This window comes from Benincasa hispida, chromosome 10, assembly GCF_027475165.1.
Source record: "Benincasa hispida cultivar pf3 chromosome 10, pf3_genome.v1.1, whole genome shotgun sequence".
Classification (NCBI taxonomy): Eukaryota; Viridiplantae; Streptophyta; class Magnoliopsida; order Cucurbitales; family Cucurbitaceae; genus Benincasa; species Benincasa hispida.
The window spans coordinates 22,334,767-22,406,855 of NC_143487.1; the positions used below are offsets into that span (position 1 = coordinate 22,334,767).

At 34.9% G+C, this 72,089-nt stretch overlaps 2 protein-coding genes across 4 annotated transcripts; one reads left to right on the forward strand and one right to left on the reverse strand.

The window, feature by feature from the left end:
* Positions 1-31,634: 31,634 nt before the first annotated feature.
* On the forward strand, positions 31,635-33,362 carry LOC120089248 (early nodulin-like protein 3). Its single transcript, XM_039046670.2, has 2 exons — positions 31,635-31,948; positions 32,676-33,362. The coding sequence occupies exons 1-2, from the start codon at positions 31,768-31,770 to the stop codon at positions 33,116-33,118; spliced, it is 624 nt and encodes a 207-aa protein (XP_038902598.1). The 5' UTR covers positions 31,635-31,767; the 3' UTR covers positions 33,119-33,362.
* Positions 33,363-34,580: 1,218 nt separating this feature from the next.
* On the reverse strand, positions 34,581-43,630 carry LOC120089441 (meiosis-specific protein ASY3). Of its 3 annotated transcripts, none has more exons than XM_039046914.2 (12): positions 43,422-43,630; positions 42,924-43,119; positions 42,719-42,808; positions 40,672-42,201; positions 40,420-40,546; positions 39,068-39,190; positions 38,823-38,886; positions 38,547-38,696; positions 38,414-38,472; positions 37,600-37,734; positions 35,386-35,477; positions 34,581-34,874 (listed from the first exon to the last, which is right to left on the reverse strand). In XM_039046914.2, the coding sequence occupies exons 3-12, from the start codon at positions 42,758-42,760 to the stop codon at positions 34,818-34,820; spliced, it is 2,379 nt and encodes a 792-aa protein (XP_038902842.1). In that variant the 5' UTR covers positions 42,761-42,808; positions 42,924-43,119; positions 43,422-43,630; the 3' UTR covers positions 34,581-34,817. The 3 variants fall into 3 exon arrangements, with proteins under 3 accessions (XP_038902842.1, XP_038902843.1, XP_038902845.1); XM_039046915.2 differs by having other exon boundaries at positions 43,473-43,605; XM_039046917.2 differs by having other exon boundaries at positions 40,690-42,201; positions 43,422-43,597.
* Positions 43,631-72,089: the final 28,459 nt, after the last annotated feature.

A 72,089-nucleotide genomic window follows, 5' to 3' on the forward strand; every position in this document is an offset into this window, starting at 1 on the left:
GAACAACTTAAAAAAGTGAAGAACAATGAAGAACTCGCAGAAGCCGATAAGAAAAACAATATCAAATATCAAATTAATTTTTGTACAATAATCATCTTCATATAGTTAAATCATATTTAAATATATATTCTCTTGTTCTGTTTAATTTGAACATTTCAAATTAATTTCTCATGCTAACCTAAATCTTATCTATTTACGACCTAGTAGGGGGACCTCGCGGACCTATAGATCATGGGCTCCGACGATTCGAGATTAATCGGCTAAACTCATTAGTCCGATCTAACCCCCGTTCGTTAACTAATGGGACACTCCACTATAGCCCATAGTTGAACTCCCCTCACTTTAGATATATTATGTCTATTTAATAATTATAATTAGTAAGTCGATCCTTCACAGGTTGTTCGTAATCACAGCTAGGTCAAAAATATCGTTTTACCCCTGTGGCTACATCTTGTTCCTTAAATTCCTACTGATCCTCTAATGAATAATTATGATTCATAATCTCTATGAATCAAATCCTTTCTCTATCATGAGAAGGGGGGGCCTCAATTATTCAAGATCTGGAGTCAGTACTTAAGAGAACCACCTATTTGCTAATCCTAAATAGGGTAGGAGTGAATTCCATCTTGCAAGGCTATGTCCCCCGCTATTCATCCAGTCTTATCCCCAAAATGGTAAGCTTATTGAGCAGTGCTGTTGAACTACTCTCACCATTTGCAGATCAAAGGATAATCCCGAACAAACAGGAGTTCATAGCTAGCTCAAGATTAAGATCAAGTTAACCTAGGTTATATAATAAATGAAATAGTCAGTTTTAACAGTAAACAGTAGTTATAAAGAAAAGTGACTATTTTCGTGGTCCAGTCTATATGCAAACTCATTGCATAGGATGCCCCCACTCTCATGTCTCAACATGAATGATTTTTCGATCACATCATTTGTAGCACCTTACAACTTCTTGTAACATCTACAGAGTGGGCCGCATCTAATAGTGTTACCAAGATGAGATACCCAATTTCATCCATATACTTATTAGACCATTTAGGCTATATACTGTCAACTTGATCCTGTTTGTATCATTACATAAAGTTACAGCATTCAGACTATAGCCAAGGATACGTTTATTGGATTTTCATAATAAGATGCAAAATCAACAAGTCATTATTATTGATAAAATAGAATGTTTAAAACAAACTGCGAGTTCTAGGACATTCCCAACAATCTTCCACTTGGACTCAAACTTCAGTGAGAACAAATATATACAATATAATGTTGAGATACATAATGGAAAAAATACAATAAACTAGGGCATCTATAATACCATAGACATTCTCTCACTTGCCCTAGATTACACTACTCGGAGTTCTAATCCAACTAGGTGGCCCTAGCCGAGAGGTCCTTTGTGAATGGATCAGCAAGTTTGTCTTCAGAGGCTATCTTTGTGACGAGCATGTCTCCTCTGTGTACGATCTCCCGGTTGAGATAGTACTTTCTTTCAATGTGTTTTCCTCGCTTGTGACTCCTGGGTTCCTTTAAGTTAGCAACTGCACTACTATTGTCACAATACAGTGTGGTAAGTAGGTGCATATTTGGAACGACTTCCAAATCAGCTAAGAATTTACGTAGCCATACTGCTTCCTTAGGCGCTTCGTATGCAGCCACGTATTCCGCTTCCATGGTAGAGTCAACGATACATTTTTGCTTGATGCTTCTCCAAACTATAGCTCCTCCGTTAAGAGTGAAAACTGATCCTGAGGTAGATTTCCTGGAATCTACGTCAGTCTCAAAATTAGAATCAATGTATCCCATAAGGATCAAATACTTAGATCCATACACAAGAATATAGTCCCTCGTTCTTCTTAGATACTTAAGGATATTTTTTATAGCGGTCCAATGACCATGTCCAGGATTGGATTGGATTGGAACCGACTGATGATTCCAACTGCAAAACATATGTCGGGGCATGTACACAACATAGCGTACATCAAACTCCGAACCACAGAAGCATATGGAATTTTGTTCATCTCCTCAACCTCTTGAGGTGTCTTAGGACATTTTTCCTTCGACAAATGAATTCTATGCCTGAAAGGTAATGATCCTTTCTTGGAATTTTGCATATTATACCTTGACAACATCTTGTCAATATAAGATGCCTGAGATAGTGCCAATGTTCTATTCTTTCGGTTTCAAAAGATCTATATTCCTAGAACATACTGAGAATCACCCAAATCTTTCATTTGGAACTGTGATGCTAACCATCTCTTTACGTCGCAAGAAAACTTGCCTCATTCCCAATGAGCAAGATATCATCAACGTATAGAACTAAAAATGCTACAGTTTTGTTGACTATTTTCTTGTATACACAAGGTTCGTTAACATTATATTCAAAGCCATAAGATTTGATCACAGTGTCAAATCTTATATTCTAGGTTCTGGATGCTTGTTTCAATCCATAAATGGATCGATTAAACTTATAGATTTTCTGTTCTTGTCCTTTTTTGAAAAACCCTTCTGGTTGAGACATAAAAATACTTTCATCATGATAGCCATTCAGAAAAGTTGTCTTGACATCCATTTTCCATATTTCATAGTCATAATATGTGGCAATGACAATAAGTATTCTTATTGATTTAATCATGGCAACAGGAGAAAAATTTTCTTCATAATCAACTTCTTCTCTTTGGGTAAAACCCTTTGCCACGAGCCTGGCTTTATAGGTATGTACCTTGCCAGTTTGGTCTCGTTTTCTCTTGTAGATCCACTTACAACCTATAGGTATAACACCTTGTGGTTGATCTACAAGTTCCTAGACTGAGTTGAAGTACATAGACTCCATTTCATCGTCCATGGCTTTTATCCATTATTCCCTGTCAACATCTTCCATTGCCTTCTTAAATGTTAATGGATCCTCTAAACCATCATCTTGTATGATGTTTTGAGTTTCTATTAAACCCATGTAGCGTTCAGGTTGTTGAATTACCCTCTCATTATGACGAGGCATTCTCAACTCTTGGGATGGACGTGACGGGACAACAACCGTTGTTGATGGACTAGCTTGATCAACAACTCATGTTGATCTTTCTGTAGTATCTTTAGAAAGCTCTTGCAATATTAGTTTACTACGAGGTAGATTATTTTTAATATGATCCTCTTCCAAGAACATTGCATTTGTCGATACAAACACTTTATCTCCTTGGGGATCATAAAAGTATCCTCTTTTTATTTCCATGGGATATCCTATAAATAGGCATAATTTCGAACATGTTTCCAATTTTTTTAGGATTCTATACCAACACGTGTGCTGGACAACCCCAGATACGAAAATGACGTAAACTTGTTTTGAATCCTTTCCACAATTCATATGGTGTTTCTAAAACACTTTTGGATGGAACAACATTCAGAATATAGACTGCAGTCTGTACTGCATATCCCCAAAAGGATAGAGGTAATTGAGCATAACTCATCATAGACCGAACCATGTCGAACAAGGTTCGATTTCTTCTTTCTGCAACACTGTTTTGTTGTGGTGTTCAAAGTGTTGTGAGTTGGGATTGAATTCCATGATCTACCAGATAGTTTTGGAATTGCAAATCCATATACTCCCCACCTCGATCAGATCAAAGTGTTTTAATTATTTTATTTAACTGATTTTTAGTCTCAGCCTTAAATTCTTTGAACTTTTCAAGAGTTTCAGACTTGTGACTGATTAAGTAAATATAGACATGCCGAGAGTAATCGTCAATAAAACTGATAAAGTACTGATATCCTCCTCGAGCTTAACATTCATTGAACCACAAAGGTTTAAATGTATAAGTTTAAGAGGTTCTTTGGCACGAAGACCTTTGTCAGAAAAAGATCTTTTCGTCATTTTTCCCTCAAGACATGATTCACATGGAGGTAGGGAACTGTCTTCTAACTAATTTAGATGACCATTTTTTTTTTATCAATCTCTCAATCCTGTTGAGATTAAAGTGACCAAGCCTGAGGTGCCAAAGATAGATGATGACGGGAAATTAGATGTCAAATTACTCAACAACTAAAATCCCTTGGACACAATATGCGATGCATGTTCTAAGTGTATGCGTTGATTGTCATGCGTTGGAATGGCTATGCATTAATGAATGTATGCGATGACCATGCGTCCTGTCACAAGTTTTCTTGCGTTCACGCCAAGTATAACGCGAACGCAAGTTTCTCGGGTGATCTGAGGTCGAACACGGGTACTTATAGCTGGATGTATGCGGTAATGTGCATGTGATAACGAGCAGAAATGCACGTTATCATAGTACTAAATTCTTAAACAATGTTGGATTGTGTTGATAGAATATGTTAAATTGCGTCCATTAAGCACAAACTCTACAATATTGCGGTCACATGCGTCCAATGCATTAGGGCAGTTGATCTCTATACTTTTGGGCAGAATAATGAGTTAACGCAATACAAAGAATGCGATCATAGGAATACATCGGTCGAGCACAACTTCACCGCAAGACTTTGCGTTGATCGTGCTCACAAACATCCACCCAAGAAGAATCACCGCAACATGGTGTGCACATCCGGATGAAAGGACAATTAAGATCGATAGGACAGAAAGCTGACAGCAGTCGGATCCAAATTAAGTTGACAGCCGATAATGGTCACAAAGTACATCCAGCTTTATCGGTGACAATTATCTGGCGCATCAGTCAGGAATTAAAGCTGTCCCATCTGTACAGCCAGAAGAGAGAAGCTGCCTTTCACCTTTGATGCCCTATAAATACCAAGTGCATTCTTCAGAGAAGGGGTTAAGCAGTCGATTACTTCATCACTTTACAAGTTCACACCTCTGTTCATAGTTTTTTTTATTTCACGGTGGAGCTAGAGAAGAGTGGTGACGCCGGAGATCGTCCAAGGCGGCTCGAGAGAGAACCTTGGGGCGTAAAAGCAGAGAGCGGGTCGACTCTCACGAAAGCGAGAATATCTTTAGAGCACGAGTAGAATAGTGTAACACCTGATGGCAAGAAATTGCTCCAGGCTCTTTACTATACTTGCATTGTTATTCTGTACTTCATCTTTTATCTATTTCAATGGAAGTTATATTTCTACATTTGCTCACTCTCTTAATACGCATGAGTAGTAAACTAGTTGAATGGGTTGAGAGGAACTAAACTAACATGATCTAGGAAGTTCATTGCTTGCGATTGTCTTGTTTTATGCTATGCGAAACATCCTTTTAGAGTTGCTCGAGAGAGAATCTAAAGAAAGAACCTAATGTCTCGAGAGAGCTAGGTTAGAATCTGACTTGAAAGAGCAAGTGTAGGCCTACATAAACAAGAAATAGGGACTTAAAAATAGGCTCTATTTGTCAACTTGCATCGTATGCATCCTAGGAATAGGAATGATATTATGCGGTCACATATTTGTGTGAATGTCATGTTGTCATCGCATAAATAAAAATAGAGGTTTATGTGTAAACCCTGTAGATTTATCACATATTTATCGCATGCATTCTAGCCTTAGAAGTCGTGACATTCACGCCGAGAGGTGGTTTACTATTGTATGCATGTTGCATGATCGCAAGGCATGAACGCAACCTAGGGAGTGTTAGCCGAAACCCTTCTCACCCGTTCACCACATATTTATCATATTCCCGTTGCCAACTCTTTTCAAACGTTGCCGCATTTATTATTATTTTCATTAATGCAACAACAAACCAATCACCTTATTTATTTTACCGGTTACCGTAAGTTTTCATAAAAATCTCTAACGCAACTATTTTCACAAGTCCCTATGTTCCACCCTGGACTTACCAGGAAACTTAGAGGAATTTACACTTGAATTCCGCTGGGGAAACTTGAGTGCACAACGTAATTCCATCAACACATATCATCCATTTTCCATATTTAATAAAATAACGCATCAAGTTTTTGGCGCCGTTGCCGGGGACTTCGGCAAAATAGTTGTTAACGGTAATTTTTGTGAATTCTTTGTAGAACTCTCAATCTCTGGCGAACTACGACCCAGAGATTGAGAGAACATTTCAAAGGAGACTAAGGAACCGCCAATAGAAACCACAATCTGATAAAGAAGAGATGGCGGAGCAGCCTAGGAGTGAAGCACCAAACAACAACAATGTTATTGCAAATCCAATTTTGTTGGCCAACGATTGCAATAGAACCATTAGGGACTATGCATCGCCAAACCTCTACGATTTCTCTCCGAGAATCATGAGGCCTGACTTAGATGGAAGTAGATTTGAAATGAAACCAGTGATGTTGCAGATAATCTAGGCTGCAGGTCAATTTGGAGGAAGGCGTGGCGAGGATCTGCACGCCCACCTTCGAAGTTTTATTGAAATCTGCAATACTTTTTTGTTCCCGAATATCTCTGCTGAGGAGGTTCGATTAACGTTGTTCCCATTTTCTCTCTGTGATCAGGCTAGGAAATGGGATTACTCGCTTGAACCAGGAGAGATCACTTCTTGGGAGCAGGTGGTGGAGAAGTTTATGAAGAAGTATTTCCCACCCATAGAGAATGCGAGACGAAGAAAGCTTATTACTAATTTTGAACAAGACATGGACGAATCGCTCAACAATGCCTGGGTGAGGTTTAAAAGGTTTATCCGAGATTGTCTGCATAATGGGCTGCCAGACTGTCTTTAGATGGAAATTTTCTACTACGGTTTGAATCTTGCTTCGCAGACCGCTGCCAATGCGGCAGTAGCTATTGGTCTGCTTGACAAAACTTATGATGAGGCAAAGAATATTCTGGATCTCATCTCCAAGAATCATGAAGACTGGAGGGAGAGTGACCAGAGATTAAGATTCAAAGATTCTGACACAAATAACGGTGCTATTGTTTCATTGCAGAACCAAATGACCGCAATGATGAATTTGATTCAAGGAATGACGATCAACAGCTCAACACCGCAAAGTGGTCAAATCAACGCAATAAGTCAAAACACCACAAGGTGTGCGACTTGTGGTGATGGGCAAGCGATGGAAGATTGTCCACAAAACCCACAGTCTGTATATTTTGTAAAGAACAACCCTTTTTCCAATACCTATAACCTCGGGTGGAAAAACCACCCAAACTTTGCTTGGAAGAATCTACAACAAAACTTTCAATCTGTGGCACAAAAAGAAGGGCCACCAGGGTTCTTTCAACGCAGCAACGGTCAGCAGAGCTACCAAGCAAGTAGCTCACAACAACCACCACAATCTTCTTCCATAGAAGGCCTATTGAAGCAATATATAGAGAAAAATGAGACGGTGCTTTAAAGTCAGGCTACGTCCATCTACAACATTGAATTGCAAATGGGCCAGATTGCAAATGAGCTCAAAAGTAGACCGCAAGGGGCGCTGCCAAGTTCAACTGAGCTTCCACGCAACCCAGGGGGTTCAGGTAAGGAGCAATGTCAGGTTGTGACATTGCGCAGTGGAAAGACTGTGGAGGGAGAAAAGAAGGAGCAAAACAGATCAACCTCCATCGCAGCTGAACTTGCAATTGCGGTAACGTAAGAAGAAGAAAAAGAAAATGAAGCAATAGAACCTGAGGTTGCGTCAACCTCAAAGTCAAATGAAACAAGAACCGTGAAATTCCAGTTACCACCTTTCCCTCAGAGGCTAAACAAGAAGAAAAACGAAGAGGTACAGTACCAACGCTTCCTATCTATGTTAAAGTAATTACATGTTAACATTTTTTTCAGTGAAGCGATTGAGGAAATGCCTACCTATGCCAGGTTTCTGAAGGACGTGGTAACCAAGAAAAGAGGCGCTGGAAAATTTGCCACAGTGGCATTAATGCAAAGTTCCAAATCTCTTATCCCACCGAAGATGAGTGATCCTAGGAGCTTCACTATTCCTTGCTCCATAGAAAAACTCTATATTGGGCAAGCCCTGTGACTTGGGGGCCAGCATAAATTTGATGCCGCTATCAATCTTTCGACAACTAAATGTGGGGCAACTTGTGCCCACATCCGTGACTCTCCAACTAGCCGATAGGTCTCTGGTTCATCCAATGGGTAAGGTGAAGGACGTGCTGATCACGATTGATAAGTTTATTTTGCCAGCTGACTTCATCATCCTGGATTATGAGGTCGATAAAGATGTGCCCATCATTTTGAGGCGACCTTTCCTATCAACAGGTCGTGCTCAAATTGATGTGCACAAGGGCGAGATCACTTTGAGCATAAATGGACAGAAGCTCAAATTTAATATAATTCATGCCATGAAATTTCCTGATGAGGAAGACCTGCCAGATTTGGAAGATGACGTGAATTTGATTGAAGAAGAAAAGTCTGATGAAAAGTATAAAGAAAAGGATGCCAACGCATCTGTAGCTGCCTGCAATGCGATCATAGCAAAAATAAACAACGAAGAAGGATTGATCGCAACGTAAGAAGAAGAGCCGAAGGAAGAAAGAAAGATAATGCAACCTTCTCTCGTGAAGCCACCAACCCTTGAACTAAAAACCCTACCAACACACCTGAAGTACGCATTTCTGGGGTAGAATGAGAAGCTGCCAGTGATAATTTCCTCTGCGCTCAACACAGATCAAGAGAATGGGTTGATGAGCATTCTCAAAAAGCATGTGCGAGTAATCGGCTGGACGCTCGTTGATATCAGAGGAATTAGCCTCGCGTACTACATGCACCACATTCGTCTTGAGGACGACCACAAAACAACCATTGAGAATCAATGCAGACTTAATCATGCGATGAAATAGGTCGTAAAAAATGAGATTATTAAGTGGCTGGATACAGGCATTATTTATCCCATTGCAGATAGCACGTGGGTCAGCCCCATGCAATGGGCGTCGAAGAAGGGAGAAATGACGATTGTCCTCAATGAGAACAATGAATTAATACCGCAGAGGACCATTACTGGATGGCGCATCTGTATGGACTACCGAAAATTGAATGCGACCACAAAGAAGGATCACTTCCCTTTGCCATTCATCGATCAAATGCTGGATAGATTGGCAAGGAATGATTTTTATTGTTTCTTGGATGGATACGCCGGGTACAATCAGATCATGATAGCTCCTGAAGACCAAGACAAGACCATATTCACCTGCCCATATGGGACATTCGCTTTCCGCTGCATGCCGTTCGACCTCTACAATGCGCCAAACACATTCCAGAGGTGCATGATGGCAATCTTTTCAGATTTTCTCGAGGGCTCAGTAGAAATATTTATGGATGACTTCTCTATTTATGGGAACACTTATGAAGTTTGCCTGGCTAATTTGGAGAAAATTCTGAAAAGATGTGAAGAGACGAACTTGGTACTTAATTGGGAAAAATGTCACTTCATGGTGACAGAGGGTATAGTGTTGGGGCACAAGGTCTCTTGAGAAGGGTTGGAGGTGGACAAGACAAAGATTGACGCAATTGAAAAGCTTCCACCTCCAACTAACATGAAGGCAGTACAAAGCTTCTTGGGGTATGCTGGATTCTACAGACGATTCATTAAAGACTTTTCTAAGATAGCAAGACCATTGAGTACGTTACTAGAGGCAGACAGAAAGTTTGAATTTGACAATAATTGCCTCAACGCATTTCGAATTTTAAAGGATGCGCTGATTACCACACCCGTCTTAATTGTGCCAGATTGGACACTGCCGTTCGAAATCATGTGCGACGCAAACGGGTATGCGATGGGAGCTGCATTAGCATAAAAGAAGAAAACAATTTTGCACCCCATCGCATATGCGAATAAAACCCTGAACCTTGCTCAACTTAATTACACCACCACTGAAAAAGAGCTCCTGGCTGTGATTTTTGTGTTGGAAAAATTTCGGGCATACTTATTGGGAACCAAGGTACTCATTCATACTGATCACTCGACAATAAAATATTTGATGACAAAGATGGACGCAAAGTCGAGATTGATCAGATGGGTTCTCCTTCAAGAATTTGAATCGAGATAATTGATTGAAAGGGGACAGAGAATCAAGTTGCGGATCACTTGTCCAGACTGGAAAATTTTGAGGTTGACCGCAATGAATCTAAAGTGAGTGTCGTGTTCCCAGACGAGCAGCTATTTCGCATAGAAGAACTGCCATGGTATGCAAACATCATTAACTATTTGGTCTGTGAACAATTTCCTGAAGATTACACCTACCATCAACGGAAGAAGCTCAAGAATGAATGCACACACTACTATTGGGATGAGCTGAATCTGTATAAAAGAGGTGCAGACCAAATCATTTGATTATGCGTACCGGATGCTGCTCAACAACGCATATTGTCACAGTGCCACGATTCACCTTATGGAGGGCACTTTGGAGGACAATGTACTGTAGCCAAAGTTTTGCAAAGTGGATTCTTTTGGCCTTCATTATTCAAGGATATTGTTACTACGCAATGAAATGTGATTGGTATCAACGCACTGGCAACATTTCATGGAAGAATGCAATGTCGATGAATACTATCCTGGAGCTGAAATTATTCGACATATGGGGGATTGATTTCATGGGACCATTCCCTCCTTCAAACGGTAAGCACTATATTCTATTAGTCATTGACTACGTCTCTAAGTGGGTAGAGGCAATTGCATGTGCCACAAGTGATGCTGCAGTAGTCTCCCAGTTCCTGAAGAAAAATATTTTCACCTGTTTTGGCACTCCCTGTGCCATCATAAGTGATGAAGGATCACACTTTGTCAACCACAACATAAGGGAGCTGCTGCACAAGTACAATATCCTCCACAAAGTGGCCACCGCATACCATCCGCAAACAAATGGCCAAGCTGAAGTGTCCAATCGGGAAATTAAATCAATAATTGAGAAGGTAATCAAACCTTCGCAAAAGGATTGGGCAATGAAGCTTGATGATGCGTTATGGGCATACCAGACCACATTTAAAACACCTATAGGCATGTCCCCCTATGCGTTTGTATTCGGCAAAGCGTGTCACTTGCCCTTGGAGCTTGAATATAAGCCATTGTGGGTGGTCAAGAAACTTAATTTCAATTTAAAGGAAGCAAGGGAAGCGCGAAAAATGCAATTGGTCGAGCTAGAAGAATGGAAGAACAATGCATATGCAGTAAGAACCTTCAAGTCGGATAGAAAGTCATGCTTTTCAATTGACGTTTACGACTCTTCTCGGGAAAGTTAAAGTCTCGTTGGTCCGGACCGTTCATAATTTGACAAGTATTTCCGCATGGCACGGTGGAATTATTAAATGACGATGGTACCAACATATTCAAAGTCAATGGGCAGCGAGTAAAGGCATGGAGAAGACTGGCATCGCCAAGTCGACTCCATGGAACTAAGAAACTTTGAATAAAGAAGGAAGTAGGTGGTCCCTGCGTTGTCACATGATCGCAATTTCTCAGGGACGCAAGTTTTGGAAAACTTCAAGTCGTCAACTCTTTTCTTCATTACTCAGAATCTTCACTATCTTTCTGCTATCTTTTCATTTTTCAGTACTATTATAAAAAAAAAAAGATTTAATTTGCGTTAATGATTTTTCTTTTGTTTAAAATAATTTGACCCTTTTTTGTTTTTCTTACAACGATCGAGGCGCTAGATTGCGGCGATGTTACGTGAAGAAGCATTCATCTTATTCCATCACCGCAACCCACAGAAGAAAGATCGTCGCAAGGATGGATGCGTCAAAACAATGCAGGCGACAACGCAAAATTTGGGGGTGTACTCTTCCTATCTTTATTTCAAATTTTGCGCTATCATATTGCATTTCGCTTTTCGAAGTTTTATCACTGCATCCTTCTTGATTACCGCAATCATTTAACAAGTAGATAAATTTAGTAGTTTACCACATTCTGTTTCTTTACCAAGTAAGATTTCAATGATGAAAAATATGCTTCTATTTCTTTCGTATATATTAGAGTCCACTTAATCTTAAGATAGTCACCTCATAAAATATTTCTAGAAGTTAGAGGTTTGCTAGCTTTCTTTCAAACTCTCTTTACAACATATTCTAGAACATCGCATAATTTATTTTAATCTTTTGGCAATGGGTACATTGCCGTATTTTAAATTTGGGGGTGAGGTATTTATTTTTCGACCTTGCTATTTTCGGTTCTATAAAAAATATATTTTTTGAGAATAACAACTCCATTGTCAACGCAAAGGTGCAACCCTTGTTGATAAGAGTTAAGTTGTGAAAGGCACTTACCCATAGTTGGATGTCCGCATGACACACGTGGGGGAGGCCAAAACGAAAGTAAGTTACCAGGATCAACGCATAAATCAATGACCGCAACTCCAATGCCAAATTGGTATGAGTTTAGTCTGAGAAAGAGTGCATTGTTCGTAGTTGGATGTCCGTATGACACCCATGGGGGCAAGCCAAAACGAAGGCAAGGCACTCGGATTAGCGCAAGGTCAGAAGAAAAAATAGCAATAAAGAAAATTTTGGTGCAAGGATAAATCTTTTGTCACCCTGGTAGAAAATTTTCTTTTTGAAATAAATCATGCGATGTTCCAAAAATTTAGTAAAGTCCTTTTGAAAGTTAAACTTGCAGTCCCTAGGTCTTAGAAATATTTTATGAGTAGACTTGAATAAGACTTAGGGAAATTCTAGTATATAGAATTTGAATGAAGTATCATTGAGAAATCTAGGAAAAGAACTTTGTGGCTAACTTGCTAAAGGAATCTTTAGCTTATGCTTGAGGACAAGCATTGTTTAAATTTAGGGGTGTGATAACGAGCAGAAATACACGTTATCATAGTACTAAGTTCTTAAACAATGTTGGATTGCGTTAATAGAATATGTTAAATTGTGTCCATTAAGCATAAACTCTACAATATTGCGGTCGCATGCGTCCAACGCATTAGGGCAGTTGATCTCTATACTTTTGTGCAGAATAATGTGTTAATGCAATACAAAGAATGTGATCATAGGAATACATCGGTCGAGTGCAACATCACCACAAGACTTTGTGTTGATCGTGCTCGCAAACATCCACCCAAGAAGAATCATCGAAACATGGTGGGCACATCCGGACGAAAGGAAAACTAAGATCGATAGGACAGAAAGCTGACAGCAGTCGGATCCAAATTAAGTTGACAGCCGATAATGGTCACAAAGTATATCCAGCTTTATCGGTGACAATTATTCGGCGCATCAGTCAGGTATTAAAGTTGTCCCATCTGTACAGCCAGGAGAGAGAAGCCACCTTTCACCTTTGATTCCCTATAAATACCAAGTGCATTCTTCAGAGAAGGGGTTAAGCAGTCGATTACTTCATCACTTTACAAGTTCACACCTCTGTTCATAGTTTTTTTATTTCATGGCAGAGCTAGAGAAAAGTGGTGACACCGGAGATCGTCCAAGGCAGCTCAAGAGAGAACCTTGGGGCATAAGAGCAGAGAGCGGGTTGACTCTCGCAAAAGCGATAATATCTTTAGAGCACGAGTAGAACAATGTAACACCTGGTGGCAAGAAATTGCTCCAGGCTCTTTACTATACTTGCATTGTTATTTTGTACTTCATCTTTTATTTATTTCAATGGAAGTTATATTTCTACATCTGCTCACTCTCTTAATACGCATGAGTAGCTAAACTAGTTGAATGGGTTGAGAGGAACTAAGCTAACATGATCTAGGAAGTTCATTGCTTGTGATTGTCTTATTTTATCCTGTGTGAAACATCCCTTTCGAGTTGCTTGAGAGAGAATCTAAAGAAAGAACCTAATGTCTCGAGAGAGCTAGGTTAGAATCTGACTTGAAAGAGCAAGATTAGGCCTGCATAAACAAGAAATAGGGACTTAGAGATAAGCTCAGTTTGTCAACTTGCATTGCATGCATCCTAGGAATAGGAATGATATTATGCGGTCGCATATTTGTGTGAATGTCATGTTGTCATCGCATAAATAGAAATAAAGGTTTATGTGTAAACCTTGTAGATTTATCACATATTTATCGTATACGTTCTAGCCTTAGAAGCCGTGGCATTCACGCCTAGAGGTGGTTTACTATTTTATGCATGTTGCATGATCGCAAGGCATGAACGCAACCTAGGGAGTGTTAGCTGAAACCCTTCTCAACCCGTTCACCGCATATTCATCGTATTTTCCGTTGTTAACTCTTTTCGAACTTTTCCGCATTTATTATTATTTTCATTAACGCAACAACAAACCAAGCACCTTATTTATTTTACCGGTTACCGCAAGTTTTCATAAAAATCTCTAACGCAACTATTTTCACAAGTCCCTGTGTTCGACCCTGGACTTACCAGGAAACTCAGAAGAATTTACACTTGAATTTTGCTCGGGAAACTTGAGTGCACAACGTAATTCCATCAATGCATATCATCCATTTTTCACATTTAATAAAATAACGCATTAACATGTGGCGACTAAATAAAAGAATGTTGGAGGGGTTGCTAAGTTAACACTACTCCTACTCCTAGCTATCAAACAAGACAATGCAATGAGAATATGAAAGAGAGGTAGATTCTCGACATCTCATGACATGAAAAAAATGAATGGGAAAGTAGATAAAATGCAGAGATGTCTTCGTTGCAATACTTAAGAGTGACCACAAGGGCAACCTTAGTCAACGCAATCCATGCTATCATGCTACATACACTTGAGCCTAACTCTAGAACGTATATGGTGTATATGCGATATTGCCAAGAAGCCTATGTCAGCCTAAACCTTTATGACCCACTCACGAGCTCTCACCACATGAACGTGATGGCCGCATATCACACCATATCCTACTTCCTGGAAGCATGCAATATCCTATCCGTAGGGTGCATACACTGTATGATGGCAAATAGAGCTTATTCCTAAGTCCCCATTCTTGCTTATGCAAACCTAATTTAGCTCTTCCGAGCATCGATTCTAAACTAGCTCTCTCGAGTCTTAGGTTCTTTCTTTAGACTCTCTCCTGAGCAGCTCTAAAGGTGTGATGGACGCGTGCATAAGACAAGGTAACCACATGAACTTGGCTAACGTAAGATTATTCCTATCTCTAGTGAACAATGCATACCTTGCTTAATGCGTCAGACCACTTACCATCCCGGGCAGTTGGTTGTTGCTGACTTTACTCATAAACAAGCATTGCGTTAGCCTATAGACAGGCGTTTCTACAGCTTCACACCAAGCAAATAAGGTTTACTCACACACTCACACAATGCACACCTCTCGGTGGTTTGTTACATGCTTCATATCCCTAATCCACATGATTAAGTATGCAATACTCTGGCAATCTCACTAAGTGATGCAATGAAGTTAAAGATGCTAAGTAAAGAAGATGGAGATGGAATCGAAGGAAACATAAAAGTGCATTGAAAACAATTTGTATTAATTTCTTAATCACAAAATGTCATACAATACAATATAAAAAAAGAAAGGAAAATGAAATGACCGACTGGAAGCAAAGACTTGCTTCCAGCAGATGTGCGTCAAGGCTACTGCTGGTGCCATGGATAGGCGGTGGAGCTGTCTCTCTCGAGATCTAGCTCTAGTCGAAGGCTTCGGTCATCACTCAGAATGGATGAAGGAGGTGAAAAACTCTCGAGCGTCTTCTCACGCATTTTGTCTGGATCACAAGGATCCGCCCTAGGCGAACCTCAGGCGAAAACCTTGGATAACTTGAATTTATGCTCATCGGCTTCTTTATATAGAGTTTGGATCGCCGAAAACATTAATGGACTGCTCTGATTCTGAAATTCAACGCATTTAGTCCTTTCTGAATCTCTGCTGCTAACGGCGTGGTAGGTAAAATGTCAACATCAACTTTTGATTTTCCCAAGGTAGATGCGTTGATGTGTCCATTCCACCAACCTTGCATTGATCCCATTAGTATGCGTTATCGCGTAGCCGCAATCATTCAGTGACCGCATTCGCTTAATACTGCAACTCTACATGATGACCGCAATCGCTTGACGAGTGCAACTCCCATGTGATGGATGCATGCAATTGATTACTGCAACATCCATGCGTTGATCGAACGCATTCGCCTTTGCGATGGAGAGTTTCTCTGCATGCAGTCGTCTATGCGGTGGTCTGGTTTCCGCGTTTTCATCCACGTCTTGCATTAACTACAAAAATAGAACATTGAACGCATAATAACGGGTTAGCCGAGATTCATCATGTTGAACGACACAAGCTCATTTTCTCATGAATTCCTAATATAATTGCCGCATATTCTGCTTAACAGCCTTCATAATTCTAAGTAAAAGACTTAAGATGACATGCAGTCAATAGACGTTAAGAGAAATTTTCTGCTTTTTATTATGAGTTTCAGTCGTTTTAAACATCTCTATATTTAAATGGCTTTTGCTTCCGTTGGTTGTAATATGTATAAGTTATTTGCAAGTCTAGCAGAACAAATATGAACACCTTTTGAATAAATAAACACTTCATTACATTTAAAAGCTACACTGTACATATTCTCTAAAAGACAAGAAATGGAGATCAGATTTCTCTTCATCTTAGTACAAAGAACACATTCTTGAGTGAGATAAAAGAATCTCCAAAAAACAACTTCACATCTCCCACTGCTTCAGCTGAAATTAATTCACCTATGTCCACCTTGAAAGTCATCTCATATTCAGAAAGTCTTCTCTAAGAACTAATTTCCTATAGAAAAGTATAAACATGATTAGCGGTGCCTGAATCTAATATCCAAGTGAGCCGAGAATTTTCCACTATACATTTTCAACAACTAGTAAATCATATTTACCTTGTTTATTCTTTTTGTTTTTTTTTTTTTTTCAGCCAGATATTTTGGGCAATTACGCTTCCAATGTCCAATCTTTTCACAATGGAAACATTTTCCCTTGGGAGTTTTGTTTTTGTTTTTCTTCACAACGATTTTCTTTTTCCCTTTTTCTTTCTTCTTCATCTGTATGGTTTTATCCTTAGAAGAAGAAGAATGACCAGTTTTCTTATCATCAACGGGTTTCGTACCAGACGTGGACCTTTTATAAAACTTCTTCAGTTTGGAAATAACATTTATTTCTTTTTCCTTGAGTTTCATCATAGATTGATAAGTTTGCAATTCATTCAACAACGTTGTTAAGTTATAAGTGATTTTGTTCATGACAACATTTGTCCTGAACGGCATGTAGCTCTCAAGAAGAGATTCCAGTATCATGCTCACTTGACTTGTTTCGCCTATCATAGCCCTATGAGCCTCTGTGCTATTAAAATGGACCATCATGTTCAGTACATGTTCTCTTACATTGGTCTCATCCTTCATACGTGTCACATACACATATTTGATGGCTTCATGTCTAACAAATGATGACGATTGCCCGAACATCTCCTATAATGATGTCATGATCTCACGAGCTGTAGGCATGACTTCATGTTTCTTGTTGAATACATCAGATATACTCGCCAAGATATAGGCCCAGGCTTTTTCGTTCTCCCTCACCCACCTATCATAAACATCCTGAACATTTCAGGTAGTCGTTGAACTGGGAACTGGAGGACGCTCCTCCGTTAACACAAACCTTAAATCGTCTACTGCTAATATTGTATTGATATTTGATTTCCAATTCGAGTAACCCTCTCCGTTAACTTTGTCAGAAGCAAGTAGTTGTATAATTGAGTTTGACTTTGCTGAAACATTTTAAACAAACTCTATTAAATATGCATCTATATCCATTTAGCAAAACTAATAAAGTACCCAATAAATCCTTATTTATTTGCAACGATACTTAAGTGATTTAGAACAAGTGCTACCGTGGGGCAGTCAAGAATCCCTTCATAGAAGCAAGACAGTTCTTGACCAAATACTATTATCTAGAATAACTCATATTCCAATAGTTCTTTTGGTTATCGTTTTTGATCAAGATCTTTACTAATACTCAGTAATTCTTGTAAGTGTGACTCGCCATTTTTAGATCTTATAGGATGGTATGAATATGCCTCCGAGATAGAAGACAATATCTAAGACGAAACTATAAGACCCTATTCATTTTACTGAAGTCTGGGTTGTTCTGAATCTTATGTTATAACCCTCCATAGGGATCGTCGCGGTTAACAACTAGCTAGTGCCGCATAAAAACGACAGTAGGCGCAACATAGGAATCTCACGGTTCAAACTAATGGAGGAGACCGTAGGACAAGGTTGACACATTTCCTTCACCCACTTACTATGAACCACTTCCCTCATTCACCTTGTTATTGACCTATACAAACACTTTCCATATGGAGCAGTCAAGGTAAAATCGACAAGAAGCCGAGCATGGATCTCACGTTGTGAACTCTTGAGGACTTGATAGCTAATAACTATATATCAAATATATTGTTAATCTCCCATTGAAGTGTTCTAAATGTTTGGGTAATTTACTTAGGCATGACGGCTAATTTCATACAACCTAAGTCTAAGTGATTTATCCAAATATAACTCTTATAATTGGATTTAAACTACATTTTCTAGGTGATAAACCATTTTATTACCTCACATTGCTCATGCAAGCTCATAAAATCAGTTAACAACTCTCAATAGTTCGGTCATAATCCCTAGGTAGGAGGTGTTCTGTAAACCGTCAACTTAAGTACACCCAGTCTTAGATAGGTTTATGAACCGATATGAGTTTGTAACCATATTTTATAAGGTAACAATCTATTTTAACGATTAAAATTAGTTGTTAACCTAGGTGAGCATGTAGCTGTTCTTTGTTATGGATTTTAAACATCTAGCCAATTTTATAACAACTTACAAAATTTAGACATGCTTAACATTCACAACACTCAACAAAGGTATCTAATATAACTATTATATTAAACACAACCCTAACATGCATACTATATATTATAACAATTATAACATACTTTCAATGCATGTAACATGCTTCCTACGGTGGGATTTTAAATCTACATGGCATACTGTATGCATATATATGAATTATTTAATTATCACATACATCTCATGCATAAACAATTAAATACTAACTGTTATGGTTTTTGTTTTGGCATAAACAAGCAAACAGATGGCTAACTATTACAAACAGCTTCATAACTGTCTTTTAACCACTCCAAACTAAACCCAAACAACTTGAATCGGGTTGGATGAGTCTGAATCGGACCAACAAAGCCTAAACTGCCAACCAAAACCATTTGAGGCTGAACCAGATTAAACCTTGAGTAAACCGATCGAATCGGCTACTCTCGGTCCAACCTCAAAGTGCTGCTAAGACCGATCGTGTAGCGTTGAAGGTAATTGTCTAGTGTCATTGCCTTAGGTTGAGAGGAAGTACACGATCACTTAGTGTTTGCTGAAAGCTAAACGACCGTTTAGCTCTATCGCATAGGACTAGACGATCACTTAGTTCCATCGCCTTGCTATCGCTTAGCTCCATCATATAGTACTAAGCAATTGCTTAACCATCACCCAACACCTTCATGTCATCGTTTAGTATCTGTCGTAACTAAACGATCACTTAGCTCCATCGTATAGAACATTATCGCGTCACTTAGCATTTATATACATGATCGCATAGCTCCGCGACTAAACGATCGCTCAGTGCTAATGTGTAGCACTTCATCGCATCGCTTAGTGCGCATTGTAGCTAAACGATCGTATAGTGCCATCGTTTAGCAAAAACAACGTATCATTTAGTTCCCTCGACAAAGATAAACGATCGTGTAGTGCTATCGTATAGCAAATAAACGCATCGCTTAACTTCGGCAGGTACACTATCGTTTAGCGTTCAACATCACAACGACCAACACCTATTGCTAAACGATCGTCTAGCTTTTGTTCTCATCATGTAACATCTGGAGCTAAACGATCGCTTAGCAACTGGATCACAGCAACAAAATTAGGCAGAAGCTGGAAAAAACTGGAACAACAGCTCGACCTCCTTCGCTTGTTTCGTCAATTACATCTTAATTTCAAGTCTAATGACTCCAAATAAATTACAGACTCTTGCTAACACACAAAAGCTTATCAAACAAGAGCCAATTACAAATTTAATTGAGAAATTAGATAGAATTAAGATGCCAAAACTCAGAAAACTATAATAGTGCATCAGTTTCATATATCTCATGAAAAAACACCCACCACACCAAAATTAGACCGAATTGCTTAAAAGATGTTCTGATACCAATTGAAAGAGTTAAATAACATGCAGTGGAAGTATCAAGGATCCATAAGCATTCAAACTCACTAATTTTGGCAGAAACTAAAGCATACTTTTCTAAAAAGAGGGTTTTAAGATATCACTGTGAACCACCTCAAAGCCTTCCCTACTATCCTCTTGGAGCTTTAGGCAGAGTTGTGGGACTCAGGCACAACTTGAAAAGGTGAAGAACAATGAAGAACTCACTGTAGCCGATAAGAAAAACTGTTTCTTCCCACTGTAATTTTTCTCTCAAAAAGTCTGCATTAATTCATCTCAAATGACTCCAATCTTCTTTATATATTGCAGATGAATATGCAAAGAGATGCATGGCTTGCAGCTCATGCTTGGAGAATCCATGAAGAGAAGATAATGGCCTTTGTGTGAGCATGAAGATGAAGGTAATGGAAAAAAAACCAATCTTCATTTTGTGCAACATGCATAAACCGTTTTTCACTTTTCTCTTAAAAGCATAAAATGATTTAAAAAACATTTTAATTGAAAAATGATTTTCTTAAATTAATTTCATTAAAATAATAATTAATTTAATATCAAACATTAAATTAATTTTTGCATAATAATCATCTTTATATATTTAAATCATATTTAAATATGTATTCTCTTGTTCCGTTTAATTTGAATGTTTCAAATTAATTTCTCAAGCTACCCTAAAGTTTATCCATTTACAAGCTAATAGGGGGACCTCGTGGACTTACAGATCATAGGTTCCAACGATTCGAGATTAATTGGCTAAACTCATTAGTCCAATCTAATCCCCGTTCGTTAACTAATGGGACACTCCACTATAGCCCATAGTTGAACTCCTCTCACTGTAGATATATTATGTCCACTTAATAACCATAATTAGTAAATCGATTCTTCACAGGTTGTTCGTAATCACAGCTAGGTCAAAAATATCGTTTTACCCCTGTGACTACATCTTGTTCCTTAAGTTCCTACTAATCCTCTAATGAATCATTCATATTCATAATCTCTATGAATCAAATCCTTTCTTTATCATGAGAAGGTAGGGCCCCAATTGTTCAGGACCTGAAGTCAATACTTAAGAGAACAACCTATCTGCTAACCCTAAATAGGGTAGGAGTGAATTCCATCTTACAAGGTTATGTTCCTAGCTATTCATCCGGTCTTATCCCCAAAATGGTAAGTTTATTGAGCAGTCTGTTGGACTACTCTCACCGTTTGCAGATCAAAGGATAATCCTAAACAAACAGGAGTTCATACCTAGCTCAAGATTAAGATCGAGTTAACCTAGGTTATATAATAAATGAAATAGTCAGTTTTAATAGTAAACGGTTGTTATAAAGAAAAGTGAATATTTTCGTGGTCTAGTCTATATGCAAACTCATTGCATAGGATGCCCCTACTCTCATGTCTCAACATGAACGATTTGTGGATCACATCATTTGTAGCACCTTACAACTTATTGTAACAACTACAGAGTGGGCTGCATCCAATAGTGTTACCAGGATGAGATACCCAATTTCATTCATATACTTATTAGACTATTTAGGCTATATACTATCAACTTGATCCTGTTTATGTCATTACATAAAGTCAACCCTTCACAGGTTGTTCGTAATAACGGTTGGGTCAAATCTCTGTTTTACCCCCGAAATTACCTATTGTTCCTTAAGTCTCTACTGATCCCCTAGGAACAATTGTTTTGTGATTCAATCAACAAAACCGAGTCCTTCTTGGGCCAATGAGAGGGTGGGGCCCCTTGCTCAAGACCCAAAATCAGCACTTAAGGAACAACCTCTTTACTATTCCCTAAAAATGGGTATGAGTGAATTTCGTCTTGCACCCTATGTCCCCAACTATCTATCTGATCTTACACCTAAAATGGGAGGTTATTTAGCTGGCACTGTTGAGCCAACCCTCACCTATGAAAATCTAAGGATAATTCCAAATAAATAGGAGTTCATAGTTAGCTCAAGATTAAGGTCAAGTTACCTAGGTCATTGCTTTGAAATAGTCAGTCTTAAACAGTAAACAACGTTATAAAGTTAAAGTGACTGATTTTATATTCCGATCTTGTACAAATCCTTTTGTACAAGGACACCCCCACTTCTCATGTCCCAACATGAATGAATTAGGATCACTTCATTTGTAGCACTTTACAACTCTTTGTAACAACTCTAGAGCAAGCCATATCCAATAGTGTTAATAGAATAAGGCACCCAACCTTATTCATACACTATAGATCATTTTGACTATTTACTCGAACCTGATCCACTTTTATGTCTCCACATAAAGTTCAAGTACTCATCCAATAGTGAAGGGACTTTAGATTTATTGGATTTCTATCAAGCAAAACATCTATTCAATAACACCTTATTGAATTTTTCAGAATAAGTTCCATTTGTTTATAAACCACGAGTTTTAGGACATAAAACCCAACAAACTCCCACTTGGACTAAAACTCCACTGGTAACCTATATATCCGATATATAAGACTGAGTTTCTGAGTTTTATAGAGAAATACAATAAACTAGAGCATCCCATACCCATCTTTTACCATTCGGTATCCCACACCCAATATTTCTCCCACTTGCCCTAAGTTATTAATTTGGTATTTCTAGTCCTACTAGGTGATTCTCAAATATTTTAGCCGAGAGAATCATTGTAAACATGTCAGTATACAATAGGTTTTTAAATAAACTATATGGGATTGCATCTTATTTTCAATAATGGCTAGGAAGCACACTTTCCTCCCACTACATTGAGGTACTCTCAACTCTTTGAATAAGATGGACCTGTCTTAACAACTCTTTGTTCACAGTCAAATCTAGAAATCTTTAAATTTTCTATACTTTGATCTAGCCTTGTTAAATATCTGAATATTTGCAAATGGTTTTTAACAATTTGATTCTTAACAGAAGTTGCTAGAACAAACATAATTTCTGAAAATGAACACTTCATTTATCACAAAAATATATACAATTTATTCTTTATAGGATTTACAAAAGCAGTAAGATCAAGCAGCAACTTCTCCCATTGGTCGATCTGAGCAAACAGTCCACAGGAACTAGTTAACCTGCATACCTTTCTCTGCTCTCTTCTCGGCAAGATACTTAGGGCAGTTTCTCCTCCAGTGCCCTTCTTCGTTGCAGTGGAAACATTTTCCTTTATCTACAACATTATCCTTGCCTTTCTTAAATCACTTTTGATTTCTAAAATCAAAATTTTTTAACTTTACAAATTAATTTTCTAATAAAATTAATAAATAATTATTTAAATAATTTAAATAATTTTAATTAATTTAATATCCAATATTAAATTAATTTTACATAAATCCATCTTCATATATTTAAATCATATTTAAATATATATTCTCCAATTTCGTTTGATTCTAATTTGAATGTTTTAAATTAACTTATCACGCTACTCTAGAGCTAACCTATTTTCGAGCTAGTAGGGGACCTCGTGGACTTATAGATCATGGGCTCTAACGATCCGAGATTAATCGGCTAAACTCATTAGACTGATCTAACCCCCATTCGTTAACTAATGGGTCACTCCACTAAAGCCCATAGTTGAACTCCTCTCACTGTAAATATATTATGTCCACTCGATATAACCATGATTAGTAAGTCAACCCTTCACAGGTTGTTCGTAATAACGACTGGGTCGAATCTCTGTTTTACCCCCGAAATTACCTATTGTTCCTTAAGTCCCCACTGATCCCCTAATGAACAATTGTTTTGTGATCCAATCAACAAAACTGAGTCCTTCTCGGGCCAGTGAGAGGGCGGGGCCCCTTGCTCAAGACCCAGAATCAGCACTTAAGGGAACAACCTCTCTACTATCCCTAAAAGTGGGTAGGAGTGAATTCCGTTTTGCACCCTATGTCCCCAGCTATCTATCTGATCTTACCCCTGAAATAGGAGGTTATTAAGCCGACACTATTGAGCCAACCCCCACCTATGCAAATTTAAGGATAATTCCAAATAAACAGGAGTTCATAGTTAGCTCAGGATTAAGGTTAAGTTACCTAGGTCATCGCTTTGAAATAGTCAGTCTTAAATAGTAAACAATGTTATAAAGTTAAAGTGACTGATTTTATGTTCTGATCTTGTACAAATCCTTTTGTACAAGGACACCCCCACTTCTCATGTCCCAACATGAACAAATTAAGATCACTTCGTTTGTAGCACTTTACAATTCTTTGTAACAACTACAGTGCAGACCGTATCCAATAGTGTTACCAGAATAAGATACTCAACCTTGTTCATATACTATAGATCATTTTGATTATTTACTCGAACCTAATCCACCTTTATGTCTCCACATAAAGTTCAAGTACTCATCCAATAGTCAATAGACTTTTAGGTTTATTGGATTTCTTATAAGCAAAACATCTATTCAATAACCTTATTGAACTTTCAGAATAAGTTTCATTGTTTACATACCACGAGTTTTAGGACATGAAACCCAATACAATCTTCATGTATTGTTATTAAAAGATCTTTGTATTTCTCGTCGAGTTTTAGTTTTTGACAACCATTGTAAAACTCGGGAGGATTTTTCTTTTGATATTATATTTAGGGGAAACCTAAGTATGGTGAAGGTGAAAGGATCTCACATAGGGGGAGCTTAAGTATGTTGTATTGAGGGAATCTCATATAAAGTTCGGAGAAGCGTTGTTATGGAAGTGAGGAAAGTTCAAACTTAGAGGAGTCTAAGTTGAAACTAAAGAAGAGGCTATACATGAGTCCCTGAAGAGGGAGACGGTCTATCAGATAAGTACTTTACATTGTAATTTTTAAATTCTTTATATAGTGAAGTTTTGTTCCATCAAGCATACAACCCTCCAGCTTGTAATGACATCGGGCTTGACATTTATACTCTATATTAGATCTATTTTATTTTTTTCAAATATATTTAATTAATTTCCTGTATAATTACATTAGTGTCGAACAAAATACAACCTGCCAACTTAAAAATCAACCTTAGAAAGTTGAATTGAAATTACATAATATCCACCCATAACAAAACAATGTACCGACCAACGAAACTTAAACATCAACAACTTGAACAACGAAACTTAAACATCAACAACTTGAACATCTAGATTCATTTCTGATCTTTGCTTGGGCATCTAGATTTATATCTACTACTTCTTTGCTTGAACATAAACCTTGAAATACCTAAAAAAAAAATAAAACAAATTCAAATAGTCTTCAATACTACTAAATAATTAACATGATACTTCAAACTCAACATCAAAACTTAAAATTTAATTAAATATAAAACTAAACATAATCATAAATTTACCCCTATACCAAAATCAAACTCAATATAAAACTTAAAATTAGAAACACATTAATATTTATAATCATATTTACAAGAATGGATAGACTCATAACCTAGTCTTAAGATACGCAATTTTTTTTTTTAATTTCATAAAATGAACTAGGTATAGATGATCCAACGGACAATGATTATTTTAACAATTTGAGTAACAAATTCAAATGACTTTTTAGGAAAAGAATAACAAATTTATTGGACATAGAAGTGAATTTTACATCCAATAGGATATTAAACTCTTAATTTTTTTTTTTTTTTTTATGTATAATAGGTTTAAAAATATTAAAAATGTGGATCAAGTAAAAAACCTATTAAATACAAAATTGAAGGTTCAATTACTGATTAGACGTAAAGAAAGTTTAGAGAGATTTATAATTAGACACCTTTTAAAGTTTAGAGAATTATATAGACACAACATTACAAAGTTCAAGAATCAATAGTTTATTTGATACTTTTTAAAGTTCAAGAACTTAATTTATACAAATTTGAAAGTTTAAAGTCTCATTTAATAATCATTTAGTTTTTTATTTTTGAAAATTAAGCTAATAATTAACACTATGCCCTACTTAGAAGTTTGGGATCTTCGTACGGATGACCCTTTTTCAAGAGCATAAATGAAATTTAGCCCACGATTTGAAATGGAATGAAATTTGACTTTCTGCTGACATAAGCGTGCTATAAAATTACCGATTCAACCTGCAGATGGATTGAGAGCGAATTTAATCTCGCTTCTCTCCTCTCGATCACATTTCTCGCTTCTTCAATTTTTTCCTCATCAATGCTTTTCTTTTATTCTCGATTCTCATTCTTAGTTTTCGATTCTCATTCTCACTTATCGATTCTCGATCTCGATCCTTGAAGATGGAGGAAGATAAGAAAACACAAACAAAGAAGAAAAAGGAGTAAAAGGAGAATAGGATAAAGAAGAAGAAGAAGAAAAACGCAGAAAAAATGAGGAAGAAGAAAAGAATCGCAGAAAAAAGGAAAAAGGAGAAGAGAAAAACTGGAAAAAAAAAAAAAAAAAGAGGAAGAAGAAAGAGAAACAAATAAAAAAAAGAAGAAGAGGAAGAAGAAGAAGAAAGAAACACGGAAAACACAAAGTAAAAGTAAGAAAAAACGTTGTAAACAGGAGAAAAAAGAGAAGGAAGAGGAAGTATACCATTTAGAGTTAAAAATGGTAAATTCACTTGAGGTTAACATAAGCAAAGGGTCAAAAGTCATTGATTTTTAAATTTGAAGTTATTTTTCATTTGGGCTCCGTGCAATTTTTCTCGTAAGCTTCTACATTTTGTTACCTATTTTTTACTGAGTTTTTAAAAATGAAGTCTAACTTTTGAAAATTAAAAAAGATAGTTTTCAAAAGCTTATTTTTATTTTTAGAATTTGACAAGAAATTCAAGTGTATTTCTTTAATAAAATTGAAAGCCATAATTGAAAATTTTGAGAGGTAAAAACATAAATTTTAAAAAATTTAAAATAAAATCGTTTGTAAAGAATGGTCTTAGAGATTGAATTACAATTAAAGGTTTTTTTCTTAAAAAACTTAAAACATTTCGATCTTACCAAATGAAATAGACCACCACACACCACACCAACCGTCACAACTTCCACCGACCCCTTCTCCTATTCATATTGACAAATGTAAGTCAACTCCACACCCTATCCCAACTACAAGAAGTGATTGAATTTAAAAGGAAAAATAAAAAATAAAGAAATAATCTGATTAAGTGTGTGTTTAGATTTCACTTTCTGCGTGTTTAAAAAGTAATTTTAAGTAAAAAAAAAGTGTTTCTAAGCACTTACAAAGTCAACCCTAACTTGTCCTAAGTATGAATAGGTAAAAAAAAAAAAAATGAAAGTAAACATAAATCAACCAATTCAAGGTACCATGGATTTATTTGAAATTTCGGAACAATAAAATAATAATAAAAAAAACACAACCTTGTTTGATAATTATATTTTTAGCTTTTAAAATTTAACTTTATAAACACTAATTTTATCTATTGATTTAGTTATTACACTTTCAAAATAATTCAATTTAAATTCTGAAAATTATTAAAAAAAAAAATAGTAGTTTCTAAAAAAATGTTTTTATCTTTTAGAATTTGAGTAAGAATTCAAATTTTTACTTACCTATTAAGAAAGATAAAAATCATGATAAAAGATATGGTGAGAAAACAAACACAATTTTTAAAAACCAAATTGCTATCCAACAAAGTCTAAAATAAAATAAAGTAAAAAAAAAAAAAAAAAAACACCTTTTTGCAAACTCAAAAGTATTAGGGCTATATTTGCAAATATTGACAAATATTTTAGTTTTTTTTTTTTTTTTCTTATTTTAGCTAAGCATTAAAAATTCTCTAAAAAATATAATAACCTTGAGTTTATTAAAATTATTTCCTAACATATGAATTATATATGGAGTTAAAAATCAAAGAAATTAAGGTTTTCTTTTATCTCTTTGTTTTAAAACACAAGCACTTGCAGAATCACCTACCCATCACTTACCAAACAATAATATTAATTAGAATTAAGATGCATGCAAATGAGATTATATTGCTCAATAAAGTCACTCACTTCTTGCTCCCTTCCTAATTTTTACCAATATGTCACTGCACAAATTTATTATGATCCTAATAAAGTTTTAAAGTAACTTTCTAGTGACCTAGATAAGTCAAATAATGGACCTTTATATATAATATGCATGCAATAAATATATTTACTTATTTTACTTATTATATAATTAAGTATATTTTTTTGTAAGTTCAAATCTAGCTGGCCATTTGCTATAAATATTATACAAATAATCTTAAATTCTTACATAAAAAAGATGGTTAAAAAGCACCTTTTTGGTCCATTTTGTTTGATAATTACTTCGTCATTTTATATAATTAAATTTATGATGTTTATACTTTGTCTGATAACCATTTAGTTTTTTTTTAAAAAAAAAAAAAAAAAAATTAAACCTATTTCATCCACATTTCTTACCATGATTTGCATCTTTCTTAAATATAATGGTTGAATTCTTAGCCAAATTCCATAAATAAAAACAACTTTTTGAAAACTATTTTTTTAGTTCTTAAAATTTGACTTATTTTTAAACCATTGTTGGAAAGTAGATAACAAATAAAGAAATTTGAAGGTAGAAATAGTGTCGATAGACTTCATTTAAAAAATAAAAATAAGAAAACAAAATGGTTACTAAACGGGACATTAATCACTGAACTTTAATAAGTAATGATTTAATATGGTTACTTTACCATTTGTAGCAATTTACCTCCTATCTCAAAAAAATATTAGTATGACTTAATATAATTTCTTATCTGTGTAGGTTAATAAATTAAATGAGAATCAAATTTATTTAAAAACTAAATCGTTAAATAATAAAAATTGATACTTAATTTTAATGAAATTTTTTATAATGATGATGAAATCATTACAACTTATAAAATACAATGATTAAATTATTAAAAATTTAAAAATATAAGATTAAATTCAATTCAATAACTAAATTATTAGTTCAATCAACCACGTTAAACTTTGAATATTTTAAATTTGTAAACAAGAAAACTAGGCGTGGAACCATGTAGCAATAAAGTTACCAGAAATAGAAGATAAAGTAAATTGCCAAAAAAAACCGATTTCCATATATTTGTAGACAAGTTTTAATGCTTATTTATGAGCAAAATACTATTTTAAAAATGCCACCAACATATCTTTTCTAATTATGAAATGCATAATTAGTGCTTGATTTCTAGTCAAGTGCGTTTATTTGACATAATCAATGATGAAATCAAACCAATTAAATAAAATAAATCTTTTTGGTACCACACATTAATCAAAACCAAAGTCTTAATTCGTTTATCCTTTTATGTAAAGTAAAAATAAATAAATAAATTCTTACGGTATTAACTTTTCTTTTTTTTTACCATATTGATTTTAATTGATATTTGACATATACTACTCATATTTCGTTTGTAATACTAAAAGAACATGTTTTTAGTATTACAATCAACTTTTTTTTTTTTTTTTGCTCAGATAACATATTTGAGAATATTCAAATCTTTTTATCTTTTTTGGTAAATTGGTCAATAATGAAATATATGATTAAACTACTTGAGTTGTGGCCAGAGTGGATAATAGAAACTATTTTATTTATTTATTTTTTTTTTATAAAAAATCAATCTAATTATTTCCTACCATATCAACATATTTCATTTTGCTCTTTCTACTCTTCTATTAGCATTTTGTACTATATATAATATAACTAGTTAAAATATATACCATATTATATATATATATATATATATATATATATATATATATATATATATTGAATAGATTATTGATGTGTTACTATGCATATGGAGCATATTAATTATAGCTAGCAAGTTAGGTAATTAAAATTTATCGAACTAAATGAAAAAAAAGTACTTGACCAAAATCTCATTTCATGTTAATTATAGCTTGCAAGTTGGTAATTGAAATTTATCATATTAAAAGAAAAAAAATACTTGATCAAAATTTCATTTAGGTGAAAATCTAAATAAAATTAAAAATAGTATTATAGTCATTAGGAAAAAAAAAAGAATAAAAAATAGTAATATAATGAAAAAAAATAAAAATGGGTTTAGCTCAATAATAATTGGCATAACATTCCTTTCTAGAAGACAGAAGTTCAATCCCCATCCCCTCAATTATTGTACAAAATGAAATTAAAAGAAAAAGGAAATTATTCCTTCAACATTAATTTTTATAAAGATGTCTCAAGTAATCGTATTAGTATTTTTTTTCATCATAATTCTATATGTTCTTAGTTCAACAAATGTGTAAAAATTGTTTTTTTAGTACTTAAAATTTGTTTTATTTCTAATTCATTCTTACAATAGTATATACTTCCATTCATAATTAGCATATCTCATTATTTTGAGTACAATAATTATAAGGATGAATGATAGAATCTTTAACTTTTAAGAAAGAAAGTAATGTCAATTATCGTTACACTAAGTTTACTTTGACAATTAACATAATTCATTCAGCTATATAGTATTTTAATTAATTTCTTTTTTAACGACGATTAATCATAGTAATGAATCCACTCTAAAAGATTATCATGAATTTTTAAATAAAAAAATCTTGGTCTTTTCTAGTAAGAAACACACTTCTTTTTTTTTTTCATTTCTTAAAAAAAAAATACTTATAAATTATTTAGTTTCTATTTAATCACTACCATAATCATAAATTGATGACCCTAAAAAAACAGTGAATATATTTCTAAGAAACGAAACATCTTCCTCCTTTTTCGCTAAAAAGGGTGCATTTCCTTGTTTTCTAAGATTAAAAAAAATTATGAATTAATTCGTTCTATTTAATACTCTTAATGACATAAATTGGTGACGCCAAAAATAATTATAAATCTCGGAAAATCGAAATTCTCCAAAAAATTTTTTATAGAAAGTGCAATTTTTTTTTTTAATTTTACAACATTTTTTCTCCCTCCTTCCTTAATTGGCTTTCTTCTGACATAGAAACCAAAATTATAGTGAATTATCATCGAAAAATTATAAAATTCACCCCTTAATTATAAAAATTGAACCGATTAAAATTAGACCTTCAAATATATATAATTTTATAAATAGTAATATTTGTTTAAGTTTGAGGATTCAATTTTTATCATTTGTGGGTTCAATTTCTACAATTATTATAAATTTGAGGTCCAATTTTAATAGTTATAGAATTCCAATTTTTACAATTGAAAGTTTGAGAGTGCAATTGCAACTATCATCATATTTTAAGGGTGGTTTTTACAATTTACCCAATTATGAATTATCTAATTCTTAATTTATTTAGCTATGTTCAGATTGACATCATTAATTATTTTTATATATTGTTTTAAGAAAAAAATTATATATATAAAAAAAAGTACAAAAAGCAATAACACGAAAAGAACACAGCTCCTATTATTCCAAAAACTAATTATTTTATTACCGTTGAGTGAATTGCATGTTGTCAAGTGTAAAACATTCACAACCCTTTCCAAGGTAATCCTCTTTACATAATATAATAATAATTATTATTATTATTGTCCTACCTGTTTTTTGAAACGCTTATTTTTTTTCCTTTATTTCATAACGCCTATATATTATTCCATCTATTAATTCCACAAAAAAACAAAATCTCTCCCAAACCCTTTTATGCAAATATTCTTTTGATCACTATTTTCTCCCTTAATTCTCTCTTTATTATGCAACGGTCATTTTCTCTTTAATTAGCTCCTTTTCTCTCTATATATTTCAATTATTCCCACCCCAAAACTCATATCCATCCTCAAAATTTGCGTTATTATTCCATCTTAATTATTAATTATTGTCTAAATTTTTTGCTCAGAATTGAATTTTATGGGGTTTGGAAGGTTAATAGTTGGTTTTGTGGGTGTTATGGGTTTAGTTGGGGCTATGATTTGTTCATGTGAAGGTAGGAAATTCTATGTTGGTGGCAAAGAGGGATGGGGTTTGAACCCTTCTGAGAGCTTTAATCATTGGGCTGAACGTAATAGGTTTCAAGTTAATGATACTCTCTGTAAGAATCTCTCATATACTCTCCTAAAATCATCTCTTATCTCTTTCATATATGTTGATATCTCAATTTTATGACCAAAAACTTCTTTTGATTACAAGTATTTTGGTGAAATAGTGTTTTGAAATGGTTAAATTAGTTTGGTTGATAATCGTTTGAAATCAATTTAATATTTTTTTTTGTTTGAAATTTCTAAACGTTCCATACCATTTGAATTGATTTGAAATATTAAGAATATGGTTCTTGAATGCATAGCGCAAGATTTTTTTAACTTTTTTTTTTTTAATTTATCAAAAAAAAAAAAAAAAAAAAGTAAGTGTATTATGGGTTGTATTGCATCTATCTTTTTGTTGTTCACTTAATCTCCTTTCTTCTTTTTATTTAAACAATATTTTTGAGTTTTTTCGACTGTGGGTTGGAATAGTCTTATTTATTTATTTTGGTTCTTAAAAGTCATTATTTTTTCTATTTTTTGAATTTTATCCTTTAGTGTTTTAGGGCACCTTTTTTTAGGTTGGAGCCATTTTTTTTTTTCAATTTTTCCTTCAATATTTGAGTTGATTTTGTTGGGTGGTTAGAGCAATCTTCTCTCTCTCTTTTTTTTTCTTTTTAAAATAATTTTAATATTTTTTGTGTGGTTGGGGTGAACTGCAAAAAGATGAATAAAAAGGAGTTTGTTTGTTGATATGTTAATTTATACAAGAACATGATTTTATTCTATATGGTGCAGATTTCAAGTACAAAGAGGAGAAAGATTCAGTGTTGGTTGTAAGCAAGGAAGACTATTTTTCATGCAACACCAAAAACCCAGTTATTTCCTTGAAAGATAATGGTGAATCAATCTTCAAATTTGGTCACTCTGGTCCCTTTTATTTCATCAGTGGAAATGCTGATTCGTGTCAAAAGGGCCAAAAGCTCATTGTTGTTGTTCTCGCTTTGACACATAATAAACACCACCACTCTCAGCCCCCGCATTCTTCGTCTTCTCCGGTGGCAACTCCGTCGCAATCTCAGAGCCCCCCCGCCGAGTCACCGGAAAAATCTGGTGTTGTTTCGACAGCCCCGACTCCAGCAAAGAATTCTGCCTTTGGAGGTGGAGTTGCAGTCAGTTTGTTGGGTGTAGGGACGATCAATGTTGTTCTTTTAAGTAGTTTCTTAGTGGGGCTTTTTTAATTGGCTTTTGAATTAAGTTTTTAATTTTTGGTGGTAATTGGGTTTTGGGTCTACATTTTGTATCCATTCAAGAATTTGTTTGAAATTTGTCAATGTTTTTTTTCCCCAGCTTTGGTTAGTTAATGGTGTGAATTATCATAATTACAACTCTCTCTCTCTCTCTTTCTTGGTTGTATTTTGGTGTGGTTCAGTGTGAGAATTGTATTCCTATGCTATGCTTCAAATATCCTTTGGTATTTTTGTTACGTGCGTTTCAATATATGATTTTGTTATTGTGAAATTGTAATTTCTTTCCCTCCCCGTGGGCTTATTTTTCACCCAGATTTTCACCCATTTGAATCCATGTAGATCTTATAACATATGGGTGACAAAAAATTCAAATGATTTAAATGACAGATTGAAATCATTTTCTGTAGATTCTATATTATATTTATAGTCTACAGTGATCACTAGATCACTTGGGAAGAGTTGGCCCATTCTATTTTTGAGTTAGAAGCTATTAAGCTGAATTGTGGCTTTTAAATATCTACTTGTGTTCATGATCTTTCATTCGATTTCTTCCACTAGACTAAACATATTCTAAGTTTCATTTTTTTCATTATAGTTTATGGTGATTAAGGGTTCTTAAACAAACTAAGCTAGAAAATGGAGTTTGTGCATCTCAGTAGCTCACACTCCCGTAAAGCCGCCTAAAAACTATAATTAGACCATTAAATGTGACATATGTATAACTCCTAAAGGGTATTTTTTTTTTTTAGAATCAAGATAGTGAGAATCTTTAGATATCTTGAATGATGTCTAACATCTATAGATAATCATGATTATTTATATAACTTGTTTTTGCAAGATTTCTAAATGGAAGAATTTCTTGAAATATTGTATTATTCCAACAATAATACCCATATATTTTTAGATAATTTATATATTTATTTAATATAACCCTTAATATAAAGTCCATTTATATTCATTTTTCATTTTTTTTTTGTAAATCAAGTTAATTTAAACAAAAAGAAATGAAAAAAAATTAATTTTAATTTAGATTTGAAATCTGTACTTATTTTAAAAGAAAACAAATACCTAGTTGATAGTATTTGTTTTACTCCATGAATATATTGATTTATTTTAATTATATGAAAATAAAGATGAGTGATATATATATTCGTACAATAAAAAGGAAGGGCCAGAAAAATGCCCTCAACACAAGAATTTTGAAAATTCATATATCAACATCAACAGCTCTTGATGAGATGCCCCCAAGGGCCTCTCTGAATACTTGAACATTTGACACATTACCCAAAACGAGCAAGATAACCCAGATTCATTTCAGGAGGATCTTGCATTCCTCCAAACGGACCCTAAGCATTTTTCTTTCAATAATTACCAGACCATGCACGACCTTGTGTAGCAAACAAACATCAAAATAACTAATTTCGTAGAATAATGATGTAGGTTGCACGGATGCTTGTTGAGAATGCAGATGATGGTAAAAAGGATGGCAGACGATACAATTTTAGAGCATTTAGGAAATTAGGTTAACCTGACAGCTAGCACGAACAAAACGTAAATAAACAGCAAAATCACTAACTGAAAAAGATAGAACATGAAAAAAAAAAAAATGATGAATTCTATACGGGGCAAATGGCCCTCTGGGCCTTGGACAAACTCGCTAACTGTGCAAAGTAGATCAGTTTAAACATTCCTATTTCAAGCACATTGCTATTGCTTGTTTCAGCTGCAGTATCTTTCCTCTTCCCGACTGCAATAAATTGAAGGTAAGCAGGTATATGAACTCCTCGATGATTACAATAAAAGTGTTGTTGGACAAATACCATAATAAAACATGACATTGTATGAGAAAATCTGAACCAAAAAAGATTCTCAACTATATGCATGAAATATTATTAAGCACTCACTATATGATCAGCCAACGCCTCTACACAGTTAACATGCAGAAAGTTCTAAATAAGAGTAACTTGGTAAGTTGCACAAACATATGATCTTAATCTTTAAGTCGACCAACAGTATATTTGGAGTTGGATTTCAATATCTTGAAACTATTAGCATTTTAAGATTTTCACGATGGCAGGACGCAAAACAGCCTTTGTTTCATTCAGAAAAGCATTTTCCTTAAACATACTTTCAAACTCATTCTAAATAGTTTAACATAATGCGAACAAGCGATGCATATCCAATCCCCGTATGACTAGATTTACCATCCCAGAATGGAGCCAGAAGTTTTCTTGAGAAAAGTGAAAATGAAAACATACCTTGTGGATAGCTTCAATTCTCCTTTGTGCATCCTTTAGTTGCATGTCAACTTCTTCTTCCACTTGCAAGAGATTATTACGGTGTGATGCTTCTATGAATTTAAAATACCGTTAGAAATGCCCAGAAACTTCAAATTTATATAATTTTACATATAATGATCCAAAGGAGGCATCTATTTTGTTTCCATCTGAAAAACAATGGCCGACAGTAATTTCCAATAGAAGAATAGAATACATTACTTTCACCACATTGAGATTCCATTTAGTTATGATTTATCATGTACCAATACATAGTTATTGAATTAAATCTGCCAATGTACAAGAATAACTGATTCGATGAAAGTGCTCCATATTGCAGCCGCAAAAGAAAAGAACCTTGAGATAAGCTCTATTCACCGTAATGTATTCTTCATTTTTATATTGCATTGCATACTTTTTATTTCACCGTACATCCTCATGGAATCCAATCGCAACTATTAATTTTGTATGGATTCTATTGAAAATTTAAAGTAAAGACTACATTAAAATAATCTCAAATAATTCAAATATGATACCCTCTTCTGAATAAACTAAAATCCAACTACAAAATTGGTTGCCTTATATCTTCTCCTCGAATAATTAATTATTAAATGTTAACCACCTCATCAACAAACTCACTTAAAAACTAATTAGCCGGTTCATGGACCAACCTATCACAATCCTATCAATAGTCCACCACCAAGATGGAGCAGTGCAACTTTGGCGCTTGAATTTCCTTCCAAATAATTTCTACGTGATAAAAAGAAAAAAGGAATTCCAAAAGGAATAATTCCTTAATGAATACTAGAAATGGAAGTTGAAACTCCTTCAACTTCAATGTGACCTTCATCCATAATTCGAATATTAGATTTATCCAATACAACAAAAATGGATATTACTTGAGACTTTTCCAAGATCCTAAACACATCCTGAGGTCATGGGAATATCATTCAGTCTCAAATCCTTCAGGGGTTCACCATCAAACAATGGACAACATAAATCCCAAAGGAGAGGAAGAGCTCCCAGAGTGAGAAAATATAATTGTCATTGTATGATTCCTAATTGAGGAGAGGTGATGTTCCCCAACACCAATCCTTCCAAAAGAAAGCATACCTCCAATCACCCACTAAACAATCAACGACCTCGAGAAAAGAAAGGGATCTCTCCTCAATGAGGAATCATACACTAAGTTCTGATCTTATATGGCAAGCCGATTGTCCTAAGAAGGTCAAAGTCTTGTGGATTTTCTCCTTTGAAAGGTTGAATACTTGTAGAATCCAAAGAACCCTATGGTATTATGCTCTCTCCCTTAATCGGTGTGTTCTTTGTAAAAGAAGTAAGGAGTCCTTAATGCATCTTTTCCTTTTTTGCCCCTTGGTTGCGGATTGTTGGGGAAGGTTGTTTAGCTTGTTCAACTTGCAATGATGTTGGCCTAGTAAAGCGTCAGATGCTCTTCTTCAGCTTATCGAAGGCCCCGAGTTTCATGCTCAGGTGAAAAGCCTTTGATCCAATGGGGTTTTGCCCCTTCTCTGGAGGCTTTGGTTAAAACGCAACTCGAGGATCTTTCCTGGCCATGAACAAAATAGGGATGTTTTTTCGGATCTTCTCATTCTTTTTGCATCTACTTGGTCTTCTACCTCTAAATTCTTTTGTAATTATAGCCGAATTCATATTTACACCACTTGGGCCTCTTTTCTGTAACCTGTTGGTGTGTGGGGATATCTCATCTCCCCCTCTGTTGTATTCTCTTTTTGATAATGAAAGTTATGTTTCTTATCAAAAAAGAAAAAAAAAGGGAAGAAGAAGAAGGCAAACAAAAAGAAAGGGACCTACCCATAGATTTCTAAACGTTCCATTGATCCCACTCAAGATCCATTCAAGAGGGCGTGGTCTATCCTTGTTCACAATGACCTTATTGACATGCGAGGAAAATGCTACAACTATTTAGCTAACAAGACCTTGTTTCACACCCTAAAGTTGCCTATATTTAAGCCTACAAGATCCAATGGCATCATCACCACCTCCTACCTCACGAAATGAGAGTTTTTCCCTCACCTCTCATTCAAGATCCTGAGAATCAAGAAGGTGTTAGAGCCCTAAATCATAGATCGTGAATAGTGGCAGAAACAAATAGGTTAAGCATATGAAACAGTTCCATGTAATTGCAAAAATTTAAAGCAACATAACAGAAAATACTTTTCTTTTCCATAATTCCCTTGAACTCTATCTGCTGCGCTTCCAATTCTTGTAGTGAGTTCCTACAGTCCTGGAGATGCTGATTAACCTCCTCCTTGAACTTTTTATTAATACGATTCAATTGTTGCTGTTGTTCTGTAAACAAATAGATAGAAACTGGCTGATCTACCCAAAAAACATAAAATTAAAACTTTGATGCCCAAGCATAAAATAAAGATGAAACCCATGCAAAAGATGACAAAATTACTCTACACAACAAGACGTGAAATTGATCTCTTAAAGAATTTTAAACAAAATGGTGCACAGCCACTAAATGTAACAGAACTTAAAGAAAATATAGGCCAACCATGCTGAATTATACAGGACACTCATGTCTCATACCAATTACCATCTATCTGTTTGGGAAGTCTTAGAAAAAAAACAGAACACGTGATGGCATTAATTTGTGCAGCTGGTAAGTTCATTTGTGAGCAAGAGAAGGAACTCGTGATTTATGAATTCAGATTTCAAAGTCAAAGCTCACAAGAGTTTGAATATATTCATGATTTAAGAATTCAGATTCGAGGTCAAAGCTCTCAAGAGTTTGAATATGTTTGAGTTGGTTACCCAAGCAAAGTGGAAACAAACAAATCTCATGAGTAATATTTATTCCAAGTGATGAACATTCGTCCCAATAAATACCAAGTCGTGAGCAAGTTCCAGTTCAGAAAAAGCTTGCAAACACAGTTAAATAGAACAATTTCATAAAGCTAATTCTACCAACTGAGAAAGAAATTGACATATGAATTAAAAATCCATCATATGATTATGCTACCTTCAAACTTTGTTTCTAGATCTTTTCGTCTTGATTTACCAAAGCTCAACAGCTTTACCCTGAAATACCGTCACAAATCATTGAAGAATTTTTTATCCTGTAAAGAACCAGAAATGTGAACTGATAGACTTACATGTCCGTTTGGATTTGAGACTCAACATTCTGCAACTGCAAATGAATACTCTCGGCAACTGACAACAGAACCTCTGAGGATTTTTCAATAGATATTGATGATATTTTACTTTTCAGCTTCTCAAGTTCTGAGAGAAACAGTTTCGCAGCCCTAAATAGAAATAAAGGAGAACACTTATATGACTTTCACATGATACAATTAGTGTATTGATTCCTCCCCCCCCCCCCAAAACAAAAGGAGAAGAAGAAGAAACTTCGAGGGGAGGGGGGAAATTACCTTGCAAGCCCATCCTCTTCGTTGGGGAATAAAATTTCCTCAGCCCAACTACTTTCTCTAGGCCCTGCCCATTCAGACGGTTTAAATGTTTGTTAGTTTTCTTGTGTGCTTATATCTACATTTCTAGACAAAAATCTTTAAGCATAAATATGCAAACACAATGCTGAGACAATTAAACATGTTTGACAACCAAAAATCACGTATACTTCAAAGTAAGCTACTTTCTTTAAAGAGCAAGAACATACCATTGAAATCAAATTCATCGTTTTCCACATTACGGGCCCTCTTTGCTGGACGAAGCATAGACTTGAATTTCTTTATGGAACCGATTTCTGGAGAGAGTGTATCTCTTTGACTTGAATCTACACCTACACATGGACATTTATATGAATGAAAAGGAAATGGAGATCAAATGGAAAAAACAAGCATCAGTTCCTGAACATACAAAGTGCTTTGATCATAAGAAGAATGATTGTGACACAAGCTGAACTTATTAACATTAGACGGAATGTTGTTTCAATTGTATACATTGAAGTTCAGATTAATTTGTTGATATAGATCCTATCAAGGATATGAGAATTCATATATATCCATAGTGAACTAGGAGAACTGAGACATGGGTGAATACAAGTCAAGTCTCTAAAGAAGTTAAGGAAAACAGAATATCTGTTGCTTGAGCAAAAGCTTGCTGAGTTAAACACGTACAAATCTTCCTCCTTTTCTTTTTTTTGGGGGGGGGGGAGTCCAAGGCTCTAAAGTTCAGGTTTTCTTTCATCCGTGTGTGATCCTTGTGTCTTTGAATGGTGGTTTTTGTAATCTCTTAAGTTGAATAAAGAATAGCTGCTGGTTTCAAAATAGATGTAGGCAATCTGGCAAATTTTATAATTGTCTGTCTTTCTCCTACCTTTTTTTCCCTTTTATTTGAACCTCTGATCTTAAAGAAAGAGGTAGATGCCTTAACCACAAAGTTATGCTTATGTTGGTTGTATTATTCTGATTTAGAATATTGCATAATACCAAATTAGCCTTTACATCAAATTGAGAAATAAACTGACAGTTTTGTTTGATATATAATTAAATCTACCTTCACCCATTAGCTTAAGCTTTTGGGTCAATCAGTGATTTAAGATGGTTTCAGAGCAGGTGATCCAAGGAGGCCCTGTGTTCAAACCCCTGTAATGTTGTTTCCTCACATGATATATAATTAAATCTACCTTCACCCATTAACTTATGTTTTTAGGTCAATCGGTGATTTAATAAGTTTCAAATCTCATATTAGTCCCATTTTATCTTTCATTGACCCAGAAGAAACAAACAGCTTAAGTTCTTATATACGGCTCTAGAACTTGGAAACCTTTCATAATTACAGGTATGTTACTTCAACTTTCCAATGGTACCAACCACACAATTGATCAAATTACTGGATGTATGAGCATCTAAATCAAAATAGGAAAATCCATGAAAACAAAGCATCAGTAAGTAATGTTCATCAAGCAGGATATAGTGTAGTGAAGATGAATTCAATATAGAACTAAGTAACAATGACATTGAAAGTAAGGTGTATTAATTTCAAAATATAACAAAGAAGCTGACAAACCTTCTGCATAGCTTTCATAGCTGGCGTCCTCAGATGATGAATCAGACAACCTATAATCTGCTGCTCCTTTTGTTAAATCAGCTGATGCTTTCTCGAGTGGAGAATGCTCAATCTCTTTATCATCTTCCTGAAGGTTTATAAGGAAAAACAAAATATAGAGACATGACAATGAGGCTCAAATATTTTGCAAACAAGACACATGCAAGAAGATGATAGTTGAGGATAAACCCTACACCCAGTAACCAAGGATACTGAAAAGTGTGGTTTTACATTTGATCTGTCACAATCCTCTTCTGAAGTCCGCAGCTTCCTGAAGCTACAAATATTTCTCGTAGAAAGTATTTCCCCTACTGAGCCAGGACTTGAAGATTCACAAACTACTTTATCTGCTTTTGGAGTTGAACTAGGGGAACTGCAGACAGGCGTCTTCATTCTAAATGTTGGACTTTCTATACGACTCTGCGGGTCTACATCCTTATCCAGGAATGCATTGTCAATGCCTCCTTGTTGACCATAATCTGCTGGGCTATGAAAATTCCCTGGCGACACCGTCTTGTCCATCTGTGGAAATTGATTGAATCCCTTCCGTTCGTCTTTTTCAACAGTTACATGGTTAACCGGGGAGCTATGGAAACCCTGAACTTCCCTAAAAGAAGAGGGTTTTTCTTGAGGTGCCAGTTCTTCAATCCCTGTCGGTTTAGGAAAAGTTCCCATCTTCTCTTCCTTTTGAGGAAATAAAATTTTTCGTGGCTGAAATTTGAAACTCTTTTCACCACTCTTCTTTCTTGTACACATTGTCGAAGGCCCATTGATAGCAACATGAGTGTCTTCAGGCCCTCCTTCAAAGATAAAAACATTTCCCTCTTGATGTTTCCCTTTGTTGCCTGAAGGGGTCTTAGATTTTCTTGACTGCACAAAAATGTGAGATCTTTTCCGTGCTATAGAACGAACTATTGGCCTCTTCAAAGTCTGACCGGAGTTTTCAGAATCAGTTTCTATCGTATCCGAATTATTTTTGAATCTGACAGCTCTTTCATGCTTCTGCACAACGATTTCTTCAGTTATTAATTGATTGACATCTTGCTCATGGTTCTGACATTCCGAGTGTTGATCATTAGGTACAGAAACAGTTCCAAGTATCTCCCAAAGCTTCATTTTCAAAGTTTCAGTTCTATTTTCTGATTTATTTGCTTGATCCTCAATCACCATTTTATCTGACCGGACCTCTGTCATGGTTGCAAATGCAAACTCATGCAGCTTCTCGTTGGTTGTATCCCTCACTCCTTCCATTTGGCAGTTGGCCTCATCGAAGTTCTTCTCCTTGCTATTTCCAGACTTGAGCATTGAGCTTTGGTTTGCAAATGAACGAACAGAACATGTAGCTGGTGGCTCCTTTAATCCATGACCCTTGTTCTGCCTCCCACAAGTCGTCGGAGAATGGAACATTCGTTCTGCTCCACTTGGAATGTCCATAAGGGGTGCATTTCGTTTAAGGGATCGAGTAGAAACCCATGGTGAAGTACATTGTTGAGGAGCTTCTGATAGTTTTGACTTAACATTAGTACCAAAGGTCCTTGTGTCTTTCTCCTTCCAATTCCCTTTTGTGGAATTTTCTAAACGGGAAAAAAGAACTTCTGCATTTGGCACCATGGATTTCAGTTCCTTCGTGCTTCTACATTTCCCATTGGTTGGTGACTCTACCATAATTCCAATTGAGATCTTTCTTGATTGGCTTGATGGATGACAATTGCTACCAAAACTCCGACAATCACTCAATGGATCCTGAAATGTATGTATGACAACACAAGAGGAAATTATATTTCAATCGGTTTCAATAACTGGTCCTTACAAGTCTTAATGTCTTTTTATTCAACATCTTATGCAATCCCCAAGTGAACTCAAAATTGACGAACTTAAAAGTTGCCAGAAACTAAAAACATAAGCAATGATGTTTAGGATCCAATAACTATTTGATCAACATTTCCCACAAAAGCAATATAGCAACAAGCGCTTTGCTTATTAAGATTCAACACTAGAAAAACCTAATATTTTCTGACAACAGAAATTCTTGAGCTTCGCTTTAATCAATGATCAAAAAAGTATACTATGGGGAAAAGGAAAAGAAAATAACTCTCTAAAATAACAAGACAGAGCAATCTTAATTCTAGAACCGATACCCAATAAACGACTAGAAAATAACAATCCAGTAATATGAATGGGCGAAATTTTGTAGTCTACATGAAACTTGAGTCCGCAAAGGAATTAAAAACAGAATACAAGTAAGGATTTCACTGCTTACATCTCGTAAATTTGGCTGCCAACCAACCTTCGCTTCCGTCATTTATTTCTTCTGTGACAAAATCAAACAGACACCAGTTGCTGATACAATCTGTAAAATATCAGTGACATAATGAATTTTAGACAAAGGAAATAAACAGAAAATATAAGATATGAATGTATCCTTTAGGTTTTCAAGGAGGGATAGACAGGTCGAGATTCAGAACCTTCGTGCGTGGCAAGATTTATTCGTCTTCCAACATAATAGCCACATCCATCAGTTCTTGTTTTCAGTTTCACAGGTGGAAATGGTGCCAATCTCTCGTTGTCACAAGGAACGGGGTGGATGAAGATGGTGCAAATAGATTTTGCAGCAACGACTGGTTTTCGGGGGAAGAAATGGCTCCAGAACCGAACGGCTTACTATCAACAAACACAGTAAAAATCCACCAAGAATGTTGCAGTTATGATCGATATCCTAAATCGAATTAGGTTTCAAAGAAGTTGCTGAAGAAAAAATAAAAGCACAACAAACCAATATCTGCCTTCATGAACATATTAAGATCGGTGCCCATACAACATGAGATCTTGAATTTAACAAATCAACTGAAATAAAATGATGACTGGAATAGTGTTTTGAACTAAACATCGTATATGGAAAGTCGATCATCGGAACTTCCTGCTTCAGAATCGAATTAACAGAAATAAAATGGGGAAGGTCTTACAATTTTTGGAGTGAATAAGAAGATCACTCTGAAGAATAGCTAGTTGCTTACAGCTTGATCGACGCCGATTAGTTGCTCTCTGGAAATCGTCGAGGGAGAAATGAGGATGAAGAATCACCGCATTCCGTCCGGAGGTGAGGAGAGATTGCAGTGCAATGAACAAAATAGTGAAGGGCGGGAAAAGTGAGCACGACGCGCGAGTTTGGAAGATGGGAAATTGACAATATGGGCCTAGTTTTAATTTCTGAAAATGGGCCCATCTTTTAAAAATTTGTCTTTGGGTGCTTTGGTGATGAAGATGATGTCAACATAGAGGTAAAATTACCCTTATGTCCTCACTTTCTTCGATTCTTAACAATATTATTCAATATTTTCACCAACCTTTTGGAAATTGAATGAAAACTTTTAAAACATTTATCAAAATTTTTACACTATAGATATATTTATGTAATACAAAAAAGATTGTTTCACCATATATATTTTTTCATCTACATTTATCAAAATTGAATGAAAACTTTTAAAACATTTTTTCCACGTTTTTCTTTGTTGATACAATCTAAAAGAAATTGAAAATTTATTAAAAATAATTATTTCAGTGAAAAATATTTGTTTTAATTAAAAAAATCTGAAAAATATTACCATAATAAGTAAAAGAAAGAAAGTTAGAAAAAACAAAATAATCATGAATTATAGTCGAAATCTCAACCACAAATCATGAATTCTGTCCAAAATCTCGATCAAAATTTCAATCGGAAAACTCTAAACCTCGGTCGAAATTCGTAAATCTGCCTAAAATTTTGGTCAAAATTCATGATCTTTGGAAAAAAAATGTTTATTTTTTATTTTTTAATTTGGTTTCTTTTTCTTTTGCAATCTTTTTTTTTAAAGACACCCAAATGATGGAGATTTAAGGGTTTTTTTTTTTTCAATTTTAAATCTTTACATTAGAAAACTCAAATTTTACTAAATTTGGTTGAATAATAAAAACTCAACCAAAAAACATAGCAAACTATGCATTGAGATGATGAGAGTGAAAGAAGAAAAAATGAAAATTTTAGCGGAGGTAAAAGTAAAGGTGTAAAGAGAAGTTTTAAAAGATTGGACCCCTGATAGGGGTATTTGTGACCTTTCATCTACCTAGAAATCCTTTAATATATATATATATATATATATATATAAAAAGCAGGGTTTGTTTTTAGGATTGAAAACTGAAATACAACTCATTTTTATCATTCAAATCATTTATATCAGGTTAAAATAGTGGCCGTTCTCAAACTTTTATTTATAAAAAATGATTATTAAAATTTATATAAATGTTAAAATTAGATCATCAACTTTATTTAGTGATAAAAATTAGACCCAAACATTTAGTGATAAAATTTAAACTCGTAAACTTATACCATTATTAAAATGGTTTCCAAACTTACATACTTGTGGAAGTTTAACTATTTAATTTCAAAAATCAAACTTTTAATTTATTACATAGTTAATAAAATCGATGGTAAATATATTGAATGGAAAAATAGAAAAGGGAGTTTAGTTCAATAATAATTAACATGATTTTCTTTCTTATATATAAGAGGTATAATTGCTGATTTTCTTTCTTATATATAAGAGGTACAATTTCTCAGCAATTATTGTAAAGTCACACAAGTTATTCAATAAATGAGAACAATGACAAAATTTCAAAATCTTCAAATTCTCAATACCTCCATGAATGAGCTTCGTATAGTATGAAGTCTAAGGAACAAGAACGCTCGACGAGGCCGACACGAAGTCCGCGAGTGACGACATCAAGAGCGATGCCATCGTCAGTGTCGCATCCACGGCAATGTCAAGCGGATTGACAAGGCTGGCTCCAATCAAAATTAACTCCTAGACTAGACTAAACATGGCTTACTTACCTATTTTCTTAAAATTGTTTTTTTTTTTGTTTTTTTTATTTTAGACCATGTTTAAAATATCGATCTGGATGGAAATATCTAAATCTTGAATTTATGAAAATTTCAATGGAAATATCGATAAAATGTTAATTGCAATTGATATTTCTAGAAAAAAAATATAAAAATCAAAAATCAAAAAATGAACTTAAATGAGTAAATAAACATTTTGTAATTTTTACATTAGTGACATTTTGTTACTTATTTTATATGCTTTGTAAATTTTTCTATGATATAGTGAAAATATCGATTCATCTTTTATGTCGATATCAAACCCATGAAAATATAAAAATATTGAAGGAAATATCAACATGTTGACGAAAAGTTAATACTATTATTTTAGGTAAACATTTAATTACATAATTAACTAAAAATTTGATGTTTTAAATTAAATTTTGTAAGTCAATTTTATACAAAATTACAAGTCATGGATTCAGTTTAAACTATTATATAACTTTTGAGGTCCAATTTTTTATATAAATTTGGGACTCATTTTTTATAATTAAAAATTTGATAGTGTAATTGCAACTACCACCATACTTCAAGAATGGGTTTTTCAATTTATCTTAAAATAATTTTGGTCCTTTTATTTTGAATAAACTTTAGTTCATACTGTCTATTAAAAAAAACAAAGTTCATACTACAGTTCTATTGTTAGATTTTTTTTCTTTAAATATAATATTTATTAACATTCTCACTATAAATTTTAGAATTATTTTTAAATAAAAGGAAGATGAGCAAATTTATTTACAAATATATGCACATATTGTTATATTTGAAAATATTTTTAATACTTATATCATTTAAAATAATTATCCAAAATTTTAGAAATATATACACATATTATTTTTTTAACATAAAAATTATTATTACTATTTAACCAATTTTTAAAAAAATAACTTTGAGATGCTAAATTTAAAATTGGTTGAAAGCAAGTTGAACGGTTAAAAGTATATACAAATACATACTCCTTCGCACGAGGCAACATTTGGTCTCCAAGATCCTCGACGTGAGGAAAAAGGCGCTTTCTTTGATCTCGACCCAGATTTTTCTAAAACTATCAGTGGTCAACTCGATCACTTTCTAGTTGGAAAGCTCTTGACTTCAAGAATCATTCCAACAAATGGCCTGCGAAATGCCTTCAACTCTGCTTGGAAGATTAACAGAAGCTACGAAATCGAGAATCTTGGCCGAAACATTTTTTTTCTTCAAATTTTGCAATGACTCGGGCGGGAATTGGGTTTGGAACTCAGGGGTCCATGGTTGTTTGACAAGCACCTACTTATTATGGAAAAACCATTTATAGACTTAATCTGTCCAAAGGTATCATTTCAAATCAACTGCCTTCCGGATTCACATTCTTGATCTGCCGCTGGGTTCCAAAATTTTTTTAAAAAAATGGCCACCAAAATAGGAAATATTATTGGCGAAACCATTTTGAGGTGGAATGCGACCAATAAGATTTCTGCTGGGGGGAAATTTTGGGAATTAAGGTGGTAATTGATATCTCAAAACCTCTCAAATGAGGTATTCTGATCAAAACCACAACTTTTCCAAAAGGAAGATGGGCCTCTTTTCAATACGAACAACTTCCAGAATTTTGTTTTAACTGTGGTATTATAGGACATGTTGTTAAAGACTGCTCATTGCCACATCAGAATCAGGAAAATGTTGAAGGAAAATTTTTTCAATTTGGCTCTTGGTTAGATTTAATGGAAACTACAAAACTATGAAAAATTAGGCTGAGCTATAATTCATAGCTTAATTTAGGCTCATAAATAGATTTTAATGCTCAATTATCCTATTTTGTAGATGTTGAATACCCAAGGGGTAGTTAATTTAAAGCAACTTGGAGGTAATTTGAGCATTCAGACTTCAAAGGAGGAGAAATGACCAAAATGCTCCTGATTGGAGCGTCGCAACCCTAGTACAACGCTCCCATGTAACGTTGTAAGGTAGAATGTGTGGATGCAGGGCAGCGTTGCAACGCTCTGCAACGTTACGAGTTTTGATGGAGTGTCACTAACGCGCGCACAAGACAACGTCGCACCAGAAGCTCAACTCTACTCTAATGCTAGGGGGCTGAGTCGACAAGAGAAAGGGCGTTGGAATGCTACACCCAATTTCTATATATTCTTCTCTTCAATTTAGGTCAAGGGGATGCCGATTTTGATGGAGGCCAAGGAGAAGCTTAGTTTTCTTCCTTTGCCTTTTCAGCATCTTTAAGTTAGATTTTTAATTTATTTTGGGTTATAATTGATGGACCAAATGTTCTTCTTGAATTTGTTATGAATTTACTAGGTAATTCCTATATAATTTCTTTGAGTAAGAGGTTCCATGTTTAATTTCTTGAGATCTCTTTAATTGGAATCAATGTGCTTCAATTCTATGCTTTCTTTGAACTTGATCTAATTTAGATTTGCCTTTATGTGTTGGATCGACGACCCTATCTTAATTGCATATCTTTGCTAGTTAATTTCGAGCTCGCGCATTTCCTTATGTTCGTCTATGCTTGAATTTACCTCAGTAGCATAGGATTGAATGGAATGCTTTGATTTATAGGTTGGACTAGAATCTTATAATGCATGTACAACCTAGGTTCAAAAAACAATTTGATTAACTGAATAAGGTTGTCCAATCAATTATTCAACACAATTTAATCCTCAATCTTCATGCATATAAACTTTATTTCTATATGGACGCTATTGAACCCAATAGAATTAAGAGCATATAATTTAATTAGGGAATGATTTCTGAAGGAACCATGAGGTCAAGCGGGATTGTTCTTGTTAGAGTTAATACCCTAAATCTCGTGGGTCCTGTAGTTTGTAATTGTAATGTACAAATGATTTATTTATTTAATAAAATATGAGATATTTTATTCGACATTTGGTAGCATTAACCCATAAATCCAATAAACTAACATCCAAGGTTATCTTCTGTAGTTAAACATGTATTTAGAAACATATAGGTAGATCATGTTTAAGTGATAGACTAAATGGTTTGTAGTAGATGAATAAGGCTAGATACCTTATCCTGATGACACTACGAATACGGCCCGCTTCGTAAATGTTACAATTGGTGTAAAGTGCTACAAATGATCTGATCCTGATCATTCATGTGGAGACATGTGAGCGAGGATGTTCTATACAAAAGGGTTTGTATAAGACCGAACCATAAAATGAATAGTCTCATTATATAACGTTGTTAATAATAGAGACTTACATTTCACCAGGATGACCATAGGTGACATGACCTGAATTCTGAGTGAGTTGTAAACTCCTGCCTATGAAGGCGATCCATTGATTTGTATGGGTGAGAATGACTAGAACACCAACTCAATAAGCCTATCATTTTGAGGATCTGTTTCATTGGGGAGCTGGGAACACAGCTACACAAGACAGAATTCACTCATTCCCTAAATGTCGGGGTAAGTAGATAAATTACTCCTTTAAGGGTTGATTCTAGAGCTTGAACAATGTGGTGTCACACCCTCTTTTGGCCTAAGAAAGGTTTAGTCATAGTTGAACTATGACTTATTGTCCATTAGATAAGAGGTATTTAAGGAGTTAGATGTAACTACAGGAGCAAAACAGTAATTTTGGCCCAATTGTACTTACAAGCAATTTGTGAAGGGTCATCGCACTGTTGACTGGTTATATCCAATGGACATAGAAATATATCTATAGTGTGAAGAGTGCAGTTGTCGGCCGTGAAGTGACCGACAGTTAATGGATGTTGAATAATTTAATTAAAGAAGATTAATTAATTATTCAAGTACCATTGAAGCTTCAATCTACTGGACCATAAGGTCCCCTCTATAGCTTAGGAAATAGTGAAAATTAATTTTGGATTAATTTAAATTGTTCAAATTAATTGAGGGAATTAATTATATATAATATGATTAATTTAAATTAATTGTATATGATATAATTAATATAATGTATTTGATACATTATAATATAAAGTTTATTTTGAGAGTAATTGAGTATTTGAATATGATTAAAATATTAATTATATGGATGAGATTTATATAATTATATTTAGTATAAATGTGATTTATATTAAATGCCATGTATTATTGAGAGAACTAAATACTATAGGTTATATTGTATTTAATACAATAAAAAAAACTGTTATGTGTTATATTTGATATAACATATAGTTTAATAAATATATACAATATATTATATGATAAGGTGGTATATATATATATATAGTTTTTTTGAAAATAAACTATAAGTTATATTTAAAATAAAATATGTTTAAATGATAGCCTAAATGGTCCATAATAGATGGATAAGGCTGGATACCTTATCTTGGTGACACTATGAATATGTCCCGCTTTGTAGATGTTACAATTTTTCTATACAAAAGGGTTTGTATAAGACCGAAGCACAAAATGAATAGTCTCATTATATAACATCGTTAATAATATAGACTTATATTTTACCAGGATGACCATAGGTGATACGACCTGAATCCTAAATGAGTTGTAAACTCCTGCTTATGAAATCGATCCTATGATTTGTATGGGTGAGAGTGACCAAAACACCGACTTAATAAGCCTAACATTTTGAGAGTTCGTTTGATTAGGGAGTTGGGAACACAGCTACACAAGACAGAATTCACTCATTCCTTAATGTCGGGGTAAGTAGACAAATTTCTCCCTTAAGGGTTGATTCCGAGGCTTGAATAATGTGGTGTCACACCCTCTCTTAGTCCGAGAGGGGTTTGGTCATAGTTGGATCATGACTTATTGTTCATTAGATAGATCAGAGGTATTTAAGAGTTAGATGTAACTATAGGGGCAAAATGTAATTTTGGCCCAACTATACTTACGAGCATTTTGTGAAGGGTCATTACACTGGTGACTGATTATATCCAATGGATACATAAATATATCTGTAGTACGAAGAGTGCAGCTATCAGTCTTTAGTGGAGTGACTGGTAGTTAATGGATGTTGAATAATTTAATTAAAAGAGTTTAATTAATTTTTTTAAGTACCATTAGAGCTTCAATCTACAGGTCCATAGGGTCCCCTCTGTAGCTCAAGAGAGATTAGTGAAAATTAATTTTGAATTAATTTGAATTATTCAAATTAATTGAGGAAATTAATTATATATGATATAATTAATTTAGATTAATTGTATGTAATACAATTAATATAATATATTTGATACATTATAATATAAAGTTTATTTTGAGAGGAATTAAGTATTTAAATATGACTAAAATATTAATTATATGGATGAGATTCATATAATTATATTTAGTATAAATATGATTTATATTACATGTCATGAATTATCGAGATAAATAAAAATTATAGGTTATATTGTATTTGATACAATATAAAAACGATAGGTTATGTGTTATATTTGATATAACAAATAGTTTAATATATATATATATATAATATTTTATTACAAATAAATTAATTTTGAAAATTAATTAAGATAAAATAACATAGATAAACATTGCTAGAGTAAAGAGCTTGAGGTTACTACACAATCACATAACAACAAAATGGGAAAGCGAAATATAGGGTTAGATGCAGTCTAGGTTATACCTAATCATTGCTCAAAAATAAAGAAAATACTTAGGTGATGCTTGGGTTGCACCTATCTTTGTGCAACTGTCCAATGAAAAATCGTCATGTGATAATTTTTTTAATTTTTTCTTTGTGTGTAAAGGAAAATGGAGTAAAAAAAGAAGCATGGGTTAGGTGCACCCCTAATCATGGCTCAAAACTAAGGAAAATACTTGGATATTGTCTGGCTGCACCTATCTCTATACAGCTCAATTAATTGTTCAATAAAAAAGTGTAACACGACAATTTGTAAATGCACTTCCTAATTGATTATTAGATTTTAGAAAAAGCACATGTTAAGAAAAGATAAGAAAGAAGTATTAGTTTGTTGTATTGGGATTCAATTATGGGAGAAGGTGGAAGAAAAGAAGAAGAATGGAAGGGATGTGGAATAGACGAAAATGAGATAATGAGAGGGAAAAGAGTAAATAATTTCATGATTTTTTAAATACGAGAAGAGAAGACAAGGAAAAGGCAATGATGGAAGGGAAGTACATATATATAAAAAGGGGAGGGGATGGGTCGAGTGTAACTCAGCTCCTTCTTGGGAAGGGAAAAAAAAGAATGAGAGTCGTACCAGTGAGGTGAAGATGATGCATACGGACAAGGAGAGCATAGACAAACATTGCTAGAGTAGGGAGCTTGAGGTTGCTGCACACTTACATAATAACTCGTGTTTTCAAAGTGCAAGACACACTTTAGCGACAAATCTTTTAATCACCTTAAGGCGAGAGGTGATAAAAAAGCGTCGTCCGATTGAAGCAGTGCACATATAATAAAATACTAAATAAATATTATACATAACTATTTTATAGGTAAAAGAAATAAATATCAATATCAAATATATGAAAATAAGAACAAATCTATTGAATGTTTAAATAAAGTTTGAAAAAAAGTAGGGATCTATTAAAATAAATCTAAAAATGATTAAAAAAACAATAAAAATTTAAAATTTAAAATTAAAGATAAATCAAAGACAATTAGAAATAATATGTCAACTCTGTTGAAGAGATGTATTAATAATTTTATGTTTAGGTTGGAATTTGTAAAACTATATGCAACATACACATTAACTAATAGTGAACGGATTTCATTTTGTAAGTATTTGAAATCAGTAAAATTTCCTGAAGGATTCGTGTCTAATATATCACGATGTGTGAATGACAAAGATGGAAAAATATTGGGGCTGAAAACACATGACTGCCATGTTTTGCTTCATAGACTACTCCGTATTGGTATTCGAGCATACCTACTGAAGAACGTGTCCACTTCTATTGTTGAATTGTGTGCATTCTTTCGTGACTTATGTGCAAAAACAATACGCGTAAGTGATTTGAACCGACTACAAGTAGACATCATAGTCATACTTTGTAAGTTGGAGAAAATATTATCGCTTGTCTTCTTCAATGTAATGGTACACCTTACTATTCATCTACCATACGAAATCAAAGTAGTAGGTCCGATTAGTTACAGTTGGATGTATCATATTGAAAGAAGTTTACGAACATTAGAACAATTTGTATGGAACAAAACACGTCTTGAAGGGTCTATAACGGAAGCATCTGTAATGAATGAATTATGAAACTTTTGTTCGTAATATTTAAGTGGGATTGAAACAAGACTCAATAAAAATGAACGAAATGATGAATTATTTAGGTAGAGGGTACGACCATTAAAGGTGCAACTTTACGAACACTATCAGCGAAGAAAAAGCATATCGCACATTGATACATCTACAACAATTGTAAAGATATAACAGATTATCGCAAGTACGTTTCAAACTTTATAATTTTCTAAGTTCTAAGATAAATTCTTTGATATAACTTTCTAATGATCAATTCTAGGCAACATTTGAGGTTAATTCGTCGTGAAGCTCAAAGTGCCTCTAACTTATATATAAGACATCAACACAAATTTTTCGATTGGTTCAGATCTCAAGTATACATAGCATTGGAAGTTGAGAGGTGATTTATTTTTTACAGTCATTTTTAACGTATAATGAATAATCAGGTTCTACAATTGCGCGAGAGAGAAGATCTCTCTGATGATTTCTTTTCACTTGCAATGGGACCTTCGTCTGAGGTGCGCTCTTACAATTGATGCATTGTTGATGGGGTATGATTTCACACTGTAGAGCATGATAATCGTCGAGCTACACAAAATAGTGGAGTTCTGGTGGTCGGGGAGATCAGTGGGAACAAAAGTGCGGATAACAATGTCTTCGATGTCGTAGACGAAATATTAGATTTTTAATATGTAAATAGAAGACGTGTTTTTATGTTCAAGTGTAGATGGTTTGACAAATATAACAACAAAAGCAATAAAACACATGTAGATTTAGTATATAAATCGATTAACACATTATGCTTTTGGTATGTTCATGAGCCTTTCATTTTTTCTATACAAGCATAACAAGTATTTTACCTCAATGACATAAAATATGGTAGCAATTGGAAAGTTGTTCAATTAGTCCAAAATAAGAAAATATGGGATGTAATAGAAGTGGAGGATATTGGAAATGAACAACTAGATTTACTAGAAATTGTTGGTGGAGTTCGAGTGGATGAAACTATTGAGGAGGTTACTTTTGTTGGGGTTGGTACCCTAAATCTCGTAGGGTCCTATAGTTTATAAACATTGTATGAACAACTCATTATGTGATTAATAAAATATATGATATAATATTCACTTTGTCTATAAAATATGTGAGATTTTAGTTGCATTAACCACAAACCAATAAACTAACATCCAATGTTATCTTTGTAACTTAAACATATATGTGAAGACATACAGGTGGATCATATTTAAGTGATAACCTAAATAGTCTATAGTAGATGGATAAGGCTGGGTATCTTATTCTGGTGACACTATGAGTATGACCCGCTTTGTAAGTGTTACAATTGTTGTAAAGTGCTACAAATGATCTGATCCTGATCATTCATGTATTAGATATGCGAGCAGAGATATTCTCTACAAAAGAGTTTGTATAAGACCGGACCACGAAATGTTTAGTCTCATTATAGAACACCGTTCATAATAGAGACTTACATTTTACCAGGATGACCATAGGTAACATAACCTGAATCCGCTGTGAACTCCTGCCTATGAGGGCGGTCCTTTGATTTGTATGTGTGAGAGTGGCCAGATTTCCAACTCAATAAGCCTACCATTTTGGGGATTCGTCTGATTAGGGAGCTGGGAACACAACTACACAAGAGGGAATTCACTCCTTCCTCGAAGCAGGGGTAAGTAGATAAATTGCTCCCTTAAGTGCTGATTCCAGATCTTGAACAATGTGGCGTCACACTCTCTCTTGGCCTGAGAGGGGTTTAGTTATAGTAGAACTATGATCTATATTCATTAGAGGGATCGGTGATACTTAAGAAGTTAGATATAATTATAGGGGCAAAATGGTAATTTGGCCAAGCTATACTTACAAGCAATTTGTGAAGGGTCATTGTACTAGTGATTAGTTATATCCAATGGACACAAAAATATATCTGTAGTGCGAAGAGTGCAACTGTCAGTCTTTAGTGAAGTGCTCGATAGTTAACGGATGGTGAATAATGTAATTCAAAAGTTTAATTAAATATTCATGTACCGTTGGAGCTTCAAGCTACAGGTCCATAAGGTCTCCTTGGTAGCTCAAAAGGAATTAGTTGAGAATAAGTTTTTGGGTCAATTTGAATTGTTCAAATTAATAAAGGGATTTAATTATACATGATATAATTAAATTGTTTCAATTATATATGATATAGTTGTAATAATATATTTGATACATTATAGCTTAGGAAATAAATATTTGAATGAGATTCAAATATATTTTTCTATGAATGTGATTCATAATTGTTAAATGTAATATAAATATGATTTATATTAAATGCCATAAAATAGAGAAAAGAAACTATAGTTTATATTGTATGTGATACAATATTAAAACTATAGGTTATATGTTATATTTGATATAACATATAATTTAATATAAATATAATATGATAAGTTAGTTAACATATTTATTTATATTTTTATTATTTTGAATAATAAGGAAGGGAGTTACAACTCACTTCCCCATCTTTTCTCTCCACCCACTTTAGTAGGGTGGTTATTATTTTTATGGCAAAAAGGAATAAAAAGAAATTTTTGTTTTTCTTCTTCTTTAATGTTGGTGTTGAATGATTGAGAGTTTTTTTTTTATAGAAGTGTTCTATGTTCTTGTGCTCTTGAGAGAATTCTCAATCCTCTTCCTCCACCGAACCTTTTCCTTAAACCAAAATAGTCAGAGCCCACCACTCCTGGGTTCTCACCTCGAGAATACGAAGGAGTCCTTTGTGGTTGTGTCTGGGTTTTGATTCGAAAATCTTGAAGAATGTCTTCGAGAAGATGCTGATTCCGTTCAAGGGAGGATTCGTGAAGAAAAAGGTTCTTCAAAGGCTGTATCTTGAACCCTTTTCTTGTAAAAGCATGTTGTAATTTAATTTTAAATGTATATCTGTTGTATGTTTATTGTAAACTTTACGTTCAATAATTAATGGAATTTGGACGATCCGCTTCTGCTTAAGGTTCTCCTCACTCGAGTTCCTTAAATTGGTATCAGAGCCAGGTTGTTGGTTTCTGATTCCAAATTCCATTCTTGTATTGAATTGTTTATAGTAATGGTAGGTTTTATAATATGCATTGCGTTTATTTGATAAATGTTTGTGGATGAATTGTTGATGGATGTCTACGGGATAAAAATCTCAGTTTTAAGGCTTTCTTTAAATTTACAAAGTTGGTTTGTAAAGGGCCTCTGCGTTTTTGGGCATTATACATTGCAATTGAGTCTTTATTTGTTAGTTTTGAGTCACTCGTGAAGCTTCAAAGAAGAGTTGCAGATCGGAGTTTCGATGAAGAAGACAAAATAGAGGTTACCGCATCGTGTAGCTAGAGTTAAACGATCGGATAGCTTTCGTTATGCGATCGTGTAGAGTTTGCTACACGATCGTGTTGCGTTGGCTGCATGATCGCATAGGCGCTCGCTTGCTGGACGATTATGTGGTATTGGATACTCGACACTTGCTTGCATGCTACACGATCGTGTAGACTATCATGCTCATCGCATAGTTATTAGCTACGTGATCACATAGTATTTGATACTCGGCGCATGGATCTTTACTACACAATCGCGTAGACTTTCATACTCATCACATAGTCATTAGCTACGTGATTGCATAGAATCGACGTATAGCTACTTGACATATAGGCATTTGTTACATGATCAGCTACAAGGTTTCTTTGAGAAGCGATTCGGGTCGAGCGGTTCAAGACCTAGTTCATTTGTTCCGAACCGGTGGACTCAAAATATGTAATAATTAGCCTTTTAATTTCTCGTTTAAAGAGTTTCTATCCCGGTCCATCAACTTTTAATGTAAATATACACGTGATGTATGTTTTTATTATATGTCATAATGTATGTCATATAGCTTTAAAACCACCATAGGTTATGCATTTATTTTCATGCATCATTTTATATTATAAGTATTATAATATACTAGTATGCATAATTTAATTTACATAAAGCATGCTCATGCATCATATAATAGAAGAGTTATAGTATATGTGTGCATGCAATATAGCATATCCATGCATCATTTCTATTAGAAGTGTTATAATATAAGGTTGAATGGTTGTATGGAATGTATGCTATAGTATGGTTCATTACTTAGTTATATAAAACTTAAATATTAATAATGAATGAACATTGCATGACGCATGACATTACCTTAGGTTAAATTATAAATGTTATAATTAACTTATGTATGTCTATCATGTAATGGTTGGTTTTAATTATTTCATTTACTTATAATTATTATAATACGTGAAATTAGAATTAAAATCAATAATAAAGAGTTGCATGTAAACCTTAGGGTATAATCATTTTTTAATTTTGTTTTAAATCATGATTGAGATAGACTAAGAGCACGTTTCTAATGAGATTAGAAAACTAAGTTTAATCTTTTAAATCAGTTTAATAAGATTAAATTGATTCCTAATAAATGATTAAATGTGTATCAAATGAAGAAACTCTTTTTACAGAGAACCTTTGAGTGGAAGCGGATCGTCTAAAACCTATTTCGATTAAACATAAACATTTACAGTCAACAATACAGATTATGCATCAAAACATAAATTACAGCATGCTTTCTAAATAAGGTTCAAGAAATTATATCTTTGAAGAACTCTTCTTCAAGTAAGTCTCTCAAACTTCCACAAACACTTCAAACAACACGAACTCCTCGAATAGCAGCAACCAAACTCGAACCAAAGGGAAGACACAACCACTTGGATACCTTGGTATTCTCGGGGTGAGAACCCAGGAGTGGTGGGTCTGACTATTTTGGTTAGAGGGTGTTTAGGAGTTTGAGGAGGAAGACGATCGAGGAAGACAATCTCTATCGCATAGAGTTTTCTCAATCGTGTAGTAAAACTGAGTTTATCACATATGCTCTCAACCAATCGTGTAGAAGGTGTACAATTCGTGTAACTTATCCACCGGAATAATAAAATCATATTTTATTTTAATCCATTTTGCCATAAAAATTGATTAACTTCCCACTAAGGTGGTTAGAGAGAAAAAGGGAATTAATTATAAATAAATATGATAACTAACTTATTATATTATATTTATAACTTATAGTTTTAATATTGCATCATATACAATATAAACTATAGTTCTTTTTCTCTATTTTATGGCATTGAATATAAATCATATTTATATTAACTCTAACAACCATATTTGAATTATATTCAAATATTTATTCCTCCAATTAAACAATAATGTATCAAATACATTATGTCAATTATATCATATATAATTGAATTATATAATTAAATTATCTCTTATTAATTTGAACATTTCAAATTAACCAAAAAAACTGATTCTCAACTAAGTCTTTTTGAGCTATCAAAGGGACTTTATGGACCTATAGCTTTGTTCAGATGGAGATTCGATATCGTTAATTCGACTCCAAACCAAAACAAAATAAATTTGTAAATACCGAACTACTTCTATCACTATTAAAACATAGAACCAGTGGTAAGTCCGAGTTGATCCACAGAGAAGTGCGATTTGTTTTGTAGAGTTAATTTTCTAACTAGAGCGATAAATGGGGGTTTTGGTGTGGAAGATACAATATGTGCAAAATTGAAATAAAAGAGGTAAATGCAATCTAGGAAAGGAGTCTATCTAATTTCTAGAGCAAGAGAGAGTTCCTATGCGATTTCTTTCATTAGGCACCAATTAATTACACTGAATCTGTGAATCCCTCAACCTATTAGAAAATCTAATAACTCAATTAGCCAAATTCGATATTAAACCAAATTAACCCTAATTCAATTTACAATTCTTCCTTCTTAGCGATATACAAGTTAAAATTGAATTGCATTATGAAATAGTTCAATTGTTGAGACATGCTACAAGCCGGAAAGCCATATCTTATAGCATGATTTATTTGGAAAGATTATACTAGGGCATACATGAGTTTGGCCAGAAAACGGCTAGACCCTAAACATGCGATCTTAATATGTGCAACTAAATCAATCAATGATGCATAGGCTACAATGATTTTGCAAACAAGAATTTTAATAAATTAATTTGTCAGAAGAATTTATCGAAACTTTGTTAATATTAAAACGAATCCATCCAAAGAATTCACAAGAGTACAATTAAATTAATTAGAAAATCTTCAAGAAACTAACATAAGGCTCTTGCTCAAAGAAATTAGATAGAGATTACCTCTCAATTCATAGACAAATCAAGAACGAACCTCCAATCCATCGATTACAACCCCAAAAAAAATAAAAATAAAAACTAACCTAAAGATACTAAAAACTGAAGGAAAAGGAAGAAGAATGAAGATTAACTTCGACCTTCATCGATTTGGTCTCCGAAATTTGACATATTTTGACCAAAAGATGAAGGGGAGGATTTATAGGAAAGATCGTAGTGTCGCAATGCTGCACATTCTGCCTTAGAGCGTCAGGGTAGCGACAGTGGCAGTTTCATAATTTTCACTGTTTTGAAGCCTGACTGCTCAAATCACCTCCAAATTGCTTCAAATCAGTTCCGTTTGACTCCGATTTATTTATTCTACCTCATCATTGCATGATACCTAAAAAATAAGGAAAATAAACACATAAAATCCGATAACAAGCCCAAATTAAGTTAGAAATAATAGCTCTTTTTGAGAGATAACAAACACCCCCAACTTAATTCTTGCTCGTCCCGAGCAAGGTTATATAATTCAGTCATGGAATTTAATAAGAACATGTTCATTCTATTCATCGAATCCTTTCTCTAATCTCAACAGTCTTTAGGGTCGCATAATAAATCAAATCAAATAACCATTCAATTGAGATTTGTTATAAAAGGTTATTTTTCAATCAAAACCATGTACAAATGAAAAACTAAGAATTTTTTTTCCGTAAATCATAAAGTGCCCGGAAAAGTCTTATCCATCTCCTAATTCATCTTCCTTCTACTCTAGCTTGGTTATCAACTAGGGTCATACTGATATTGCTAATCAAAGAGCAATACTATCAAGGAATGTGCAAAACTCACGCATACAAAAAATAAAAGGCATTTATTTTACCTAGAGGGCTAGTTTTCACACTCAACCACTGGGAACCTATCGCTCTTTTCTCATAGGCCTAACTAGACAAGACGGAGGTAGCTTTTTTCACTTCTATCCATGCATGTACACACACAATTTTTTTTTGCAGGCACGTCGACTAATGCCTCATTTTTTTTTTAGTAGAGAAAGGCAACTAGTATATCTATCATTTATTTTTAACATACACTAGGCTTATTCTTTTTTTTTTTTTTTTTTTTCACTATTTAGTTTTACTCTCAGGCACTAAAAGTTACTCCTAAGCCAATAGGGGGCCTTTCAAGGTGACAACGAAAATCCGAGATAGGTAATCCATTTCTAAGAATTTAAGGGATTTAAAATTGAAAGAATTTTCAACTTAGGTTTGTTTTACATGGATCTCAGGGAAATTTTTTTATAAAAAGCTCAAAATTATGCAAAATTACCCTTTTTTAGAACAAGCAACCCATTGAATGCGTCATCAATATGTCATTGAAAGGAGATAGAAAACAAAGCAAACAAAAATTTTAGGGGCATCCATCATGACAGAATCAAGACGATAATTCAATTTTCAATCACATGAAGCATGCTTCACCCACCCCCAACTTAAAAACTATGCATGGTCCTCAATGTATATTTCATGCTAAGGACAAAAAGAAAATGGAGAAAAAGAGAACAGAAAAACTCCCCTGGATTTTTGGGCATAGGCATGATCATCTGAAAGCGCTTCTAAAAAATATGCTCCTCTCCTCTAGGTCGTCCCTACTAAACAACAACAAAATGAAATCTAATCTAGAAAAGATATAAAGAAAGAAATAAAACTTATCACCTGGCTCCCACTAGGAAGGGCAAATTTTTAACGTCGATCGCTCGACGTGACCTGTCCCCTATCAAGGTAGAAAGAAATTCTTGTATTTCTCTGGTCCCTTCTTAGATGAGTCGATATAGCCTGGTAAGGCTATAAGACTTTTCATCTTTTGAAGAGAACCAGACAGGTCGAATTTGGTAATTTTTGTATTTATAAAAAGAGATAAAATAAAAGACTTTGGGACTGATTCTACAGGAAACAAAGACTCTGACTCAACTGACTCAACTGACTCTTGAGAATAAGAAGAAAAAAACTAAAAAAATATATGATATACCAGACGACAGAACAGGGTGAGGTTTTTCAACCTCTTACTCTATCACCTGGAAATCGATGGATTTAGGCTCAAGTTCACCATAGTCCTCACAAACTGGTTATAAACATGGCATGCTATTTTCCAACTCATCCTCAATGTTGACATAGACTACCTCATCACTGCACGCTTCTGTGTTGTTGTAAGATGTGTGTAACAGGGGTTCGTATCCTCTCTCAACTGAAGCAGAGGATTGAGTGACTGAGTCTCTTAAACTCTAAAGATCAGTTCCTACCTCCGTCTGAAGACTAAAGCTCTCCTGGAGGTCACAGATCTCCTGCTAAAAAACAATATTGTTAATAATAAGTTGTCTAATCACATCTTCTAATGACATATCTGAGTCCGCGGTATGAGCATGCACGCCATGTTGGATGTGGCGGGGGGTGAATCATAGTGGAATTGGTCCCATCCTAGGTTTCCATAGTCATATGACTCCTCCCATCAGGGCCCTTGGAAATCGTTGTCCCTATAACTAGGATACCCTCCCATGGAGTAATCTTGTGGCATAGGGCTCCACTGTAAATTTGGGCATGCTTGCTTAGGGTGATCAATCCTACATGTTTGCACTTGCTACGGGCTACCTGTAACCAATTGACTAACCAAGGAAGTTAGCTCAGCAAGTTGACCTCAAAGGTCATGAACCTCGTCATTAAGCCGAGAAGCTCCATTCGATTGTCCCCATCCTTATTGATGATATTTATCCAACACTAACATAAAAAAGGAAACCAAATCAAAAGCAAAAGAATACTTTAACTAGAAACTTAACTAACGAAACGTCAATAGTTTCCCTGACAACGGTGCCATTTTGTTCGGATGGAGAATCGATGTCGTTAATTCGACTCCAAACCGAAACAAAAGAAATTTTTAAATACCGAACTACTTCTATCACTACTAAAATGTAGCAATAGTGGTAAGTCTGAGTCGATCCACAGAGAAGCGCGATTGGTTTTGTTGAGTTAATTTTCTAACTAGAGCGATAAATGGGGGTTTTAGTATGGAAGAGATAATATGTGCAAAATTGAAATAAAAGGGGTAAGTGCAATCTAGGAAAGGAGTCTATCTAATTTCTAGAGCAAGAGAGAGTTCCTATGCAATTTCTTTCATTAGATACCAATTAATTACGCTGAATCTTTAATCCCTCAACCTATTAGAAAATCTAATAGCCCAATTAGCCAAATTCGATATTAAACCAAATTAGCCCTAATTCAATTTACAACTCTTCCTTCTTAGCGACATATAAGTTAAAATTGAATTACATTACTATAGGGTTCAATTGTTGAGACATACTACAAGCCGGAAAGCCATATCTTATAGCATAATTTATTTGGAAAGAATATACTAGGGCATACATGAGTTTGGCTAGAAAAAGTCTAGACTCTAAACATGCGATCCTAATACGTGCAACTAAATCAATCAACAATGCATAAGCTAGAATGATTTTGCAAACAAGAATTTCAACAAATTAATTTGTCAGAAGAATTTATCGAAACTCTATTAATATTAAAATGAATCCATCCAAAGAATTCACAAGAGTACAGTTAAATTAATTAGAAAATCTTCAAAAAATTAACATAAGGCCCTTGCTCAAAGAAATTAGATAGAGATTACCACTCAATTCATAGACAAATCAAGAACGAACCTCCAATCCATTGATTACAACCTAAAACAAAATAAAAACTAACCTAAAGATACTGAAAACGTGAAGGAAAAAGAAGAAGAATAAAGATTAACTTTGGCCTCATCGATTTGCCCTCGACATATTTTGACCTAAAGACGAAGGGGAGTATTTATAGGAAAGATCACAGCTTCGCAATGTTGAAAACAACGTTGTAACGTTGGCATAAGCGTTGCAATGCTCCACATCCTGCCTTAGAGTGTCAGGGTAGAGTGTTGCAACGCTGTGATAGTGGCAGTTTCGTAATTTTCACTGTTTTAAAGCATGGTTGCTCAAATCACCTCCAAATTGCTTGAAATTAGTCCTGTTTGACTCTGATTTCTTGGTTCTACCTCCTCGGTGGATGATACCTACAAAATAAGAAAAATAAACACATAAAATTTGATAAAAAGGTCGAATTAAGCTAGGAATAATAACTTTTTTTGAGAACTAATAAGATAGTTCCAACGGTATGTGAATAACTAATTAAACTCTTTAATCACATTATTCACCATCCGTTAACTGTCGGGCACTCCACTAAAGACCGACAGCTGCACTATTCATAGTACAGATATATTTCTATGTCCATTGGATATAACCAATCAATAGTACGATGACTCTTCACAAATTGCTCGTAAGTACAATGGGCCAAATTACCGTTTTGCCCTTATAGTTACATCTAACTTCTTAAGTACCACTGATCCCTTTAATGAATAATAAATTATAGCCCCACTATGACTAAGCCCCTATCGGGCCAGGAGAGGGTGTGACACCACATTGTTCAAGACCTGGAAGCAACCATTAAGAGAAAAATTTATCTAATTACCCCTGCTTTGGGGAAGGAGTGAATTCCATCTTGTGTAGCTGAGTTTCCAGCTCCCATATCAGACGAATCCCCAAAATGGTAAGCTTGTTGAGTCGGCGATTTGGCTACTCTCACCCATACAAATAAAAGGACCGCCCTCATGAGCAAGAGTTCATAACTCACTCAGGATTAAGGTCATGTTACCTATGGTCATCCTAGTGAAATGAGAGTCTCTATTATGAACGACGTTATATAATGAGACTAAACATTTCGTGGTTCGGTCTTATACAAACTTCTTTGTATAGAATATCCCCTCTCGCATGTCTAATGCATGATGATCAGGATTAGATCATTTGTAGCACTTTACAACATTTGTAACATCTACAAAATGGGCCATACTCGTAGTGTCATCAAGATAAAGTACCAAGCCTTATACATATACTATAGACTATTTAGATTATCGCTTAAACATGATCCACTTGTATGTCTCCACATACATGTTTAAGTTACAATAATAACCATGAATGTTAGTTTATTGGTTTGTGGTTAATGCAATAGTTTATTGGTTTGTGGTTAATGCAACTAAAATATCATATATTTCATAGACCAAGTAAATAAAATATCAAATATTATTAATCACAAAAATGTTTTTAAGGTTTACAAACTATAGGACCCTACGAGATTTATGAAGAAAATCTAAACAGAGATCTCCATGAGAAGAATCAAGATCTTTCCAAGCCCATTGTGAAAGAATAAATGCATTCACAAACATACAAGAATAGTTATGCATTATAAAGAAAATTATAGCATGCTTTCTTAACTAAATACAAAAAGAATTGAGAGACATACCTTTGAAGAGCTCTTCTTTGGAAATCTCTCGCTTTTGTGAGAAATTGCACAACAATATCTCGCTCTCATGAAAAATCGTTTAGCCAACTAATGCATTTTTAAATGCAATGAAATAATGGTGTAGAATGCGATGGTGAAATATGCGTTGTGCATGCAAGTTTTCTCAGCAAGACCTAAGTATAAATCCTACTGAGTTACCTGGTAAGCCCAGGGTCAAACATAGGGACTAAGGAAATAGAATGCGATGGTGATTTTTGATTACTTTGCAGTGGTAAATAAATCAATGTGTTGGATGGTTTGTTGTTTTAAATTATAAAGTTTATGCGGCGGAATTGAGGAAAGAGCTAATAATGCGAAAGATACAATGAGTATGCGGAGGAACGGGTTGAGAAGGTCTTTAGCTAGTGTTCTTGATATTGCGTTCAAGTTATGCGATCATGCTACACATGCGACGACAATTCATTTTCCAATGCAAATACGATGGCTCCTAGTTTAAGGATGCATGCGATGTATGCAATGATGTCTATAGAGCTTATTCCTAAGTCTCTACTTCTTGCCTATGCGATGTTGAATGATGCACACATGTACAAGGTAACCGCATACAATCATATCCTATCTCTAGGGTGCATGTGATGCATTAATAGCAAATAGAACTTATTCCTAAGCTTCTATCTCTTGATTATTCGGTTCTAATCTAACTCTCGCGAGCCTAGATTCTAATCTGACTTTTCCAAGCCTAGATTCTATCCTTAGACTACCCTCCCGAGTATCTCTAAAGGACGAATGACGCATACATTATAAACCCCGAAATCTAGGTTTCCTAGATTAGCATGTTTAGCCAAAGGAATGTTATATTACATATTTATTAAGTAGCAATTCATGTTTATTTATAGGAATTATGAAGGAAGGGAAGGAAAAACATATTAAATGAGGAAACTCATTTATTGGTTTGGCTAGAGGCACTAAGAGTGGGGTGACGTGGAAATCTAATCTTTGAATTTGGGAGGCGGTAGGAAGATTAAAAGGAAGTGAAACTTCAGAAGCATGGTTTCGGCAATTGACATGAGAAAATTTAGTGAAATTAGTGCCATTTGAAAGCTGGGAAAATCTAGTTTTTGAGGTTGTCTTGCCAGAGAAAGATTGCAGGAGAAGAAGAACAAAAATGAGGAATTTGCAAAGGAGGCAGGATCTCGGATTAATCAGGGCCCGAGGTGAATATTGGAAGCTCTAGGCTAAACTATAAGGAATTTTTGGCTGAAAAGGTAAGAAAGTAACTCAATTTTAAACAAGTTTGTAGAAGGAAGTTTCTTCAAAAGAGGTATGGATTTTGAGTTATGAATTTTTGAAGTTGTAATAGAGAATCTGTGCATAAGCAGACAGCTGCTTGGGAAGAACAAGCACACAGCTCACCGTGGAGAGCTATAGCGTGATAAGGAGAATGAGGATCTCGCTTATGAGGAAAATATCGCTAATTTTGTGCTGAGAATCTTGCTCAAGAAGGAAATCTCGCTAGAAATTGGGTAGAATCTCGTTGGTAAGGTGAGTATCGTTAGGATGAAAGTTTGCTAGGAAAAGCTTGATCTCGCTCATGAGGATGAATTCACTCATGATGATTATCTTGCTAGCAATGCTGTCTTTGTTGATGAAAGTTCCATTAGTAAATGAATTATTTGAGGTATTTTCCTAAGAATTCTAAGTAGTTTTAACCAAGAATTATGTTCTTTCTGGCCAAGAAGAGCTAGGAGAGGCGTATAAACCGTTAAGAGCCTCGACGAGCTGTGAGTGACTAAGTGAATTTAATGTTTCCAATACTTATGCATTTAACGTCAAGTAAGTTACAGTGACGTTAATGATGAATTTATACTCTCTTAAGCAACAAATGGTTGAAGAATAACTTAACGTATGTTTCCCGGCTTGTATATGTGTAACATAGACCAAGGTATGTCGTGTAATCATTACAAAAGTTAAGTTTCTAATGTAGAAATATGCTCCCTAGAGGAAGGCTATGAGAGAATGAGTTCTTGTGTAAATGATATGCAATGAAACTTAATTTTATGCTACGAAATACCCTGATACCGAAGGACATTTGAGAAGGTATCTGACCAACTTGATACCGAAGGACACCTGAGAAGGTATTTGACCAACTTGGTACCGAAGGACATTTGAGAAGGTACCTGACCAACTTGATACCGAAGGACATTTGAAAAGGTATCTTAGTAGCTCGATACTGAAGAACAAGTTTTTAGAAGGTATTTGAGCAGAAGTACCTAAGGTATGACGGTACTTAGTATGGCCACGTGCATGTAGGTAGTTCTGAATGAGAGCCTGAAGTATGGGTCTCTTGGCCGTTATAAACATTGGGAGCTAGAGCGTTTTAGGCTCGTTCTCAACTAAGGAATATTAACGTTAATGATGTCTAAGAATGGTTTACAACTATATTTAGAGAAAGTTGTTTATGATACTCATCAGTATATTTACATGTTTATAGTGATGTAATGCATGATGTAATATGATTCTACAGTCACTCACTGGGCTATTAGCTCATAGACTTCCTGTGTTTCTTTCTTTTTAGGTAGCGGTTAGATTCCTCAAGGTTGATCCTGCTGCTGCTGCCACTGAAAGGCCCGGCTTGCCAGAAGAACTTAGGTTGATGGCTTGTTTATGTACACATGTTTTGAGAGGGATTTAGGGCTTTGTTAGAGTTGTTTGGGCCCATTTGTGGATATTTTTCCCTTAAATGTTATGTCATGACTGTATGCTTGTGTTTATATAATATTTTGTAAAATCTTAAAGAGGCATATTACATGCATACATTATTAATGTTTAGCAAGTTGGCATTTAGATTAGAAGGCTAAGGTGGTAAGTGCTGGCAGCAAGGCTAGTAATTACTGCGGTCATATCCCCTTTCAGATTAAGAGGGAAATCTGGGAGGGGGTGTGATAAGTTGGTATCAAAGCATAATATTTTGGAAATGAGAGGGGAAGTTCATGCATAAGTCTAAGTCCCTAAGTGTGAGTCCCTAACATGTGTACATTGTAATAGGTGAAATGCTGAGGCAAAGTGGCAGACGGAGTAAGCAGACAAGTGGCAGGAATACTGACCCTACCAATAGGGGCCCAGAGGTTAGAAAAAACCCACTGGGTGGGAAAAAGAAGGTGAATGATCCAGTGGGTCAGGAAACGACATTTGAGAGTCTAGTACTCCCTAGGCAAGGGCAAATTCACAGCTAGAAGATGTAATTTTTGACAGGATAGTGCAGACGTTAGCAGCCAGTGTGGGCTAAGTACAAGCAGACCCAGAGAAGAAATATGGTATTGAGAGGTTTAAAGCCCTAGGGGCTGTGACATTTGAAGGTATAGGAGACCCAGCTGAAGTTGAGTTATGGCTGGATGTAGTTGAAAAATGTTTCAACATTATGAGTTGTCCAGAGGACAGGAAAGTAGGGCTAGCCACTTCCTATTATAGAAAGGAGCAGAGAAATAGTGGAAAGTGATATTCGCCAGATGAGCCAGTACAGATGTGATGCTATGGCCTGAGTTTAGGAAGGCCTTTGAAGACAAGTATTACCCCAGCTTGTTCCGGGATGCAAAAAGGGATGAGTCCTTCAGATTAATGCAGGGAACGATGTTAGTGGCAGAATATGAGCAGAAATTTACAGAGTTATCACAGTATGCTTTGCCGATTATTGCTGTGGAAAGAGATAGATGCAGGAAATTTGAACAAGGTTTGAGGAAGAAAATTAGAACTCCGGTGACATCTACGGCTAATTGGTTAGATTTTAACCAGTTAGTAGAAACGAAACACGAGTCGAACGGTGTTTGGCAGATGATGAGTAGCTGCTAAGGGGTAGTGAGGCAATAGTAGAGCCTAGAGATAGGGGATCTCAATCTCCAGTTGCAAATCAGACTAGTGGAAAGTCAATTCAGGGATACAAGTTGGCAGGGATCCAGGAAAAGGAAAACGAGACCCTCGACCAGTACAGTTAGCCGACCAGAGATGCCACGAGCTAGTGAGTCGGTAGCCAGCACAGGCAAGAGACCGACGTGCCCTAGTTGTGGCAAGAGGCATCTTGGGGCATGCTATGGTGGCAGAGGTGTATGTTTCCAATGTGGACAAACAAGGCATTTCAAGAGGGACTGTCCTTAGGTGAACAGGGACGCCCCAACAGCACAATAGACAACCTCCCAGACAGTTAACCAACCAAAAGGTGCTGGAAATCGAGGCAAAGGGTCAAGTGGTGCCAAGCAAAAGAATGTCGTAGGTCGACCCCAACAACAGGGGCGAGTGTACGTTGTGACACACCAGGAGGCAGTGGAGTCTTCAGATGTTGTGACCGTAATGTCATATTATGTGGACAGTATGTTTATGTCTTATTTGACCCTGGTGCCACACATTCGTTTATATCTAGCATGTATGCATCTAGTATAGATAGGTTGGTTGAGCCTATGCCTGAAGAGTTAGTTATCTCTACCCCTTTGGGAGATGTGATAATATAGATAAATGTTATAAACATTATGAGGTACTGATCAATGGTCAGGACTTCTATGCTGATTTACTTCCCTTAGAACTGTTGGAGTTTGATGCTGTCCTGGGGATGGATTTTTTAAGTAAGTATCGTGCTTCAGTAGTTTACAAGAAGGAGGTAGTGCTCAGAAAATCAAATGGCCAGGATGCAGTGCTAGCAGGAATAAAAAAATTAACTGTGGGGAATCTGATATCAGTAGTGAAAGTTAGGAAGCTACCGAGCAAGGGATGTAAAGCTTATCTGGCTCACGTAGTGGTTGCTTAAGGGAAAGAGTTGAACCCAGAAGATGTCCCCATGGTAAATGAGTTTCGAGATGTATTTACTGAGGAATTATCGAGATTGCCACACGACAGAGAGGTGGAGTTTACTATTGACTTAATTCCAAGCATAAATCCTATATCACAGGCACCGTATAGAATGGCGCCGATTGAGTTGAAAGAATTAAAGGTTTAGCTGCAAGTGTTAATTGACAAGGGATACATTCGATCTAGTGTATCGCCTTGGGGAGCTCCGGTATTGTTTGTGAGGAAGAAATATGGTACACTTAGATTGTGCATCGACTATAAGTAGTTGAATAAGGGAACGATTAAGAATAAATATCAGTTACCACACAATGATGATTTGTTTGATTAGCTAAGGGAGCCATGGTGTTTTCAAAGATAGACCTGAGATCGGGTTATCATCAGTTGAAAGTGAAAGAAGCTGAAATTCCTAAATCTACGTTTAGAACAAGATATGGACTTTATGAATTTTTAGTAATGCCATTCGGATTGACAAATGCCCCTGCGATATTCATGGATCTTATGAATAGGATATTTCATCCCTACTTGGACCAGTTCGTGATAGTATTCATTGATGGTATACTGGTGTATTCTGGTAGTAGGGAGGATCATATAACCCACCTGAGGATAGTATTGAAGACACTGCGAGATAAGCAATTGTATGCTAAATTCAGTAAATGTGCTTTTTGGTTAGATCAGGTGGTATTTCTTGGGCATGTTGTTTCAGCAGATGGTATCAGTGTAGATGCCCAGAAGACGAAAGCAATAGTTAATTGGGAACGACCCACGATTGTTTCAGAGATACGTAGTTTCCTAGGTTTGGCAAGTTATTATCGGAGGTTTGTGGAGGGTTTCTCTAAGATAACCCTTCAGTTGACGAACCTGACCAAGAAAGGCGTAAGGTTTGAATGGTCGTCGGAGTGTGAGCATAGTTTTCAGGAGCTAAAACAGAGACTAGTATCAGCGCCAATACTTACCTTGCGTGTTCCAGGTAAGGAATTTGAGATTTATTGTGATGCATTCCGACAAGGATTGGGATGTGTGTTGATGCAAGATGGGAAGGTGATTACATATGCCTCTCGTCAACTTAAGAAGCACGAGAGCATTTATCCTACACATGATCTGGAGCTGGCAGTAGGGCTAGTAACTATTGCGGTCATATCCTTAAAATATATCTTTGATAAAAAAGAGTTGAATCTAAGACAACAAAGATGGATTGAATTGATTCAAGATTATTGTTGAACGAAAATTGGAGCTATACACTGAGATGTATGCTATTCTATGCTCAAAATGATGCGATACTACTTCTAGATATGCGTTAATTATGGATGATCAAGTAGTATGCCTTTCTTTGTAACAAGTTTCCTTATGATGGAACCAAGTATAATTCCACTGCAAGTTTCTCGGTGTGATCGAGGTCGAACACGGGGACTGATTTAGGTTAGTGTGGGATGTTCATGATATATGTGACCAGGTTTTCAATCTTTAAAAATGTGTTTATACAGATATATAAATTGCGATAAAATAAAGTAAAGTAGTAAAAAGGCGATAATAACATAAAAATACAGTAAACCAGCTAGATGATACAAGATACAGGCTTCATGTTACAAGGTGCTGGGGTCAAGGCTGGCTGTGATAGTTATGCAAAGAACGTGGAATGCGGTGACAAATCTTATGAGCAGAATAGAAAAAGAAAGATAAATAATATAAACAGCACAAGTTCTTAATTGCATTGAAGCTACAAATGTTGTTCCGCTCTTCTCTTGGCATACACCTTTCAATGATTGGCTGCGCTTCCACATGTCTGTGGTGAAACAGAGACTAACGTAGTGAACGCAAGGTTGCTTCCATGTCTGGAAGTACTTCTCGCTTTAGTTAACACATTCTTCTAACCTTCTCTCGATAGATCAGAATGACATCTTCACTTCTACTCTCACAGGTGAAGATGCCGTCTAGCATGCCTTAGCTAAACGTATTTTATATCTTTAACACAGATTAAGCACTTGGTGAATTCATATTGCTTATCAGGGAATTAAGAAGACATTATGAAGGAAGTGATTGATGGATGAACGGAAATAGACAGAAAATGGTAAATGAAAGCTATCGAAACATTTAATAAGTCTATTAAGCATTTGATACATGGTGTGTGAATGAAGAGATAAAGGAAATGTGAAATACAACGATGAAAGAGACAGAACAGATACAAACAAGTGCCAATGTCTTGGCACTTGTTTCGATGGAGATCTTTACACAAAGCTTCCGATCGGGTGTATGGCAGGTTAGATCTGAGATTCACCTCTCGGCTTTATCTGGTCTTCGTCCCGAATTTCTCTTAAGCACTCAACTCAACCTTTTCTCTCAACAATTTAGCAGCACTTAGCCCCGTATCAAGTAGCATAAGTTTTCTCTGAAATCTATGGGGTATTTATAGGTGCAGGTCTTTGACTCCGACCTTGTGGTCCCCACTGATTGGTATAGTAATTCCGAAGATGGAGGGATATTATTCCTTCTGTTATGAAACCAGATCGTCAATTCTGCACAACCGTTAGTTGTACACGTGTCTCAATACTCCGCTTTTGCGTTGCTCAGCTGCATCTTTTGATCTTGGGTTTGCATGCGGTGATGTTTTTATTACCGCATGTGGTTGAAACATAGCCCTGGATCGACTGTCACATTGCACCGTCATTGCGGTTATCGTATCTTCATTGTTGATTGATGGGCGCAATGTGACAGAGATGTGTTGATCAGTCTCTCGTGAGCCTTGAGCGCATGCGGTGACTTGGTCTCCTGCAAAACAGAGTAAAATTCGGCTTGTCGTCCATCTTTATGGTGTTAGTGGGTGTAATTGCGAACATTTATAATTATTATAATTCTAAGCTAATTTTCATACAATTGGTGCATATTCACTAAACTTTGGTAGCAATATCTAGATAAGGTGACATAAATAACTTGTATTTCTACAAGTTATCAATTATGACTGTTCCATCAAGTACCACCTTGGTAAGGCTAATGTTGTAGCGGATGCACTAAGTAGGAAATCCTCGGGACCCAAGGCCATTATTGATTCAATAAGAGGAATGCTATTGCAGGAGTTCAGGAATTCTAGAACTACCTTATCAGTGGGACCGTCAGGAGGAATGATAGCTACTTTTCAGGTAAGGCCTACCTTAGTAGAAAACCTTAAGCAGGATCAGTGTAAAGACCCTGATCTTCAGAAG

Excerpts from the sequence above, each read along its gene's own strand:
- LOC120089248 (XM_039046670.2), top strand. The coding sequence starts at position 31,768 with ATGGGGTTTGGAAGGTTAATAGTTGGTTTTGTGGGTGTTATGGGTTTA. Across the intron at positions 31,949-32,675 it reads TCAAGTTAATGATACTCTCT|ATTTCAAGTACAAAGAGGAG; the intron begins GTAAGAATCTCT and ends TATATGGTGCAG.
- LOC120089441 (XM_039046914.2), bottom strand. The coding sequence starts at position 42,760 with ATGACGGAAGCGAAGGTTGGTTGGCAGCCAAATTTACGAGAT. Across the intron at positions 40,547-40,671 it reads ATGTAAAACCACACTTTTCA|GAAGATGATAAAGAGATTGA; the intron begins GTATCCTTGGTT and ends ATAAACCTTCAG. Across the intron at positions 38,473-38,546 it reads TCTCAAATCCAAACGGACAT|GGTAAAGCTGTTGAGCTTTG; the intron begins GTAAGTCTATCA and ends ACGGTATTTCAG.